At 38.8% G+C, this 72,089-nt stretch overlaps 4 protein-coding genes across 4 annotated transcripts in view; 3 read left to right on the top strand and 1 right to left on the bottom strand.

The window, feature by feature from the left end:
* Positions 1-7,307, bottom strand: part of cdk15 (cyclin-dependent kinase 15) — a 20,362-nt gene extending 13,055 nt beyond the window's left edge. Inside the window, 1 exon segment of the mRNA XM_059327570.1 lies at positions 7,191-7,307. Within this exon segment, the coding sequence (XP_059183553.1) occupies positions 7,191-7,271 (81 nt within the window). The 5' untranslated portion in view covers positions 7,272-7,307.
* Positions 7,308-18,793: 11,486 nt separating this feature from the next.
* Positions 18,794-25,356, top strand: LOC131963111 (CD59 glycoprotein-like). The gene is made up of 5 exons (XM_059328251.1): positions 18,794-18,896; positions 19,014-19,097; positions 20,660-20,761; positions 22,290-22,363; positions 24,735-25,356. Exons 2-5 carry the CDS (start codon positions 19,043-19,045, stop codon positions 24,855-24,857), a joined length of 354 nt encoding a protein of 117 aa, XP_059184234.1. The 5' UTR covers positions 18,794-18,896; positions 19,014-19,042; the 3' UTR covers positions 24,858-25,356.
* Positions 25,357-26,806: 1,450 nt separating this feature from the next.
* On the top strand, positions 26,807-37,912 carry LOC131962828 (sorting nexin-9-like). The gene is made up of 17 exons (XM_059327917.1): positions 26,807-26,929; positions 28,924-29,010; positions 29,123-29,197; positions 29,947-30,040; positions 30,118-30,262; positions 30,634-30,718; positions 30,795-30,920; positions 31,010-31,127; positions 32,226-32,356; positions 33,331-33,434; positions 34,260-34,363; positions 34,465-34,542; positions 34,857-34,933; positions 36,284-36,373; positions 36,498-36,612; positions 37,490-37,581; positions 37,667-37,912. Exons 1-17 carry the CDS (start codon positions 26,918-26,920, stop codon positions 37,712-37,714), a joined length of 1,581 nt encoding a protein of 526 aa, XP_059183900.1. The 5' UTR covers positions 26,807-26,917; the 3' UTR covers positions 37,715-37,912.
* Positions 37,913-46,459: 8,547 nt separating this feature from the next.
* On the top strand, positions 46,460-61,594 carry LOC131962604 (adhesion G-protein coupled receptor G7-like). The gene is made up of 15 exons (XM_059327550.1): positions 46,460-46,495; positions 47,290-47,422; positions 47,510-47,619; positions 47,795-47,935; positions 48,013-48,101; positions 48,194-48,342; positions 49,216-49,326; positions 49,491-49,678; positions 50,113-50,265; positions 50,354-50,466; positions 58,732-59,090; positions 59,572-59,653; positions 59,821-59,979; positions 60,742-60,898; positions 61,226-61,594. The coding sequence occupies exons 1-15, from the start codon at positions 46,460-46,462 to the stop codon at positions 61,391-61,393; spliced, it is 2,148 nt and encodes a 715-aa protein (XP_059183533.1). The 3' UTR covers positions 61,394-61,594.
* Positions 61,595-72,089: the final 10,495 nt, after the last annotated feature.

Here is a 72,089-nt window from a genome sequence, read left to right as displayed (position 1 = left end):
ACACAGACAGAGACCAGATCAACAGGACCACCAACCACCAACCTTAAAAACGTGTTAACTGTGCTTTGAAAAGACATGAGTACAGTTACTCAGACAGAAGTACTCAGACAGGAGCACCATTACTCAGACAGGAGTACAGTTACTCAGACAGGAGCACCATTACTCAGACAGGAGTACAGTTACTCAGACAGGAGTACCATTACTCAGACAGGAGTACAGTTAATCAGACAGGAGTACCATCACTCAGACAGGAGTGCAGTTACTCGGACAGGAGTACAATTATTCAGACACGAGTACCGTTACTCAGACAGGAGTACAGTTACTCAGACGAGAGTACAGTTACTCAGACAGGAGTATCATTACTTAGACAGGAGTACTGTTACTCAGACAGGAGCACCATTAGTCAGACAGGAGTACCATCACCCAGACAGGAGCATAGTAATTCAGACAGGAGTACAGTTACTCAGACAGGAGTACCATCACTCAGACAGGGGTGCAGTTACTCAGACAGGAGTACCATCACTCAGACAGGAGTACAGTTATTCAGACAGGAGTACCGTTACTCAGACGAGAGTACAGTTACTCAGATAGGAGTACCATTACTCAGACGAGAGTACAGTTACTCAGACAGGAGTATCATTGCTTAGACAGGAGTACTGTTACTCAAACAGGAGTACAGTTACTCAAACAGGAGTACAGTTACTCAGACACAAGTACAGTTACTCAGACAGGAGTACCATTACTCAGACGAGAGTACAGTTACTCAGACAGGAGTGTCATTGCTTAGACAGGAGTACCGTTACTCAAACAGCAGTACAGTTACTCAGACGGGAGTACAGTTACTCAGATTGGAGTACCATTACTCAGACAGGAGCACAGTTACTCAGACACAAGTACAGTTACTCAGACAGGAGTACCAATATTCAAACAGGAGTACAGTTACTCATACAGGAGTACAGTTACTCAGACAGGAGTACCGTTATTCAGATATTACTTAGACAGAAGTACAGTTAGACAGGAGTACTGTATTTGTAACCGGAGTTTTTGTCAGTACCTCAGGAGTTTGGAGGGAAGTTGAACTTCTGTTCTTTCTAAAGCTGAGCTCCTCCATCGTCATCTCCTCCTCCTCCTCTTCTTCTTCTTCTTCTCTCCTCCATTTCACCTCCTCATCCTCCTCTTCCTCTCCACAGCAGCACCTCCTTACCCACGACCCGGCGTCCCTCACCCACTGGTATAAGTCCTCCATCTCTCCTTCTCCTTCTTCTTCTTCTCTTGAGTCTCATATGACTCACATGGTTGAGGACGAGCAAACAGGGTCCCATGACCATCTCTGTCTCCCTTCAGAACAACAGTGTCCATTCAGCCCAGAATGAGTGAGTGCTGCCCCCAAGGGGCCACTGACAGGAACTACAGCACTGAGCATCACACACTGAGGAGTGTGACCACCAGTAACCACCATAACACATTTTATTGAGAAACACCAGATTAAATATTTGAATGTGTATTCTTCTCATCATATTCTGTCATTACTGATAAAATACAAAAGATAACATCTGTGTGTTACAAAAAAAATGATGGATTACGAGCATGGATAATAACAAAATATAAAATAAAACAAAACAAAAAATAAGCATGAATGAAATAAAATTTTAAATTGCAAAGACATTTTTTCAACAAAAATTAAACAAAATACAGTATAGTAATAATAAAAATAAAGTATAGTAATAATACATATTATACTGTATAATTGATATATATATATATATATATATATATATATAATACATACAGTATAATAATAATAATAAATAACTGTTGGATGGATGGATTTCATTCAGTCCTCCTTAAAGAAACAAAAAACAAACAACAAAAAACAATCGACAACTAAAAACAACCCAAACTGCAGCAGCGTCTTTTTCAGCTGATAATTACCTCCACAGAGTCACATTAGAACCCAGTTTACAATCTACAATGTAATTTAGGAGACGCTTTTATCCAAAGTGACGTACATTTGAGGGATCATACATCACAAGCAAGGATGAAGTCAAGAAATAACACAAGAATTAGCAAGAATAAGTGGCATATACTACATTGAATCCTGCTAGGATGTAAGTGCTTTTTGGACGTAAGTGTTTTTAAGTAGTGAGTGCAGATTTTTTTTGTTCTGTGTGTTGATTATGTGTGTAGGTGTTCAGTAAAGAGTTGGGTCTTCAGCCTCTTTTGGAAAATTCAGAGGGATTCAGCAGATCAAATGGAGTTTGGAAGTTGGTTCCACCACCGGGGCACTACAGAGGAAAAGAGTCTGGTTTGAGACGTAGAGCCCTTCAGCGGCGGAAGAGCCAGACGTCTTTCACTGGGAGAGCGTAGTGGGCAAAAGGGTTTGTGGCCCTGAACAAAGGATTTCAGATATTAAGGAGCTGTGCCTGTTGCTGTCTTGTAAGCAAGAGACAAGGCTTTGAATTTGATGCGGGCTGTGACCAGGAACCAGTGCAGAGAGATGAGGAGCGGAGTGACATGTGCTCTCTTGGGCTGGTTGAAGACCAGACGCACCACCACATTCTGGATCATCTACAGAGGTTTGGCGGTGCATGCAAGGAGTCCTGCCAGTAGAGAGCTGCATTAGTCTAAATGAGTTGTCACAAGGGCCTGAACCAGGAGTTGTGTCAATTGCTCGGTTAGGTAGGGTCTGATCTTCCTGATGTTGTACAAGGAGAATCGGCACGATCTGGCAATTGAGGTTACATGAACTTTGAAGGTCAGTTGGTCATCAATCATGACACCCAGGTTCTGTGCAGAGCTTGTGGGTACAAGTTGCATGGATCCAAGCTGAAGATTGATAGGCTGATGTAGGGCTGGCCGGGCCGGGATGACTAGAAGCTCCCTCTTAGAGATGTTGAGCTGGAGGTGATGTTATCCAGGTGGAGATATCAGCAAGGCAGCACAAATACGTGCTGAGACTGTGAGGTCTTTTGGTGGGAAGGACAGGAACAGTTGGGTATCGTTGGCGTAACAGTAATATAAGAAGCCATGATTGCGGATGACTGCGCAAAGTGAAGTGGTGAAGATTGAGAAGAGAAGGGGGCCTAGCACTGACCCTTGAAGCACCCCAGTTGATAGCTTTAGTAATTTGGACACTTCCCACTTCCAAGATACTTTAAAAGATCTCCCTGAGATGTAGGACTCGAACCATCTGAGGGCCGAATCTGAGATACCAGCTCAGCGAATGAAGAAAGGAGGATTTGGTGGTTGACAGTGTCGAAGGCTGCAGAGAGGTCCAGCAGCAATAGAGCTGATGATTGACCAACTGCTCGAGCCAGACACAGTGATTCTGTTACAGACAGGAGTCAGTCTCAGTAGAGAGACCCTGGTTGAAGCCAGACTGATTTAGATCGTACAGGTTGTTCTCAGCAAGGAATCTGGAGACTCGGTTAAAAATTGTGCGCTCCAGTATTTTTGATAGGAATGGTACGAGTGAGACAGATCTGTAGTTTTCCAACTGATCTGCAGTCCAGTGTTGGTTTCTTAAGCAGTGGAGTCACACGTGCTTGTTTGAATGCGGTGGGAAACACACCACTTGTCAGTTAGGAGTTGATGATGTGTTGCTGAAGGATTTACTGCCGTGAAAAATGGTTTGTAGATTTGGTGTGGGAGAAAGTGGCGTCAGCAGAGAATGCATTTGGTGTGGCTGTGTTTAGGATAAAGATGAGTCTATGAACCACAACTTGTAAACAGAAAGACAGTAGATTTATTTAGTCAGAAAAAAATAAACATTCAGTAGATTTACTTCTGTAGAAACACGCAACAGAAGGAGAAACTCACTTTCAGTCTTCTGTTGTTAAAGAAACAGAGTGAAGCTGTTAAATCATCAATGAAGGTTTCATTTATCACCTGCCTTCCACCTGCTGTCTGTGGACCAATCAGCAGCTGGCAGAATGATGACATCACTTAGCGACCACAGGTCTGTTGAATGAGCCCGGATTTAAATTTCATGAAAATACAAATAAACCATGATTAAACCAACAAAGACATTGTATATGGGAACCTTCCTCCCCAAAATAGTAATAATAATAATAATAATAATAATCATCAATTATGAATAAAATAATTTTAACAACAATAGTAATCAATTATTTTGAGTATTTCCAACATGTGGAGGTTGTTTTCTGACTGTTATTCTTTATTCTGCCACCAGATGGAAGCAAAGTCAGCAAGTTATTCATATTTTTTCACAAACTATTTTAAAGGAACATTTCAGGAGCATGACAGAAGCCGTTAGTCTGATATTTGTTTTTCTTCAGCAGTTTGAAAAATAAAGACAATAAATAAAATAATGAACTTTAAATTGAAATATTTTAATATCTTTAATTTATAAACAGTTTCTTATTCCTTCAGGGTTTTTTGACTTAAATAAAATCATATTTTATAATCCATCACCTTTTCTGTGGCTGTCTAGTAAGTGTTGATGGTAAATGTAGTAAACTAATGCTATAAACTCCTCAGTGCTGCCTCTCTCTGACCTTCCTACATATTCTCATATCAAATCAGATTCTTAAAACCGAACACCTCCTGAGTTATTTCAGCATATTAACCTTGTTATCTCATTGTTAACTCAAACTTCATCCAAATTGGACTGAAACAAAATAAAACTTTTTAAAAGTTTGTTTGATATTGTCAATTGTGCATCAGAAACCGGTCCAGACAGATCCATTTCATCAAGCAAGAAGTTTCTGGAATGGGACCAAAACCCATGTTACAAAGTGAGGTGCAGGGTAACAAAGTGAGACTTGGGGAGGACAAAAAAAAATCAATAAAACAGTCTTTTGCTTTTAGCCTCTAAGGAAAATGAAATAAAATAGGAATCAAAACTGGTCACAGGTCACAGCTCATATAGTTGTCGCTCTCCCTCAATCAGTCCAATCGCTCAGTCATTTCATTCATATATATATAGTTAGAGAGCCTCCCTTGCCAGTTCAAACTGGCCTATCAGGTCAGCACTATAAAATGAGAGGTGCCAAGGTTAAACATAATTATACACTGTTTTTCTCAGCTTGCTCAACAAACCCCATTTATTTATTGTTGTTTGCACTTAAAAAAAACATACAACCATAAAGAAAGTACAGTACAAGAAACAGATAAAATGTGCAGGAAAGATTTTTAAAAAGCCCAAAGGGCTTATAAGCGACCTTCCCTCTTAAACCTATACATAACTATACTTAAATCACATAGCTAGATGAAAATAAAAAATACAAACAAAACAATGGTACAAAGGTGATAAGAACATCTGTGGGGATTTTTTGAGCTTGGTCTTAAAAGTATTTAAAGAGGAACATGATTCTGTTTTTTAGCTCATTCCACAGCACCTTGATAGACAATTGAGAATTTAGCAACAGAGGTCCTACAGAAAGGAATATGTAAGTCATTCTTTCTTCTTGTAAAATGCGCATAACAATGAGAATTAAACTCAAAGTAACTTTGAAACAAATTAGGTAGAGTTGGTTGCAGTTCTAAAAAGGATTTCTGAAATCTATGGATTGCTTGTAAATGAGAATGGTAAGTGCTCGCCCAAATTATATTACAGTAAGAGATGTAAGGATAGATTAAACTGTAATACAATGTTAGAAGTGTGCCCTTTTTCAAATGGTGCTTAACCTTTTTTATAATGCCCAACAATTTTGAAACCTTCTTACAAACAAATTCACAATGATTTTTAAAGAGTTTTTCATCAATAGACACCTAAGAACTTCACTGATATACACTGTAAAAAATGTATGTAGATTTTACGGTGAAAAACTGCTAAACCGTGACAGTAAAAGACCGTAAAATGATAAATGAGTTAATTCAGTTTCAGCAAAAATGAAACATCGTAAATGTATATAACAGCCAAATCAGTATTTTTTACAGTTTTGTTTTTTGAAACATATATTACTCCACTGTAAAATACACTGTAATATGTATTTAATGTAATATATATACTTTATATTTTTTCTCACTGTTAAATGTTCTAAACACCATATCTCTAACAGAAATATACTGTAATATTTAATGGTAAACTCTTTCATTTATGCGGCATTTATAAAGTATTTCTTGTCGATTATGTGGCAAAACAGTGTTTCTTTTGATGGAAAACCCTTTTATTTACACAGTAAAAAAAATTAAATAAAATTGCAGTCTTAAATGTGAAATCAACAGTGCTAATATGTTTTTACCGTAACATTAAAAAAAGTTGCACCGTATTTATTACAGTAAAGCTCTGGCAACCACAGCTGCCAGTTTTTTACCGTAAAAACAACAGGGTTTTTTTTTACAGTGTACATTTTGGCTCTGTCTGCATTGTAATTCTTGTTCTTATTTCTAAAAAATAAGAAAGTTAGATTTTTTGACATTGATTGATAACTTATTTAACTGAAACACAGGTGACAGTAAACTTGAAGCATTGGCAAGATCATTAACATATATAAAAAAACAACAAGGGTCCTAGAATGGACCCTTGTGGGACATCACATTTTAGTAAATTTCATTTCTTCAGTATGGAATCATCAATATTAGACAGCTTAAATAGCTGTAATTTTCCTTACACATCCATTGAGATGCAAGAACCCACATACTCATACAGCACATAAAACAGCTGCAGCTGAGGCTGCTTGATCTTTAAACACCAGGACAAGATGGCCTCCACAAAATTTGTATTTCTAAATGAATCCCGTAACCATTTTACACATAATAAAGGAAACAAAGAAGAATGTTTATGAGTCTGTCCAACTTTCCTTAAGAACAAGGGTTTAAGCTAATAGCTAGTGAGTTGGTGCTTCCTCACAACCCAAGACCTCCAGTTTGAAAGGGCCCTTCAGGGTCAAAGGCCATGAAAGAAGGGCAAAGGACGGAGAAGTTTGATTTTTATACTTTCATCAGCAGTGGGCATGGGCACTCTGTTGTAGCACTTCACCGGCTCATCCATTGAGGAAAATTGATGCCTGGCGATGCAGAAGATGCCGTCCAAAACCTGGACCTTAACATGTTTGTTCCCCTTCATGGTCTTCACAGAGATTGAGAAGTCACTCGAAAGAAAAGGATAGTTAGTCTAACCAGCAATGTTTGAACTTTCTCAAATCCCCCAAAGCCTTCTGTCACTTCACCTAATTGCTTTAATTCTAATCATTCAGATTGCTCAATCAATCAAATGTGATACTCACTGATGACTCGCTGTTTCGAATCAGGAAGTCTCCGACTGCCCCTCTTTTTGTGAGCTCCTGGTTTGCCTTGTACCGTTTCATCCGGCCAAAGTACCAGCTTTTGCCAATGAGTTTGTTGAAATGAGGGTGGTCCATCTCAGACCTTAACGGGTACGACTGGATGGTGTTGAAGACACTGCTGCCAGCTGATTGGCTGTTTGACCCAATCTCACACGCGAAGGATGCAACTTCGTCTTCGCTTACCTCTAGGACGTGCTTAGATGGAAACCAGCCAAACTGCCCATGCGATTTGCCCCGCCACCAGCCATTACTGCACTTCTCCACGACAAGGACCCACGACCCCATCACCAGGGTCAGTTCGTCTTCATGCTCGGCTGTGTAAGCAGACTTAACCACCATCGAGATACTTGGACGGGAATGCTTGATATATTGGACGGGAATGCTTGTCTTCTTGCTTGCCCTTCTGAGGCCTGGAAAAAATGAGTGAACCAGACTGTTTGTTTCCATTTCTAATTCCAATTAGCACAGATACATAAATCATGACTTAACAGTAGAGTTACTGTGTGTAACATAGCTGCAGTTACAGTAGAGTTACTGTGTGAAACATAGTTAAAGTTATTGACTGGAAGTGCAGCTGAAGAAACTGGAAGTGGCCTCAGCTGCATGACTTGAAGATCGAAACACGTAAATTCAAAACATTCACAAATTTTACCTGAAACAAACTGTCTGGAAACTGAAATTAACAAAGTGAAACTAATATAAATGGAGCTTTTAATACATTTTACATCTCAGTTTTCTCAAGACTGACCTTCTTTTTTTCCTTAAAACCATCTTGGCCACCTTTATCGTGTCTTGATTGTAGCATTCCACCATCAAATCCACTGTCGTCAGTCTGTCTGCATTTTCCAAATAGCACTTTTTAATGGCTAGATATCCATCCAGTAACTCATCTTTCTTAAGGTACCACTTAAAGTATCTCAGCTTCTCATTCGGCAAATCCTACAAAATATCCAGCAACTCCAGCTCCACAGGCGTTGCCATCTTTTCTCCCTGATAAAAACAGGAAAGAATTTCAACTCAGGCACACATTTTAATCAGAAAATCTTTAATCATGTTAGAGAAACTCTGTTCAAAATTAGTAGGAGTCATAGGTTGCTTTTTCCAACTTAAAATGTATTGTAAGAACAATCAAAATAAAATGTATCTTAGTGCATTTAGTGCAACAAAAAACAATTTCAAAAGTTAACAGTGTAAACATAAAGTAAATACAACATCTGGTCAATAATCTCAGTTCACTTTCACTTTTCACTTATTTCACCTCCTGCTTCTGATCCTTCAGTGTTTGTACCCTGCTCTGCTGTTTTTGACACCTTTGAGACTGTGACCTTGCCTTTTGTGCAGGAGATTGTGTGTCATTTGAAGCCCTCGGGTTCGCCGGGTGACACTGTCCCGCCCCGATTGTTTAAGGAGGTTTTTCCCACTGTTAGCCCATCCTGTCTCACAGTAATTAATAGCAGTCTGTCCTCTGGAGTAGTCCCTTTAAATTTTAAACATGCTGCGGTGCAGCCTCTGTTAAAAAAACCTGGGCTGGATCCTACTGTCTTGGCAAATTTCAGACCCATCTCTAAACTGCCTTTCATTTCTAAAATTCTAGAGAAGATAGTTTATGCTCAGCTCATGGACTTTTTAAATGCAAAAAATATTCTTGAGATCTTCCAATCCGGTTTTAAAACATTGCACAGCACAGAATCAGCGCTTAGAGTTTTTAATGACATCTTTTTAGCTACTGACTCTGGTCATTGTGTTGTCCTGGTGCTTTTAGATTTGTCTGCTGCTTTTGATACAGTGGACCATGAAATCCTGATTACTCGTTTGGAGCAGTGGGTGGGCATCAGTGGCACAGCACTGGAATGGTTCAGGTCCTACCTGTCACATCGGACTTTCTGTGTCAGCCTTGGTGACTCTGTGTCCTCCACTGCTCCTCTCTCATGTGGGGTCCCGCAGGGCTCTGTGCTTGGCCCGCTTCTTTTTTCCCTGTATCTACTGCCACTTGGGTCCATCCTCAGAAAACATGGAATTTCTTTTCATTGTTATGCAGATGACAGTCAAATCTATGTCCCCCTCAAAAAAGATGACTCCTACTGCATTGACCCACTCCTAAGGTGCCTACATGACATCAAAGCCTGGATGTCCTCAAACTTCCTGAGTTTTAATGAAAAAAAGACCGAAGTCATGGTCTTTGGTGGCTCTTCTGCAAAACCCCCCCTGGTTGATCTTGGTTCTTTGGCACAACATCATAAGCCAATTGTGAGTAACCTGGGGGTTAAAGTGGACGCTAATCTTAAATTTGACAGCCAGATCAAAGCTGTGGTGAAGTCCAGTTTCTTCCAGCTACGGCAGCTGGCAAAAATAAAACCACTCCTGCAAGCACGGCACTTTGAGACAATAATCCATGCCTTCGTGACCACTCGGCTGGATTACTGTAACGCACTTTATATGGGGGTTAGTGGGTCCTCCATTGCCCGCCTTCAACTGGTCCAAAATGCTGCTGCACGTCTTTTAACTGGCACAAGAAAGTATGAGCACATTTCACCTGTTTTAGCTTCACTGCACTGGCTGCCCGTTCATTTTAGGATTCATTTTAAAATTATTTTATTTGCTTTTAAAGCTTTAAATGGTCTTGCTCCTCCTTACCTCTCTGAGCTGCTGCACCCCTACTCTCCTACCCGCTCTCTCAGGTCAGCTGACCAGCTTCTCCTGAGAGTGCCGAGAGCTCGGCTGAAGCTCAGAGGGGAACGAGCTTTTGCCATTGCAGCTCCAAAACTGTGGAATGAATTGCCGCTGCACATCAGACAGGCCTCCTCACTGTCTCATTTTAAATCTCTTCTTAAAACCCACCTCTTCTCGTTGGCTTTTAACACCACGTAGAGTGTTGATTTTATGTTGATTTTATGTTGATTTTATGATTTTTTGTTTTTATTGTATTCATGCATATTTTATTTTGTGCGGGCAGTACATTTTATATTTTATTTTATTTATTTTTATCCCATTTTTAATTTATTGCATCTTACTGATCTATTGTTTACTACATCTCTTTGTATTGTGTTATGTATTTATTGTTTGTGCAGCACTTTGGAAACCTTGTGTTTGCTAAAATTGTGCTATATAAATAAAGTGGATTGGATTGGATTCACTGGTTATAACAGAAACTGTCTCTTAATTGAAATAAAATGCATGATCCCTTAGTTCCGTTTGTAAAGTCCAACTGTGTTTCTTGGTTCCACTCATATAGTACACTCATGATGTCCTCTCATTTACTCATCTCTCTTGTGCTTATGCATGCCGTAGAACTCGCAGCCAAAGGGGGAGGGACTTAACTTCACCTCTCCAAAAAGAAGTGTGCATTACCTGATCAACCAATAGTAGCTCAGTCTAAACAAAATTTGTGATTGAGACTTAGTTCTCATAATCAAAAAATGGTAACTAGTGATTGACACTTTCTCAGAAATAGTAATCAGAAAATGATAACTAAAATAAGGTATTATAGGCTCAGTTCTCTACCTGTTTACACTGACATTAACAACAATAACCTCCTCAAAGAGCGCCTGCACCTTTCAGAGCAGACCTGATCTACCAGTTGCTGATATGATCAACGTAATGTGTTAACAAGCCTTCTTTTTGTATTTAACTGTGAGAAGTCAGATATAGTTTGCATTATGAACCCAGTAACTGAGTATATTATTCGAATCAGTGTACATTTAACCATGTAACTGGGAGGATGTTTTGAGTGCACACAGTACTATATATCCATACAGGTTCTTTGGCTACCTGCTCTATAAGATTACAAAAGATTTACAAAAAAATCAAACCTAAGAGTAACTTACAGCAGTGATGGCTGACAGCAGACAGATTAGGTCCTGGTTTTCTTCAATTAAAATGTTCACCCTGAAGAGCTGACAACTGCTCAGAACTGGAGGACATCATTTTACCTGAGCTGGGTTGTTTCACCTGAGAACACTGTGACTGACTGACTAAGTCATTTCCTGGTTTGATGTTTTTCGTTTCAATTCCGCCCACTAAAGAATCTGAATGTTGAGTTTTCTCTTGGACTGTGAAATGTACATGTTAAACTGTCTTTAAACAATTCCTTTAAAATGTTTACAAGCAACACCCCAAATATTAATGGGTAACAACCACAATGTCAATAGGCACACCGCAAATGTGAATAAGCAACACTCAAAATGTTAAAAAAGCAACACTCTAAATGTTAATAGGCAACACCTCAAAAATTGACAGGCAACATCCCAAATGTTAACAGGCAACACCCCAAATGTTATTAGGCAACACCCCAAATGTTAACAGGCAACATCCTAAATGTTAATAGGCAACACCCCAAATGTTAGCAGGCAACACCCCAAATGTTAATACACAACATCCCAAATGTTAATAGGCAACACCCCAAATGTTCATAGGAAACACCCCAAATGTTAATAGGCAACACCCCAAATGTTAACAGGCAACACCTCAAATGTTAATATGCAACACCCCAAATGTAATAGGCAACACCCCAAATTTTAACAAGCAACACCTCAAATGTTAACAGGCAACACCTCAAGTGTTAGCAGGCAACACCCCAAATGTTAATAGGCAACATCCCAAATGTTAACAGGCAACATCCCAAATGTTAATAGGCAACACCCCAAATGTTAACAGGCAACACCTCAAGTGTTAGCAGGCAACACCCCAAATGTTAATAGGCAACATCCCAAATGTTAGCAGGCAACACTCCAAATGTTAATAGGCAACACCCCAAATGTTAACAGGCAACACCTCAAATGTTAGCAGGCAACACCCCAGATGTTAATAGGCAACATCCCAAATGTTAACAAGCAACACCCCAAATGTTAACAGGCAACACCTCAAATGTTAGCAGGCAACACCCCAAATGTTAATAGGCAACACCCTAAATGTTAATATGCAACACCCCAAATGTTAACAGGCAACACCTCAAATGTTAGCAGACAACACCCCAAATGTTAATAGGCAACACCCCAAATGTTCATAGGCAACACCCCAAATGTTAACAGGCAACACTTCAAATGTTAACAGGCAACACCTCAAATGTAATAGGCAACGCCCCAAATGTTAACAGGCAACACCTCAAATGTTAACAGGCAACACCTCAAATGTTAACAGGCAACACCCCAAATGTTAAGAGGCAACACCTCAATTGTTAGCAGGGAACACTCCAAATGTTAATAGGCAACACCCCAAATGTTAACAGGCAACACCTCAAATGTTAGCAGGCAACACCCCAGATGTTAATAGGCAACATCCCAAATGTTAACAAGCAACACCCCAAATGTTAACAGGCAACACCTCAAATGTTAATAGGCAACATCCCAAATGTTAACAGGCAACACTTCAAATGTTAATAGGCAACACCCTAAATGTTAATATGCAACACCCCAAATGTTAACAGGCAACACCCCAAATGTAAATAGGCAACACCCCAAATGTTAATACACAACATCCCAAATGTTCATAGGCAACAGCCCAAATGTTCATAGGCAACAGCCCAAATGTTAACAGGTGTGAGTGTAGATTGCAGGAACATAACCAGAGGCTAGACAGAGGCCAGAGGTCTGAAAAAGATCACATACAGAAACATGTGAGATCAACTGCCACAGGCAAAGACAAGTGCAGATATTAGAAGATACAGAAATAAATAGAACAAGAAGGGTGGGGGGAGAAACCACAAGAGCCTGCACAAGCGCTAGCAAAACGCGAAGAAAGAGCGATGAGCGAGCGAGATACAGGGGTGCAGATGCTAAGTGCGATATGCTGAAATAAACGTGTGATAAAGCTGCAAAAAACTGTAATGAACAAGCTATGTGAGGACAAGCTAAACGTAGGGCGTATCCGTCAGCGGAGCTCTGTATAAGAAAGCACTCCGTAGTTAGATAGTCAGATCTCTCTGGGTGTTGTGTTGAACAGATGTATTCTATGCAATCTCTGTAAGAGTGATCTCCGCACTTTGCAAACTGCGCAATAAAGCCTGAAAAGAGCATTATACCAACAAACTGACCGTCTTCCCTGGTGTTTTTCCTCGCTGCATCAAACAACTCGGTGGAGAGGTCTGACCGACCGGCGGTCAGACCCAACACAGGCAACACCCCAAATGTTCATAGGCAACACCCCAAATGTTAACAGGCAACACCTCAAATGTTAGCAGGCAACATCCCAAATGTTAATAGCCAACACCCCAAATGTTAACAGGCAACACCTCAAGTGTTAGCAGGCAACACCCCAAATGTTAATAGGCAACATCCCAAATGTTAACAGGCAACACTCCAAATGTTCATAGGCAACACCCCAAATGTTAACAGGCAACACCTCAAGTGTTAGAAGGCAACACCCCAAATGTTAATAGGCAACATCCCAAATGTTAGCAGGCAACACTCCAAATGTTAATAGGCAACACCCCAAATGTTAACAGGCAACACCTCAAATGTTAGCAGGCAACACCCCAAATGTTAATAGGCAACATCCCAAATGTTAACAGGCAACACCCCAAATGTTAACAGGCAACACCCCAAATGTTAACAGGCAACACCTCAAATGTTAAAAGGCAACACCCCAAATGTTAATAGGCAACACCCCAAATGTTAATAGGCAACACCTCAAATGTTAACAGGCAACACCCCAAATGTTAACAGGCAACACCCCAAATGTTAATAGGCAACACCTCAAATGTTAACAGGCAACACCCCAAATGTTAACAGGCAACACCCCAAATGTTAATAGGCAACACCCCAAATGTTAACAGGCAACACCCCAAATGTTAATACGCAACACCCCAAATGTTAATAATTTACTTCACTTTAGAATGTTTGGATTATAATGTGACTTTAAATGAACATGTCTACACATAAATCAATTTCACATGTTCAAGTCAGAAATGTAAAAACATTTCAGATTGATCATGAAAAAGTAATTATTCATCAAATATTAAATAATCATGATTAAAAAAGTAAAAATCTAAGTTAAAGTTCAGAAATATCAACATCATTAACAGTAACTGGTAGGCTTGGGCGATATGACAGCACTACCATATACCTGGGTATTTAAATCTTCACCGTATACCTGGTGAAAGACCCAAGCCTTGTAACTGAACTTGACTGACACGATGACCTTTGACCTCTTTGTCCTCTTATCCCATTTTTTTCCGTAGTTCAGCTGGAAATGATAAGCATCATATTTCTTCAGAGGAGTGGAATGAGCGGCTGATTAGATGAATTTGTAATGAGAGTGGTGTGATGATGTTGTTTGAATGCAGCCGCTGTGTTGGAGCCGTGAACACTTGCTCTGTAGTTGTGTCTTGTGTTGGCTGCTGACCTCCTCTGCTCTTTGTCTTCATGCAAACTGAGGCTGATTGTATGTTTCTGAGCTCCCTTTGTTTCTGGGTCGTCCGAGGACAAAACACTGCAGCTTTTCTTGTTCTGCACTGAGATAAATGCTACAACACAGAGCGTCTCATCCAGCACCATCATCACATCATCACATCATCGCCAAGGCAAAAAACCTGTCCAGCTGAAGCTGATGGGAGTCATTATTTCTGCAGGTATTTGGTCATAAACCGAAGTACTGGATACAACAGCATGTTGATCCGATGATGGTTTTGTTTTAAAAACCAGACGATCACCAAAGTTAGGACAATTCTTCCGAAGGGGAACATGAATGTTGAACCACATTTCAGACTAAGAGGTTCAAGATTCAGGGTACAGAGGAAAAACAAGGACAACAAAGAGACGGAATTCAACAAAATACGTACAAATGTGACACCACATGGTACACAGGTACTAATATAACTTCAAAAAGAACACAAAGCAAACACAGAAAAACACTGCCAAGACCCAAAGAGATGCCCAATGACAGAGGGTTGGTGGTTCGAGGGTTGGTGGTTCGATCCCTGACCAGGCAGCCTACATGTCGAAGTATCCTTGAGCAAGATACTAAACCCCAAATTGCTCCCGATGCTGCGTGCATCGGTATGAGAATGAATTCCCAATGGTGGCAGGTGGCACCGTTTAGGGTAGCCTCTGCCACCAGTATGAATGTGTGTGTGAACGGGTCAATGAGCGCAGTCTGTAGTGTACAGTGCCACTTAAAAGTGGTAACAAAGCGACTATAAAAGCGCTATATACGTGCAGGTCCATTTACCATTTACTTGTAAAACAGACATCCACCAACACTAAAATGTTGATGCTTGATGCTAAAGTGAAGCTAACTGTAGCTGCTGGAGCCCCATTGGGACTGTTGGTATATATGCCACAGGAGCTTTGGACAGATGGGAGATTTTTGTTTTTCAATCAGTAGGTGTTTAATTGACAGCTGGTGGTTTGTCTTCAGTCTGTATGAGGGAAGCCTTTTGAGACTGACCTAGGAGTCTACTGCGACATTTAGAGAGACACAAAACATCAATACACAAAGAAGCACATAACACCACAGAAGAGACGTAAAACAAGACTCAAAACTACCAGAATCCACCACAGAATCCACGTTTTTTTTTAATTATAAGTATTTTTACAGGGTTTTTCTTGTTTTTCCACATTAGGTTCAAATGCCATAAAATAGGTAAATTACCTTTATTACAAACATTAACCATAAAATGGAAGTTAAAATCTTTAAATTAATGTAATTAGACATTTATTTTACAGTATTATGCAATTGCTTTATGGTCTTGAATGTTAAATTACATGTAAGAAAACCAAAAATATTCATCATATTGCTGAATGTAAAAAAAGGCAACTTTCTGTTTTCTTACAGTTAAAAGTTAAAAACAATTGAAAAATGTAAAAAAAAAAAAAAAATACTGAAACATATTGAATTCCTAGATTAATCGGTTGTAGAGTCATGGATCTAGTATCGCGAAATTCAGAACCGGTTGGCAGCTTCACACAGTTTTGCGTCTCTAAAGCCTGATTTCCACCGGTTGCCACTCTAATCAATGAAACCATTTCCACCGGGCGCGCCGCGTAACGTCTCAGCGTCCCAGCCGCGGCTCTCCGCTCTGCAGCACGATCAATCTGCAGCACTTCTATTTTTACTTCACATCAACATTACATCTAGACCAGTGGCACCAGATCAGCAATCAATCAATCAATCAATCAATCAAAGGGTCTCAGAGGGTCGGAGACATGGACGACAAGAGACTGATTGTTGAAGTGGAACAGCATACAATCATTTATGACATAACACATTCTATTTATAAGAATAGATGGTCAGGAAAAGCAAAGTAAGCTGTTTATTGTTGTTGTTTCCTTTATACACACAGTTAATTGCGGGGTCCCGCGGTCTCCCGTACGTTCAGGATTATCGCGTGTTCGCGTTATCTCTCGCGTATAAGGCTGGCACACTACGCGCCCGTTACGTGCCCGGTGTGAATTGATGCCAGGCAGAGGACGGAGCCAAACCGCAGCGCAGCCGTTCCGCAGCCGGTGGAAATCCGCAGTTAAACAATGCGAGAGCTGAAGCTGCCTGCGAAACGGTTCATGCGCAACTCCATGGGTCTCTCCGGTCTCTCCCAACTCTCTTATTTTGCATCCCCGCTTCCCTCACTGCGCATTCACTTGAGTCACTTGCGAAATATTTTAAGAGACATGAGACGTCCTTCCCTCTTTTCTAATGACGGTTGGAAGCGGATCACAGCTGGATCAACTGTCAGTTGGCTTTAACAGCTGTAGACATGCACTAATAATAATAAGTGTTCTTTTTAACAAACAGCTGCACATGAATAACAACCTGCATTGTGTATTTATTCTGTGAACTGTGTCCTGCTCAGGGGCACAGGAATGCCTTTAAATTATATTCTTTTTTTATTGGCCTATTATTTGCGTCTGTATATAGACTATCCTGGTGATAAATTCATTAATTTAATAACCCAGAACTGGGACTGAATGGAAATGACAAACAATAGATACGTTTTTCTTGCTGACAGACAGACTCTACTGTTTTTAGTTTTTTTAGTGAAGACCTCCTGCAGCAGCACATACACACTGTACTGCTACAATTCTCCAAAAGTCTAGATTTATCGCCAGTCGCTTTTAAAAAAAATAGTCGCTAAGGGGGTCTGAAAAGTCGCTAAATATAGCAACAAAGTAGCTAAGTTGGCAACACTGCTTCACTGGCTTTTACAAATGTCGCATGTTGTTGTGGCGTCGAGCAACCAGGCTTTTTTCAGAGGAGAAAAACGGCCTTGCTCTTCTACTGGGACAAAAAAAAGTCCCATCAATAGACCACTCCGGACGGCTCATATTCAAATTAGGGGCTTTTCGGCGAGTGAGACCCGCCTCATTCCGGGTATTTGGCGGTAGTGGAAACACCCTTATAAGTGGTACTAAAACTTCCTTGTCTTTTAACCCCATATTATTGTGTTGTTCTAACATCACTAGTCATATGGATCACAACAAACGCTGGTTACTTAAACTGCAATATCACACATCTTACCTTTAATACTTTTGAGTGAAACCACAATCTTAGTTTTGAAATTAAAAAGAAGACTTATATCAAAAAATAAAAAATAAAGATGTATTCCTACAACAAGCTTCAATAGCTTCATTATTTAATATTTTCTGTCTAAAATATTCTCATAAGTTACATAAAAGCATATTTCCCAAAACAACAGTTTCAGTATTAACAGCTGGGATGGATTATTGTAAGGATGGATTTTATGCCACGGTTCATAACCAACAGGTTCTCCAACATGAACGGCACAGGTCGTGTGTCAGTACCACAAATTACGGCACATATATACTTATACATATTCTTTCTGAAAATAGCACAAACTTACGGTCCGCAGTTGTAAAAAATGCTGCAGTTTCTGTGGATTTATGTTGTAAAAAACTGACCTGGGTTTAGGAGAAAAAACGTGGCAAAAAAACAGTAAATAAATGGACATACATGCCAGAAATGAAGTAGTTACAAGGGTCACATTTCTATGGCAAGTTACGTAAAAACGTAACTTGCGTAAAGAACGTAACTTTTTGGTAATTTGGTGTCTTTTTTGGTAATTCTGTGTCCTTTTTTTTTTATTTTGTTGGGGGGGAGTTGGTAATTTTGTGTCCCTTCACATTCGAGCCACAGCCGATGGCACATAGGAGCATTGCATTTCAAAATCCTTCTCAGAGCACACATACTTACACATACTTATAAAAATATATCACCCACTGTGCTCAATAACTGTAGAATCTCAAGCCAAGCTTAAAGTAGAATTTAATCAAGTCCTTTACAGTAACTGTATAATATACATACTTTAAAAGAAAAAGACTGTTAAAAAAAAAAAACGTACGGTTGCTAACTGTTATTTGACGGCAAGTGCTTGGCAAGTTTTTCCGCCAGACTTTTTTTTGTTTTTACAGTGCGGGTCCCACTGTGTCCTCAGAGTGAATAACAACAAATCAGTCTCATTTCATGTTTAATGTCCTCTGACATTCAAACTGAAAATAAAAGTAAAAACAGAAAATGATAAATAAAGTGACTATTTTTCAAACAGGCACCTACAGGCTCCTCCCAGTGGGTGTGGCCTTTCAGCTCCACTCAGCTGTCAGTCAAACTCAGAGTCAGCACTCAGTCTGTGCTCTCCTCAACAACATCAACAACAAAAGTACTGCTGAACTGCAGTATTACTGCGACTGCTGCTGCTGGGTGAGTACACATGGTACACGCCGTACTGAACACTGTATTTACACTTTATGTCCGTCAGCGAAACATTTGTTGGATGTTTTTGTCTCCACATGAATGAATGTGCTACTGTGTACTCAGATGAGTGTGTGAGCCATACTGAGGGAAAAATGAAGTGCTCCCTGGGGATCTGTCTGGTGATCTGCTCCGCTCTGTTCGGACTGGGTACGTTTGATTCTGTTGGTTCTTTAAACTGGAATTGGTTCCATTCTGATTTTACAATACTGTTTTTATTTGTTAAACATGACGGAAATACAGAAACTCACTGGATGTTTTCTGATCACTAAAGTTTTAGATTAGAAAAAACAAACTGCCATGTAAATATTTTGCATGTATGAGGAAACAATGAAACACTAACAGGGCACACATTTGAGTTTTAAAAGAAGCACGAAGAATGTATAAAGAACTTTAAAATAATTTATCAGATAGTTATGGAGTACCAACCATCAACAGATTAGACGAATCATCTATCGACACAATATTAGAGTGTTTCCACTTCATGAAGAAAAAAAAAACACACAACCGACAAAAAAGTTCACAGCCCTAAACCCTACCCTAGTTTACGGTCTTTGGCAGTGGTTCCCAAATAGTGTGCTGTGGAATTTTGTGACAAGCAGACGCATGCAGTATGCATGCGTCTAATGCAGTATGACTCACAGTGGCTGCTTCTGGTAGCAGGAGATTATCATGTTCTCATACCTAAATGTAATAATTGCTATTTTAAACACATGGCTGATGTTGTCAGGCGGTTGCAGGTTGTCTAGCTTTAGGCACAAAAAGAGTTAGATGGTGCTGTGGCTTCGCTAGTAAACAACCTAGTTATACATAAACATATGGTTTGTGGTTGTAAAAAAAAAAAAAGGTCACAGTTTCTATGATTTCATTACAAAACCACTTATCTACGTCAAAATATTTCATAGTAAGGCTTTATAGAAAACAGTTTAAACAGTAAATAAATGCTGGAAGTGAAGTAGTAACGAGGTCAACGTGACTACTGGAAGTGAAGGAATATGATTACAAACTGAAAGAATATTAATACAGGTGTGCCTTGAGATTTTGGCTTGCAATTTGGTGTGTCTTGGGCAGAAGTTTGAAAACCACTGGTCTATCGGACCGTACATTACTAAATTAACATCATGCTATATTAGAGAAGACTTGAAACTAGCAGTTGAGACCAACTTATGACGAGAATATTTATTGAATCATCATATGATCAATGCTGCTATACAATCTGACTTCTTTCTGCAGCCAATAGAGTCGCCCCCTGCTGTACATTAGACAGAATGCAGGTTTAAGGCTTCTAGGAGGCCAGATCCCACACAGTGGAGGTTCCAGCTGTTGTGAATTAATTTAAAGATGTATTAAAATATCAGACATATAGCAGTTTAAAAATGCTTCACATATGGGTTGACAAACACACAGAAATCTCTTTTTACAGGAAACTCCTGCTTGATTAAGATATGAGCAGCTCTGAGTTATGAAATCACACTGCACCATTTGGAACAATAACAGGAAAGTATGAGAACTTACGCACAAACATTAGGTATATAGTAACAGAAATAGGAAAAATTGGCAGTTGCTATTCGAACCAAGAACCTGCTTTGTGTATCTTGAATATTGTATGTGTTTTGTGATACTTGTTAATAAATCCCGCAGAGGGCTGTCACTACACAGCTTCCAGTTTTTTTCCAGTAGAAGCAATACGACGGTTGTGTTCTGTGTTTCAGGATCGGCAATCCGCTGCTACAGCTGTAAGGACTACACAGCCAGCTGCAGCAAACAACGAGAGTGTAGCTATGACGACGCCTGTCTCACACTCACCGAGAGAGGTACCTGAACACTGCTACACCTGTACTGCAGAGAATACAGTCCCTATAAACTTCATGTCTAATCCTGATTTTTTTAAAAACCAACAACCTGTAAGCTCTGAAATAACTCAGTCTAAGCTTCAAATGTTCTACTGCAGTTTCTGTTTCCCTCCTGTTTGTGGTTCTACATTTTTATTGTCCTCCTGTTAGCGGTTCTCCTGTTTTGTTGTCTTGTTTGAGGTTCTACTACCTCTGTTGTTTTACTGTTAGAGGTCCTACTGTTTTTTTGTCCTCCTATTTCTGTTGTCATCCAATTGGCTGTTTGTCTGTTTCTGCTGTCGCCCTGTTTGAGGTTCTATTGTCTTTGTTACTTTTCTGTAACAGGTTCTATAGTTTTATTGTTCTCCTGTTTCTGATGCCCTCCTGTTTGAGGTTTTACTGTTTCTGCTGTCGTCCTGTTGTACTGTCTCTGTTATTCTAGTATTAGAGGTTCTGTTGTTTGTTGTCCTCCTGTTTGAGGTTCTGCTGTTTTTAAGGTTCTCCTGTTTGAGGTTCAACTTTTTCTGTTGCCCTCCTGTTAGACGCTCCACTATTTCTGCTGTTCTACTGTTTGAGGTTGTACATTTTCTGTTGCACTCCTGTTTGAGGTTCTACTGTTTAGGTTCTACTGTTTCTGTTATATGTCCTTTTTGAGGTTCTACTGGTTCTGTTGCCATCCTTTTCTAAGATCCACGGTTTCTGTTGCCCTCCTATTGACGGTTCTACTGTTTTTGTTGTTCTCCTTTTTGAGGTTCTACTGGTTCTGTTGTCTTCCTGTTTAGGTTCTACTGTTTCTGTTGTATGTCCTTTTTGAGGTTCTCCTGGTTCTGTTGCCGTCCTTTTTTAAGATCTATGGTTTCTGTTGCCCTCCTATTGACGGTTCTACTGTTTTTGTTGTTCTCCTGTTTGAGGTTCTACTGTTTCTGTTGCAGTCCTTTTTGAGGTTCTACTGGTTCTGTTGTCTTCCTGTTTAAGGTTCTACTGTTTCTGTTGAATGTCCTTTTTGAGGTTCTACTGGTTCTGTTGCCTTCCTTTTTTAAGATCTACAGTTTCTTTTGCTCTCCTATTGACGGTTCTACTGTTTTTGTTGTTCTCCTGTTTGAGGTTCTACTGTTTCTGTTTTCTTCCTGTTTAAGGTTCTACTGTTTCTGTTGCAGTCCTGTTTGAGGTTCTACTGGTCCTGTTGTCTTCCTGTTTAGGTTCTACTGTTTCTGTTGTATGTCCTTTTTGAGGTTATACTGGTTCTGTTGCCATCCTTTTTTAAGATCTACGGTTTCTGTTGCCTTCCTATTGACAGTTCTACTGTTTTTGTTGTTATCCTGTTTGAGGTTCTACTGTTTCTGTTGCCCATCTATTTGAGGTTGGACTGTTTCTGTTTTACTCCTGTTTGAGGATCTACCATTTCTGTTACCGTCCTGTTTGAGGTTCTACTGTTTATATTGTCGTCCTGTTTAAGGTTCTACTTCATGTTGTTCTTTTGGTTTTTATTGGTCTCTTGTTTATTCTGCAGGTGGGATGACTTTCCGTCAGTGTCTTAAGTATTCAGACTGTGAGTACGGCCGACTGTCACAGATGTTCCCCCAGGTAACAACTACTCTGTTCTACTTTTTTCTATTCTACTATTTTATCCACCACCTGAGATGCAACTCATGTAGTACTGGAGGAACAAAAAGCAACATACTAAAAGTATTCAGATACAAAATAAGTATTCTAGGCCTACTACTAACATTATAGTGGGGCAGCATAGCTAACCTAATGTTCATTTTGTGACAAAAGCACCAAATTTGGTGCATATGTAGCTTAATATGTTTAGAAAAAGACTGGATATTGGGCCATCGCATATTCACATTCTGATGACCATGGCTGGCAATTTTCCAAATGGCGGCCAGCTGTTACAAGTAGATAGAACCTGCGCTCCAAGCTGCTGTTTACATGTTAACAACACCACAAATATTAATTACATTATAGTTCAACTGAAAATATGTTTTTTTTACAATGTAAAACAATAACAAATTAAAGAAAATGCAACAAAATGGTAAGATTGCCTCTGCATGTTATTGTAATAAATGGACTCCTTGGCGTTCTGATGTTCTGTCCGCGGCACATTGGACCCATTGGCCATTGGTAAAAAGCATGCCAGGATATCATATCGGGAAGTTGACGTAATACGGCGCAAAGTGAGTCTATTTTTAAAAATGGCTGCCAAGGCAAACAAGGTCTGAGTTTGTGATGGCCCAGTATCCAGTTTTGTTCCCAATATATCTATCAACACATCTGCCAAATTTGGTGCTTTTATCACAAAATGAACAATTGGTATGATATATTAAGCTATGCCGCCCCACTATTACTACTAACAGTAAAACCTTTAAAACCACTACAATCACAGCAGTGAACAAAGAGAACAGAGGTTCGTTTGACTCACCTGTTTGAAGTCATTCATGGAAGTAGATGGACTAAGGTGCAGATGGACTCAGTTGGACTCAGTCACAAGTGGACTGGATACAAATGGACTCAGGTGAACTACGGTACAGGTGGACTCAAGTGGTTTCCAGTGCAGGAGAAGTCCAATGCAAGTGGAATCTGATGAAAGGGTGGACTCAGGTGCAGATGGACTCTGTTATTAAGAGTGTCAAAGTTAGGTTTAATTTAATATTTCTTATACAAGAAGGAGCGTTTAACAGGGTAACACAGCAAGTGAGGTTACAGAGAAAAAGGCTCAAACTAAAGAGCCTGGACAGTTGGTTTATATGCATCCTACAATGGGCCTTTTATGACGTGACTCTAGATAACTTGATTAACCATAAAAGCTTTCTTCACCAATTTTCTAGTCTGTGTCATGGGGAAATCTGTCTGAAAAAAAACAAAACTTCAGGATAATACAATATTTAACCCTCTGGAGTCACCAAAAGCACCAAAGCATGACTTCTTCATCACATCCAGACAAGAAAACAAAGCAGCGTGGAGTCCTACTTTCAGTTTGATGATGATATACCAAGTAAAACTGGAGACAAGCTCAAATATATTTAGTATAAAATGAAAAAACTGGTTGTAACCCTCTTATATGTTATATTTGACACCTTTGTTCACATTTGCAACATTTCAGATTCTTTATTGAGCATGATAGTGTTATGAAAGTAAAAAAAAGATTCAAAATCACATTCTCTGTTGGAGTAAAGGACTAAAAGACACAAAATGACCAAAAAAGACACAAAAATACTGAAAAAAAGACACAAATGACCAAAAAAAGACACAAAATGGCCAAAAAAAGACACAGAAGACACAAAATGACAAAAAAAAGACACCAAATTACCAAAAAAGACACAACAAAAGACACAGATGACCAAAAAAGACACAAAATGACTTACAAAGACTCAAAATGACCAAAAAAGACACCAAATAACTAAAAAAGACACAACAGAAGACACAAAAAGACACAAAAAGACTTACAAAGACTCAAAATGACCAAAAAAGACACAAAATAACTAAAAAAGACACAACAAAAGACACAAAATGACCAAAATTGTTACACTAAACACACAAGACACAAATAAAATCGAGTCCCACTAGAATAAAAACCAGAGTTGGATGACAGGATCACACACAATCACAAGATCACATTTACATTGTTTTTTCTTTGTTTCTTTTGGTTCAAAATGTTGATCCAGTAAGTCAGAATAAAAAATCAATTATTATTAGGTCATGTAGGTGAAAAAAATACACCAACATGGCATTTAAACATTTTTAAGCGGTATATACAGACAGGATAAAAAGGATTCAAAAATGGACAAAATACCCCAAAACATTGAAAACCCCAGGTTATTATATTTTTATTACAGACTCGGGGCTGGTGGACTAGCGATGCAAACATGTACAGAAATGTGTAAAAAATTAAAAGGAGTCTGGTGATTAGCCTATAACCCGACCACTGATCAATAACTTTATCAATCATTTCCAGGTTTCCCGTTTCACCTTCAAGTGCTGCAACTCTGACCTGTGTAACTCCGCCCCCTCCTCTGCAGCGAGCTCTGTGATTGGTCTGCTGGCGTCTGCGGCTGTCATGTGGTGGTGTGTCCACTGAAGAGTGCTGAAGTTTGGCTGAAACATGTAATAACAGCAGCTTCTCTAACAGTCATCTGATCAATACGCCTGACCAAAACATTCAGTCACATGATCAATACATTCAGTCACCTGATCAACACATTAAGTCACCTGATCAATACATTCAGTCACCTGATCAATACATTCATACTGAAAAACATTCACACGTGATCAGTATTTATTTGTAAAGGAAGAGTCTGGCTGCTGATTGATTGATCATTAAATGATTAAACTGATGATTTATGATGTAATGTGATAATTGATCATTAAAAAGTCACCTGGTAACACATCATTATTTATGTATATCAGCTGTTTAACAGGAAGCTGCACCTCTAATGCCAGACCCTTCAAAACAAAGTTTAACTAAAACTTTTTCTCTGTGAGATGAAAATGATCTTTGAATTAATCAATAAATGGTGACAAACTGTAAACCCTACTCTTTTGATTATTATTTATTAATAAATACAGTGAACACAGAAGTGAAGACGGTTTCATTGTTTTTGACTTTACCTGATGAAACTAAAGGCAGCAGCAGCGCCGCCTGGAGGCGGACAGGTGAACTTACAGTGCAGGTAAAGAGTGCTATCATCTGAGTTAATAAAACAGTTCAAACAAGAACATTAAATTCCATACATTAAATTATGACACACACACACACACACACAAACAGAGAGATAGTAAATATGTTTGAAATATTAAATAGTATGAAAACAAAATGTTTAAATAAGATATAGTGTTAAATATTTCAAATGATGTGAAATAAAAATATTTTAAATGTTAAAAATACAAAATAAAAAAGTAAATGTATTTTAAATGTTCAATAAAACATTGATAATTGAAACAATAAAATGTGGTTTATATGTTTAATAAGAAAGAACGAATGTTTAAAATGTTTAATTTGCAATAAAAAAAAGTCCAATGGAGTGTTCAATAATTAAATAAAGTGATTTTTTTAAATAGATGAAAACAAAATTGATTGAACTATTTAAATAAAAATAAAATATTGATTTAAACTGCAATTTAGTAACATTTGAAATGGACAATAATTTAGTAATAAAAATATAATGTAAATGTTCAATTATTAAAGAAAAAACATTTGATGTTTTTATTTTTCAATTATTAAAAAATTAAAAGTAAATATGTTTCAAATGTTCAATAAGAATTTAAAGAAAATGTTTAAAATGTTTATTAATCAAACAAAATAAAATATTATTTTAAAGTTACAATTAAAGAATTATATTTGAAATGTTCATAACAATAAAACAGTTAATATTTTTACATTTTGTATAGCACAGTTGTCGTTTTTTTTACAATGCAGTGGAGGAAACGTTTCTATAATGTACTATTATTATTATTATTATTATTATTATTATTATTATTATTATTATTATATTTTATATATTTTTTAAGTGGCGTCGGTTTAACAGGAAACGCCTTCAGTAGCCACTCAGTTGTTCCGGATGTTTGACGTCACTGTCAAGTTTTCATCTTAAAAACGGTATAACACCGGAAACTGACGAATGTACTGTAAAAATAAAACACATCAGAAATAAGATAAATACAACAACTGTTTTATCGAGCAATACGCTACTGAATAATGTAATTCACTGCCCTGTCAGTATATAACTGTACTTATTGCATTTATTGAGTGTAAATTATTTTTAAATAATTTATTTTAAAATAATCACATTTACCCCATTTAACAAACTATTGTTTTTATTCAGGATAAAGACGTTTTTCAGTGTTGAATGCGTTTTCTTTTTGAATGTTAAATAATAAAAATATAATTAAGAATATATAAAAATTGTATTTTTATCTGTATAATCTGTATATAATTTTTTCTAATATAATTTAATTATAAAAATTTAAAAAAGAATATATAAAACGCGCGGCTTTTATTGTGAAACCAGGGACCGGAAGTGGAGACACTGTTGTTTGTTTTGACACAGAAGAAGAAGTTGCAGGTCGCTCGCCGAGAGGCTGACAGGATGAAACTATAAAAAAATAAGATAATAAGAAGCTGCTGCTGCGGACTTCATCATGGCTCAACAGGTAAGACCGCTCACCTGTGACGTTAAGGTGACCTCTGACCTCAGCCGCGTCAGAACCGACCGCTGCCAGCCCTGCAGAACTCCATAGAGAAAACTGTGAATTTCAGCAGCAAGTGAACGCTCCGTTTATAACTGAATAAATATTATTTAAATAGGATATAAATAAGATTTTAATGTCAGTAAAGTCGCAGAACGTTTCTGTAAGACTATTAAAAGATTTTGCGTGAAAGTAAAATACCAGAAAAACTAAAGAAACCGGTCCTTTAACAGTGAAAACATGCACAAAAAAATCATGCAAGATTCTGCAGGAGTTTGGTTGAAAAATCATTATGATGTCGAACAAAAAACCATTATTGAAATATTAAACAGGCATTTTGGGATATTATGCATGATCAAAGAAAGAAAATACAGTTAATAAACTGTTTAATATTGCAAACGTGCAGACATTTAGAAAACATTCTATGGACTCTGGTAAGAATATATATTAAAGCTGAAACTTATTGAAAGGATTATATGTATAGTATAGTGTATATACTCTCAGATATCAAATAAACTAAAAGAAATGATGCAAGGAAAATATCAAAAGTGCCATCAAACATTCTAAAAAAAACCTTTTTTTATTATTATTATTATTTTTTTAACTTAATCTAATAGTCAGACGGCTTAGGACCAGATTTGAGAAGAATGGGGACACGCCTGACAAAAGCACCACATTTTTTCCACATGCTCTCCATCACCATAGCTTTCAATTTTTGGTAGGAGCCACTTCATCAAGATTCTGGATCAGAGATGGCAGCCATATAAAGTCTAAACAACAACACCATGAAGAAGAAAAGACTACACAGGACACTGGTTGAAGACAGCCAGGTCTGGCTTCCTGTGTGAATCATTCTACTGATTGCGTCAAAAGCCTGCAATGAACTGGTCAAGTGCGGTTGTAAGGGTGCAAGCGGTTGTGGTGCAAGGTGCTCATGCAAGAAGGCAACATGGTATTGCAAAGATCTCTTGTAGTTGTAAATGTAACAAAAATATGAGTAAAGCTAATAAAGTTCAATTAAATGCATGCATATTGTGCATTTTTCAGAATATGACCTATATCAATATATGTCCGACGGCTTAGGAACTTCGACATTACGTAAATACATGGCAAAAGTGAACATATCTATTTGATCAAATATTCATCTAGTGATATTCTTAATAGCTTTAAATGATTCTTTGACCCAGAAAATGTAGATTTTGACACCAAGATTGACCTTCTAAGTGGCTTGGAAGATATATTGGTTCTCATAGATTTTATATGGTTGCCATCTCCGATCCACAATCTTGATGAAGTGGCTCCCATCAAAAATTGAAACCTATGGTGATATTGTAGAGAGCATGTGGAAAAAGAATTGGTGCTTTTGTCCGGCGTGTCCCCTTTATTTAGCTAAGCTACCCGACTATAAGAATTTCATGGAGGTATTCATGCAAAAATAATCTTAAAATTATATTTTCAGCAATATGGTTGTTTTTTTACTGCAGAAATAAGGAAAAATATTGAATTAAAACAACAACAAACATCTGTTTTAAAGGATTTCTTAAGAAAAAATCTACAGAAACTGAAAGAAATATATAAAAAGTGTGCCACATTTCAACAGGAGTCTGGTAGGAGAGGAAATTATTACTACTCACAGTATTTTATTGCAGATGTGTACTAATTTCATATGATTTAAGAAGTTACATGTTTTCTGTTGAAAACAAGAATTGTGTGAAGTTTCAGTGGAGTCTGGTGTGAGCTGCAGACAGAGAGCCTGCAGCTGTTGACAGAAGACTTCTGGTCTGACAGGAAGTCAGAGTCGTCTGTTTGTCACAGTCTGTAGTTTTACTGATAACCAGGTCTTTCCTGAGGACCGCTGCATGAACCAGTGTTTGGTTTAGTTTGGAAAAAATAACACAGAGGTGAACTCTTTAATTTTTACTGACAGTTTTGATGTTTATTTGTTTGTTTTGTTTCAGGCTAAAATTCTGTATGACTTCACAGCAGAACCAGGAAACAATGAGCTGTCAGTCCGACAGGGAGAGACCGTCTTTGTGCTAGACCAGGTTCACACACACACATATGTTTATATATATATATATATATACACACACACATATACAGTAAGCAGTACACATGAATGTCTGTCATAATGTGTGCGTGTGTTTCTGTGTACAGACTGTGGGTGGAGGCTGGATCTCAGCCCAGAACTTTAACGGACAAACCGGACTGGTACCTGAGGGGTATTTACAGGTGAGCTTTCGACTTCCTGTCACCTGGATCATCAGAAAGAAGCTCCTTCCATTTCCTGTTTGTCCGTCATTATCACTCGGTAGTAAACAACGGTATCATCTGCATACGCACTTATTAAAAACAAATAGAGACCCAAAAACTATCACAAATACGTACAAAAAAACCCACAAAGACAGGGAAATCAGTCACAAAGTGACACAAAACATCGACAGAGAGCGCAAACATACCACAAAAGCGACTAAAAATCACCTCAAAGTGATGAAAAACAAGAACAAAGATGCAAAAGGAATCCAAATAGATAGAAAACCACCACAAAGAGACAAAAAAACCCAAAGAGACAAAAAATCACCTTGAGGAGACAAAAAAATCCCACAAAGAGACGAAAGACAAGGCCAAAGCGACATAAAATCACCTAAAAAATACATACAAAACAACAAAAAAACAAAACAAGAGACAACTAAACCCAAAGGCAGGAAAACACAGAGACATAACCACCGGAAAGCTTCAAAAATGACTGTAAAGTGATGCAACATGACACAAAGAAATTCAAAACCATCAAAGAGATACACAAAGAGATACCTCACATTTCAACCACCTCAGTGCGGACCTACTACAGAGAGACAAAGAGATGCAAAACTTTGAAAAGACGGAAAACTTCAACGACATGCAAAATGACCCCAAAGAGACTCAGAACAAGCACAGTATAGCTGAGGGCCTCAGTGTTTTATGGTTTCGATGTTGTGTTTCAGGTCTGTGGCAGCGGTGAAGCAGGAGGGGACTCGTGGTCAGGGGCGGAGGCTTTTGTCAACAACCCAACAGACGGATATACGCACACACAACACGGTATTTTCAGCAGATTACTCCGGTACTTTAATGTACTCTCCATGTTCACTACATTAACTGTCTCCTGTGTCCTGCAGCCGCTGAGGACGATGACGGTGAGTGGGACGACGACTGGGATGACCAATCTGTGGGTGGTTACCATGGTGACAATCAGCAGGATGAGGAGGGTGGGGCTTCAGGAAGGAGTACCCACGGACCCTCCATGAAGCTTTCCCTGAACAAGTAAAAACATCCACACAGTAGAATCTGGTAGCAGTCAGTAGAACTCTTATCAAATGAAGAGTCCAGTAGAGTTAATCAGACCACAGTAGAGTCCAGTAGAACTCATCAGATCCACAGTAAAGTCCAGTAGAAGTCAGCAGAATTCATCAGATCGCAGTAGAGTCCAATTAAAGTCAGTAGAACTCATCAGATCCACAGTAGAGTCCAATATAACTCCTCAGATCCACATTAAAGTCCAGTAGAACTCATCAGATCCACAGTAGAGTCCAGTAGAACTCATCAGATCCATAGTAGAGTCCAGTAGAACTCATCAGATCCATAGTAGAGCCCAGTAAAAGTCAGTAGAACTCAGTAATCCCGTTTGTTCTCAGGTTTCCGTTCTCCAAAGGTCCGAGTCCGGAAGTCTTCTTGTTGGCTAAACCTCCGGCTAACAGCAGAGACAGACTTCCTGTTTACGTGAGTAATCAACTTTATTGATCACTGTTTTGGCGACCACAGCTCTCTGATTGGCTCCTGTTCATCGTCCAATCAGATGGGAGAGGTCGGTCCGGTCTGGCTGTACCCGACGACTCCTCTCGACTGTTGGATCGCCGACCCAAAGAAAGAGTCTAAACTTTACGGACTGAAGAGCTTCATCGAGTACCAGGTTACTCCAAATGTAAGAGCACACAGTATTACTACCACAGTACATAGTACTACTACAGTGATACTTAATATACGGTAATACTCTGAACTATTTCCTTTCAGTCAACCAACACGCCTGTCAATCATCGCTACAAGCACTTTGATTGGCTGTACGAGCGTCTACTGGAGAAGTTTGGCTCGGTGCTGCCCATCCCCTCGCTGCCTGACAAACAGGTGACAGGTGAGTAGGCGCCATGACAACCACACCTGTACAACCACCTGTATGACCTTTGACCTCTGGGTTTGACTTCATGTGTAGATGCGCACTAATTTTTCAAAGACTCAACAAAAAGACACTGCAGAGATATGCGAAACTGCCAAGAAAAACGTAAAACCGCTACAAGAAGATGCAAAGAGACAAAAAATAGCCACAAGAAGCAAAACCACAACAAAAATATGCAGAGATTCAGAACCACAAAAGAGACTCAAAAATACAACAAAGATGCAAAGCAACTAGAAAGATATGTAAAAATGCCACAAGATGCAAAAAACACTACAGGAAGATGCAAAGAGACACAAAGTCACTAAAAAAAGACACTAAACATCCACAAGACACAACATCATTACAGGAACATGGGGTGATTAGGGCTGGGCGATATGGACCAAAAGTTATATCCCGGGATATTTAGGCTGAATATCGATGTACGATTTATATCCTGATATTTTTATAGTGAGAGCAACTGTTCAGTCAAAGCCGAATATGACATGTCACAAGTAGTTTTATTGAAACCATTTTATTTATACCATAAATACTGTATAACAACAGGAATAGCTTTTTTATTTTATTTTATCAAAGCTCATTTAAAGTGCACATTTAAATAAAAACATATCTTAAATAAAAATAGCCGATGAAATAAAATGGGCCAATCTTTTTCTGAAATAAATATATTTATATGAGAAAAGAATAACAAACATTTCAAAAGAACTAAATATGACAATCTCTAGTAAGGGCAGCATTTATATATAAAGAAAGAATTTTTTTTAACTATATCGATATAGGCAATATTGTCAAAATCCATATCACATTTAAAAATATATCGATATATCTTTTATATTGATATATCGCCCAGCCCTAGCAGTGATACAAAATGATGCAAAGAGACACAAACCACTACAAAAAGATAAGAAAAACACCTCAAAGAAACACAAAACTGCCACAAAGAGACATTTCATCACCAGTATTTTTAAGGCTGGTTCTGGACTTTCAGGATGACCTCTGAGTGTTTACCTGTGTGACCTCTGACCTCTCCCCTGTGTGACCTCTGACCTGTGCTGCCAGGTAGGTTCGAGGCGGACTTCATCATGACGAGGATGGAGCAGCTGCAGGCGTGGATGACCCGGCTGTGTCGCCACCCCGTCGTCTCTCAGAGTGAGGTCCTTCAGCTGTTCCTCACCTACAGAGACGAGAAGGCAGGTTAAGCCCATAGAGTGTATATAAATAATGGACGTAGTCACCGTGACGTCCCCCATTGGTTTGTGGCCTGTTGGAAGCATCGAGTTCAGCGTTACACTCATCGCCATCTTGTTTCCGATACGGGGAGCAGACCATATTTGGACTGTGGAAGAGCGAGAGGGATCTGATCACTGACTACAGCCTCTCTACACCTCAACCTGACTGAGAGAAGCTGCTGCTAATTCATGTTAGCATTAACTGGAGCATTAACTGGGATGTTAGTTTTGGCTAGCAAAAAACAAAAACAAAATGTATGTTACTTACCTCAGAAAACTGACCAGCGACTCCTTGGAGTGTCTGTTAGTCCAACCAAACGCTGAACAAGACATTTTTACTGAACAAAACGTTCAAATAAACTGACCCTTTCACTGTATTTTCACTTAATGACAAAGTTATGAGACCAAACCGCTAAACGTCCTCTTTTCTATCTATATTACGTTATATATAACTTTATTGACACGTTGCCGTGGATATGCATCGCTCTGCTTCTCTCCTGATGACGCTCGCCTTGTTAGTGACCTGTCAATCAAAGCTAGCCACGCCCCAAATCATACGTTTCTTTATCTTCTATTTTTTCTTCTAAATGGGGCCATTATTAGAACTATTGACATCAAATTGTCTAGAAGAAGATTTTTTACTAGTGATTGAGACCATAGTGGAAAAATTCTGTGGTAATAAATCAAGTGGGAAGTTTTCAAATTTTGCATTGAAATGAATGGGCAGATTTTTTTTGCAGCCAAACTTAGCGCCCCCTGCTGGAATTTTCGGTAGAATGCAGCTTAAGGCACTTCCTGGTTTGCCTCCATGCTCAGACCCGGAGATTGCGGCCTGGTTAAGCCCCGCCCTCCTCTAGATATTTCAGGCCAGTCAGCTATCAAGAGGTCTTGGTAGCGCTGCCCTGATTGGCTGAAGTGGTGTGTTGATGTTTCAGGAGTGGAAGGCGGGAAAGAGGACAGCGGAGAGAGACGAGACGGTGGGACCGGTGATTTTCAGCCTCGTTGAACCTGAAGCTCCGGAGCTTGACGCCGTCCAGGTGTAAGTGACCACGAAATACAGCTTGTGTATCCACCTGTGTGTCTGTGTTTTGCTGGGCTTACACCAATAGATTTACCCAGTCCCAGACTAAAAGCTGAAAGTCTTTAGTAAATCTAGGAGTTTTACTGGAATCACGGCGCTCCCGTCATCTCCATGGTTAAGTTTAAGGTAGTAATCTGCTCTGTTTCATATCAGTCTTTTCCTAGTCTTGGGTTTGGATCATATCAAACCTGTTTGATATTATCTCTAGTCTCAGTGACGTAACACAATCACCAACCAATAGATGAGCGGGGGAAAGGTCCCCGGTTCCAGACCGGCCAGTAAAACCACTACCACAGGAAAAAGCAACATCACAATAATGATAATAAGCTCAGTCCTCAATAAAAATATAGTGATGTCATATATTTAGATGTTTCTTAGTGAAGAGAACAGTAAGTAGACCCAGTTAAAATGTATAAATAAATGTATACATCAATAAGTAATAAATAATGTATGATTAATGTATGATTAACTAAATGAAAGTTGATAGAGCTGATAAATATAATTATTCAATTCATTCATTTCTAAATGTTCCTTTCCTTTATTCTTCCTTATATCTATTTTTACTGTAAAATAGTCAACTTTTCATGTGATAAAAACCCTTTTTCAGCTCAGTATGAGACTAAAAACTCTAAACACAAACACAAATATCCTCTAATGTATAGGTAGCTTTAATGTGTGCGTGTGTGTTAATGTGTGTGTGTGTGTGTGTGTGTGTGTGTGTGTGTGTGTGTGTGTGTGTGTGTGTGTGTGTGTGTGTGTGTGTGTGTGTGTGTGTGTGTGCAGGGAGCGTCAGTGTGAACTCTACAGTCGTTTTACAAAGTCGATGGATGACGGAGTCAAAGAGCTGCTGAACGTCGGACACACTCACTGGAAACGCTGCACCGGACGTATGTGTACTCTATGTACTTATAAACATAGTACACATGTTCTTATACACACAGTACATATATAAAGTTATGAATGTGTGTATAAATGTGTGTGTTTTCAGCGCTGCCTAAAGAGTACGAGCGGATCGGTCGAGCCTTCAGGAACCTGTCAGCTGTTTTCATCAGCAGCCAGTATCCAGGTGAGGAGACAAGGAGGGAGGAGACAAGGAGGGACAGAGGAGAGAAGGAGGTAGGAGACAAGATGGCAAGGAGGAATGAGACAAGGAGGGAGGAGGCAAGGAAGGAGGACACAAGGAGGGAGGAGACAGGAGGAGAAGACATCGAGGCAAGGGGGGGGAAGTAGTGATAAGTGATGTTATGGTGTTTATTATTAATTGATAATTGATGTCATGGTGTTTATTATTGATTGATTATTAATTTTATGGTGTTTATTATTAATTAATTATTGATGTAATGGTGTTTATTATTGATAAGTAATGTCACGGTGTTTCAGGAGAGGCCACGCTGACAGACGCTCTGACCGCTGCTGGAAAAACATACGAAGAGATCGCACAGATTGTTGCTGAGCAGGTAAACACACCTGGAAGATTAACACTTGTAGTACTGCAGTTGTATTTACTTTTTCTGCTGTCACAAACTAAGATTTGATAATACTACGAGTACTACGAGTAGCATTTGAATTATATTTCTGTATAAACTCAATGGCCCTCATTTATCAAACGAGCGTACGACAGAAAGTGAGCGTAAAGTGGGCGTACGATCATTTCTACAAGCCTCGGCATTTATCAATCTGGACGTGAACGGAGGGTACGATCAGATCTAACGTCTGCTCTCAGCTCGTGGACGCAAATTTGAGTCAGCGTGAAGTCCACACGTCTGAGTCAGAGAATTGATCTTAGACTGTTGTATCCATGCCTGGAGCTGATAAAACTCTGCCGGGTTTTGTTTTTAATGGTGACAAAGCAAATCATGTTTAGGCTACATAGTTTATCATTAAACATCATTTAAAATAAATACACCCTGCAACCGAGAAATTCTTTAATCAGAATACTAGCCGAGGCTATTAAATGTTGTTGTCTTCTGCTGTTTACCGTTGTTGTTATTATTATTATTATTATTATTATTATTATTATTATTAAATTCTGCTGGACACCGGAGCGTCAGCGTCTCCTTTCACCAGCGGTTCTGACCTAATAGAAACATTTCAGAATTATTACTAAATGTAAAGAGGTGAATTATATCTCCCCAACTTAACAATAACAATATTTTGATATTATATAGATTATTAGGCTTTATATATCACAATGTATAAATGAAACATTCCAACCTCACCAGGAGTTGAATGCTCCACTGCTACTCTGCTGACAGCACCACTTTCACTTCATTTTCACTTCACTTTCTGACTCTGAAAAATTCCTCTTCTTTTGAATTAAAACTTACTTTCAAACATTGTTTACCTCCTTCAACCAAAATGCTGTGAAAACTTTAAGTATGTGCTCCAAATGTAAAATATTCACCGAACTTGTTTGAGTTTATAACTATAAGTACTCGCTGCGTATTTCTGTAATATGGCTATTTCCTCCTGTTGTTATTTGTAACGGTGTACTTTGCTGATAAAGGTGATTTTAGGGGGGGGAAATCCTCTTTTTGGCCGTATTGCGCGTATATTATATATATATTGATATATTAGGGTATGGTATTTAAATGACAATTGTTTCCAGCCGCCACATTTATCAACAGCCGATCCTTCTCACGCTGTGATTGGAGAGATACGATCGTTTGATAAATCCCACGCGAACCCTGTCGTAAGACGAATTATACGCTCAGATCTTAGCTCGTTTCTACGCTCGTTTGATAAATAAGGGCCAATATGTTGTTGTGTGACCTCTGGTAACCCCTGGTGCCCTTTGACCTCCTCAGCCTCAGAAGGACCTTCACTTCCTGCTGGAGACAAACAGCGAGTACAAAGGCCTGCTGGGATGTTTCCCAGAAATCATTGCTGTACACAAGGTACTGTAATACCAATACACACTGTAGTACTAATACAGCTATTACTTCAATAAGGAGGGGGCGGTGCTTCATGGGGGTTTGACGCTACATCACTAAGGGGGCGTGGTCTCACCTGTCTGTTCAGGCTGCAGTGGAGAAGGTGAAGGAAGCCGATCGTCTGGTTTCTGCCGGAAAAATCAACAATGATGATAAGAAGTGCATGAACCATCGAATCAGCTGCATGAGCTACTCCCTGCAGGGTAACAGTACTCCATAGAAACTAAACATTATCATATATACCACTAAACAGTCCTGCATATACTACTTCACAGTACTGCATGTAATACAACACTGTATAGGTAATACAAAAAGTAATACCCGACACAATACTGCACAGTATACAGAAATACAGTACACAAACACACAATAAAGTTAATGTCATCATTTACATAGTCAACACCATATTATATTTGACGTTATATTGTTAACTTATAAGTTGACATCGTATTATAGTTAACATTGTTAAATCGTCATATCGTTAATGTCGTCCTATCATTAACATGGTCCTATTGTTAATGCCGTGATATCATTAACATTGTGGTATCGTTAAAGTCGTCAAATTGTTAATGTCGTGATATGGTTAACATTGTGAGACTGTTAACGTTGTCCTATCATTAATGACGTGATGTCATTAATTCCGCGATATCGTTAATCGTTAATGTCGTGATATCATTAATATCGTGAAATCCTCAATGTCGTGATATCGTGAATGTCGTGAAATCGTTAATGTTGTGATATTGTTAGTATCGTGATATCGTTAATGTCGTGAAATCGTTAATGTTGTGAAATCGTTAATGTTGTGAAATCGTTAATGACGTGATATCGTCAATGTCGTGATATCATCAATCTCATGAAATTGTTAATGTTGTAATGTCGTTAATGTTGTGAAACCGTGTATGTCGTGATATCGTTAATGTCGTGAAAACATTAATGACGTGAAAACGTTAATGTCGCGATATCGTTAACGCAGTCATAACGTTATTGCTGTTAATGTAAAGTTAATGCTGTAATATCGGCATAACGTTAATTGAGCCCTGGACATCACTGTAACCACACTCTCTCTGTGTCTCGTTGCAGCTGAGATGAATCATTTCCATAGTAACCGTATCTATGACTACAACAGAGTGATGCAGCTGTACCTGGAGCAGCAGGTGACCTTCTACCAACAGGTGAGCTGAGGGGGTGGAGTAAGGGCAACATTATAAACATCACACTGTGACATCATCATGTCTTCTCTGCTCTCTGATTGGTCAGATCGCTGATAAGCTGAGAGGAGCTCTGAGCCAGTTCACCACGCTGTGAGGATGACGGAACGATGACATCACCATTGACTGTTACACTTTTAACAAAATTAAAGCCTGAATATAAATTAATAAGATGTGAAACCTAATTCTTCTTCTTCTTGTTTTATTTTAAAAAAAGATTGTTTGTTTGTTTTTTATTCTTCTGAATATTGATGTTTTAACTGGATTTTACACATTAAATTCACTTTGGACACTACTTCAGTGTGTGTTTTATTTAAATCATTATTTTATTATTTGTTTTATGGCTTCAAAATGTCATAGAAATTACTTTTATAAGACAATTTTATAAAAATTAAAATACGTAATTTCTCATATTTCTTTAAATATTTTAATTATTATAAATGTATCATTTTAAATATATCTTAATTATGTAAAAAGAATATACAATAATATAGGCATTAACCTATTGAATTTATTAAGTAAAAATTATTTGCATATCATTTATACTTTGGTTGAACTACTTCATGTTATTATTATATAGGAAAAAAACAAATTAAAAACAATGAGAATTAATAATGAAATAAGATTTACAGTAATAAATAAACATGTATCACTTGAGTGTGTGTTTTATCTTTATGTCTGCTTTATATGTTACATAATTTATATTGTGTTTATTATGGAATAGACATAAGACAATGACAAACCAAATAAAAACAGTTTCATTGTTCCTATTATTCAATAGAAAACATTTAAATAATTGCTTATTACATGTTTTCTTCTATTGTTATAAATATATTTCAAATAGATCTGAAACATAAATATATATTTTTCAATTAGTTTGCAACACTAACTTACATATTATTTTAACCTATACATTTTATCCCAAAATATTTATTAACTCTAAAAAACAATTAAGTATTTAATGAGGTTTTATTATTTTGAATTTATCAAATAGTGTTATACTAATTAAATCACACAAAACGCACCAAAAAAAATAAAATATCAAAAATAAAATACAAATAATAAATAATAATGAATGTTCAAAATAAATATAACACAATTTAAATGATTGATAAAGTGATAATGAAAGTAGATGATATAAAAATGAACTTAAAATCAAACTGTGGAGCAGCTGTAAGCAGACCGTGACCTCTGACCCCAACACAGGAAGTGGAGAAGCTGCAGGAAAACTGAGCTTACACTTCATTTCCTGTACGGATGGAACTGTTGTTTTTTTTCTTTCCGTTTTTATGGGTTTAAAACAGTGAAACACACAAACAGCTGCAGGATTTATTAGGCCACTTCACACCAAACTCCATTATAAATCCTGCTAATTTAAGATATTTGTCTCAGTAGGATCAGTTGCACAGTGAAAAGCTTGAAACTCTCACTGCAACTACACTCAATCATTTAGTACAATTATTTTTGTTTCATCATGACTTGAAACCAAACTCCACCTAAAAAATAGTAATTTTTACGAAAAGTACCTTCAGTCACATACCTGAAAGGGATCAGTTCAAACTTTTAATAATCAAGTGAATTCCTAAGAAATCTTTGTTTCAATAATAAAAGAAATGTAGTTAAATTCCAGTATTTCAGTGTTGTTAGAGATGCAACCCTTTACAGACGTCATACCAAACTTTAAATTAATTAATTGATAAAAGGTAGTCGCATATTTGTCAGACTTTCAGAGTAAAGTTTATTAATCAACAACATCTTCTGATTAATTCAGATAATTTTACATTCTTCTTATTTCGGGGCATTACACAGAGACCACGAATATGTTCTTGTTGTATGTCAGGGAGGATTTCTGATGAACGCTTTTGGGATCATCAACCACTTGTGTTGATACAAATCAGCTCTTGATTCTACCAGATTTTTGTCTAAATCACGAGGGCAGAATGAAATTACAGTTTGGTATGGTCAGACTGTTTAACCCCTAATATGGAAAAATAGTTGGTTTTAATGTAAATAGCAGTTCAGTTATGTTTCACAAGTACATATGAAGTATTTTCACCCCTGTGTTTGTTGTTAAATACCTATATGATGTCATCAGCGCGAGACTGAAGTAAGAAATGAAATAAAAGATGAAATGATGTTCAGCTGTGTGACTGATAATCCATAGACATATATACATGTATGTATGTCTATGATAAGTGTATAGTAAATAAGAAAACGACACTTTGTCTCCATCTGGTGGACAGACTATGCAGCACAACATACAACAGTTGCATTATGGGAAATGTAGGAGAGAAGTTTATTTGACGGACGGAAGCTGCCAACATGAATAAATAAATAAATAAATGACTCGATTTGCCATTAAATTCACCAAGAATGATATTTAAAATAAATATAGGCATTAATTAATTGATAAAATATTGTGTTTGCTTTTTTATTTACTTACCTTTATATATAATTGATTTACTTTCCTATTTCATTTTCAATTTATGTATTTTAAATGTATTTATTCACCAAATGTCAATAGAAAATAATACAATGACAATGACAAAATAAAAAATAGTTTTAATTTTTATACCAATTATTTAATAGAAACATTGTTAATCATTACGACTTTTTTAAAAATTCCTATATGCTTATAATACATTTTATAAATTTTATATATTTAATTTATTTATTTCACCCAACTTCAATTTATTGAAACTAAACAGTCAATGTAAAAAGATAAAATAAATGGATTAAAAAAATCATCAAAACTAAAATAGATAGATAGATAGATAGATAGATAGATAGATAGATAGATAGATAGATAGATAGATAGATAGATAGATAGATAGATAGAATAGAATAGAATAGATAAATACATTTATATATTACAAATTATAATTAATTTATATTATTATTCTATATTTTTTTATTTTGTCTGCTTCCACTGCTTTTTTTATAGAGGAAAATGTCAATTTAGGAACATTTAAATGTATTTTATAAACAGAAAAGTAGAATGATTGAAAAAATACAATAAGAAACTTGTTTTTTGCATATTTTATTTCTTCTGTTATGATTATTTCTTACATTTATAAATTAGGAAATACTATTGTGTCATACAGACTGAGGTTTAACGTTGTAGAAGAAGAAAAAAAACACTTCCTCTTATCACAGAAAGCAGGATGTCTCTCTTCTGAGTCTGCAGCACAAAAGATGAATCAATTATTAAAAATAAAAACTTGAGTTATTAAACAAATGTTAAGACTACGAAGACCTACTTAAGGCCATCTTAAAGTATGTCTTTAAAGTTTATGGTGACGTAATATGTGCCGAAAACATCCGTCTCCAAAGTCCTGCCTGGAGGCAGAAACTTCAAATTAAAGGTTTTATTTAAAGTTTTATTTTGAAAGCAGCTGCCACCAAGAGATGCAAACTTCAAATTAAAAGTAATATTTTGAAAACAGCCGCCACTTTGAGACATAACAAACTTCAAATTTAAGGTTTCATTTAAAGTTTTATTTTGAAAACAGCTGTCTCCAAAGCTTTATATGTCACCTGGAAACACAAACTTAAAATTAAAGTTTTTGTTTTAAAATGCCATTTAAAACAGCTGCCAACTGGAGACACAAACTTCAAATTAAAGGTTTTATTTTAAATTTGATTTTGAAAACAGCTGTCTCAAGACCTTTAACCCTCACCTGGAAACACAAATTTTGACCTAAGGTTTATTTTTATTTTTATGTTGAAAACGGCTGTTTCCAAAGCCTTAGCTGCCATCTGAAGACACAAACTTAAAATTAAGGCTTTATATAAAGTTTTATTTTGAAAACAGCCATCGCCAAAACCTTAGCTGCCACCTGGAGACACAATTTTCAAATTAAAGATTTACACTTTTCCTGCAGTTTTGTGAACTGAACCCTATTTCATGTGACTTGATGAACCTAAATCATTCTGATTGATTTCGGTTAATGAGAGCGGTGACGGTGAGACTTGTTTTGATCAAGAACTTTGAGCTGCACTTAATTTTATCTTCTGTGATCTTTATGACCACAGTAGCCTGACACTCCTTCCACTGCAGCTCATATAACGTTTCACAAACACAACTTTAATCCAACGTCTCCGACCTGCAGCTGCTGACCAACATGGACTTTTTGTTCATTTTCACTTTGGGTGAGGGAACTTTTTGTTTGTTTATCGCTGATGTCATAATTCTGTCCGTAAAGTCTCCTCTTTACAGACATACTCACTTTATGCTGATAACATGCAGTTAAATTGTGTTATTACATATAATATTCCTGCATACTGGAGTCCTTAAACAGTCTGTGAGCAAGGGCGTAACTTTGAGTTGAACATTGGGGGGATTGAGATTTCTGCCTGTGAAGCAGATCTAAAGACATGAGAAAATCTTTACCTATATATATATATATATATATTTGTCCCAGGAGAAAATTTTGTACATTTATAAGTAAAATGCATCAATCTCATGCACTTTGAGAGCTAAATAAGAGCAAACTCCTCACATACTGTAACATTTGTCACAGTCAGGAGATACTGTATTATAAAATATTTGTTATCCTACTGTGTCATTTTTAATTGCCGTTCATTTTCTGATTTACTACTACTAACTGTTGTAACTGTTCTATTCTTTGCCTAAGAAAATCACGTGCACAGCCCAGACATTAACATGAGCTACACACATTTACTGTCATGTTTCCTGCACTAATCACGGGTTCTCCTTCATCTCAAGCACATTTACTGCTCTCAGCTTGTGTTTAATGCATGAATGGCTGTTTATAGCATAGACTGCATAAAATAAATTTATACATTATTTATTAGGATTTATAGCTGATACAGCCGATAGTAGTGATCACACACGGAACAATCATCATCATGTATGTGGATAATTTTGGCTGATAAAGTGACCGCACAAACCCATCATGTGACGGCACATGGGTCTCCTATTGGAAATCTACCACATTGTCGTGTTTATAAAACTTAACATTCATTACCAATAATTATGCTATCATATTGGGTGGGTTGTTGTGGCTGGTTTGGATTATTGGTTGGGTTGCAACCCACCCATCCCCCCATAAATTACGCCTATGTCTGTGAGTTGCATAAATTGGGCTGGAAAGCGGAGACTCTTGTTGATTCAATGAGCCCAATTTTCTTCATTAATGCGGGGATCAGAGGTCAGGCCATATGAAAGACTTAGGGAATCTATTTGTACCAAACATGTTGTAATGTCTTGTGGGGAAGGTGGTGAAAAATGTTCTCAAGTTCAGCTACATTTTAGCAAGTGAAAAAAAGCCCATTTTCAAAGGGATGTCTTGACTTCTGCCATCAAATATATCTGAATCAAAATGGGTTCTGTGGTTATCTGCGAGTCTTCTATTTATAGATACGCCAACTTTATTCAGACAACATGTAGTTTTTCTCCTGCAGTGAAATTTGTTATTTGTATGTGAATAGTTCTGCACACTGGGTTCCCGACACATTCTTCTGTGTGGAGTCTGCATGTTCTCCCCGTGTCAGGTTCTCTGGCTTCCTCCTCCCATAAAGTGCACACAAACTCTACTCTTGACTTAAATGATTCACAAAAAAATGCAATATTAGTTAATAAGTGTTGAGAAATTCATAGCATTGTTGTTTTTAAATTGAGACAATTTAAAAATAGTCCACCTATCAATTTGTTGCCATAGATAGCTACGGTAAAATAACTCAATTGAACATGAATTTATTGATTTCTATGCTCACAGCTCTTCACCTGGCCTGTAGAACTGGAGCTCAGGTCACCACAACAACAGCAGCAGCAACAGATACCATTGACACAACCACTGTGGTCCCTGTTACTACCACTACTGTAATCCCTCTGATTACTACTGCTACTACTACTACTACTAATACTTCTACTAAAGGCACTACTATTCCAGGACATACTGGTTTAACTACTGTCCCTGGAGATACTACTCTACCCCCTACAGTTACTGCTTCTACTACTGCTCCTTCTATTGCTACTACGACGACTACTACTACGACTACTACTACTACTGATCTTGTTTCTACTGCCTCTACTATTACTACTGCTGATCCTACTACTACTGCCTCTACTACTACTATTGCTGATCCTATTACTACTGCCTCTACTACTACTATTGCTGATCTTATTACTACTGCTTCTACTACTACTATTGCTTATCTTATTACTACTGCCTCTACTACTACTATTGCTGATCTTATTACTACTGCCTCTACTATTACTACTGCTGATCTTATTACTACCGCCTCTACTACTACTACTGCTGATCCTACTACTACTGCCCCTCCTCCTACTACTGCGGATCCGACTACTACTACTGCTGATCCTACTACTACTACTACTACTGCTGATCCTACTACTACTGCTGATCACACTACTACTACTGCTGATCCTACTACTACTGCGGATCCGACTACTACTACTGCTTATCCTACTACTACTACTGCTGATACTACTACTACTGCGGATCCTACTACTACTACTACTACTTATCCTACTACTACTGCTGATCCTACTACTACTACTGCTGATCCTACTACTACTGCTGATCCTACTACTTCTACTGCTGATCCGACTACTACTACTGCTGATCCTACTACTACTACTGTGGATCCGACTACTACTACTGCTGATCCTACTACTACTACTGCTGATCCTACTACTACTACTGCTGCTGATCCGACTACTACTGCTGATCCTACTACTACTACTGCTGATCTGACTACTACTACTGCTGCTCCTACTACTACTACTGCTGATCCTACTACTACTGCGGATCCTACTACTACTACTACTACTGCCGATCCGACTACTACTGCTGATCCTACTACTACTACTGCTGATCCTACTACTACTGCGGATCCTACAACTACTACTGCTGATCCGACTACTACTACTGCTGATCCTACTACTACTGCTGATCCTACTACTACTACTGCTGATCCGACTACTACTACTGCTGATGGCACTACTATTAAAACTGCCCCTACTATAACTCCTGGCACTACTTTAACTCCTGGCACTTCTATAACTCCTGGCATTACTTTTACTCCTGGCACTACTATTAATACTGGCCCTACTACAACTCCTGGCACTACTATTAATACTGGCCCTACTACAACTCCTGGCACTACTTTTACTCCTGGCACTACTATTAATACTGGCCCTACTACTATGATGATAGCTGATCCTACTTATACTGCTGATTCTACTACTACAACTGCTGATCCTACTACGACTGTTGATCCTACTACTACTACTGCTGATCCTACTACTACTGCTGATCCTACTACTACTGCTGATGCTACTACTACTGCTGCTGATCCTACTACTACTGCGGATCCTACTACTACTACTGCTGATCCGACTACTACTACTGCTGATCCTACTACTACTGCTGATCCTACTACTACTACTGCTGATCCGACTACTACTACCGCTGATCCTACTACTACTGCTGATCCAACTATCACCACTGCTGATCCGACTACTACTACTGCTGATGGCACTACTATTAAAACTGCCCCTACTATAACTCCTGGCACTACTTTAACTCCTGGCACTTCTATAACTCCTGGCATTACTTTTACTCCTGGCACTACTATTAATACTGGCCCTACTACAACTCCTGGCACTACTTTTACTCCTGGCACTACTATTAATACTGGCCCTACTACTATGATGATAGCTGATCCTACTTATACTGCTGATTCTACTACTACTACTGCTGATCCTACTACGACTGTTGATCTTACTACTACTACTGCTGATCCTACTACTACTGCTGATCCTACTACTACTACTGCTGATGCTACTACTACTGCGGATCCTACTACTACTACTGCTGATCCGACTACTACTACTGCTGATCCTACTACTACTACTGCTGATCCGACTACTACTACTGCTGATCCTACTACTACTGCTGATCCTACTACTACTGCGGGTCCTACTACTACTACTGCTGATCCTACTACTACTGCGGATCCTACTACTACTACTACTACTGCTGATCCGACTACTACTGCTGATCCTACTACTACTACTGCTGATCCTACTACTACTGCGGATCCTACAACTACTACTGCTGATCCGAGTACTACTACTGCTGATCCTACTACTACTGCTGATCCTACTACTACTACTACTGCTGATCCGACTACTACTACCGCTGATCCTACTACTACTGCCTCTCCTACTACTACTTCTACTACTACTACTACTACTACTACTACTACTCCTACTACCACAAGTACCACTCGTACCCCCCCTTCTACCACTCCTCTGATTTGTAATAATGGAGGGAAACCTGTGAGTGGTGTCTGTATCTGTCCTGATGAATGGACTGGAGAGAGATGCTCTGTTGGTAAGTCGGTTTTCACAACAGCAGAACAAGAAAACTGTATTTTCTAATCCAATTTTAATCCTTGTGCACCCCTTCAGAAAATGTCAAAGTATTACCCTTGGTGCAAAAAAAAAAGTACAGGATTTTTTTTTCACTTTCTGTGCATTAAATTCTTTGACCAACTTCAGTTTTAATTATAAAAACACAAAATATGAAACAGTGTGTGTGTGTGTGTGTGTGTGTGTGTGTGTGTGTGTGTGGATCAGGAGCTGCAGATCATTTTCATGTGTACTTTGCATGAATACTCGCTGCACTTGGCACTACTTTACTGGTTACTTTTGCCAGTAGCGGGCCCTTGAAAAAGGGGCAAGCAATGCACATTTTACACTACTTACATTTTGGTCTACATCAATACCAAAACACCCCCGACCATTTTAGTTGTAATCATGTATTCTGTTGCCAAGCAATAGTCAGAAATGCAACAGGAGAGGGCGTTCCTGGTGGCACACCTGGTAGAGCGCATACCACAGAGGCCCAGTCCTCGTAAGCGGGCGGCCCGGGTTCGAATCCAGCTTGGAGCCCTTTCCCACATGTCTTCCCCTCTGTCTCCCCCTTTCACTCTAAATATCTCTACTGTCAATAAAGCTACAAAATGCCCAAAAAATATATCTAAAAAAAAAAAAAAAGAAATGCAACAGGAGAAAGCCTCATTGAAACACCATATAATGGGGCCCTCAGCCATATAGTGGAAAATTACGTCATATGATGGATAATTGAAAAATATATATATTTTTCAAGCCAAAAGCTTAGATTGAAAAGGTAGTTAAACATAATGTTATGCTAAAACTAGACTAGGATCAAATATTTATATTTTATTGGGAGTCAATGGTGCAAAAACTAGAACTATTTTTTTTACGCAATGAAATATCACCCAATTATTTGATCCAAGGTTGAAATTTTAAAGGCTGATAGAGAACTGATGTCCTTGCAAAATCTTTTCCCACTAACATTAACACAGGCAAAATTAATCAGTATTTTTAATGGAAATGTACTTTTTTTTTTTACCTAGGGGCACACAAGGGTTAAGCAAATAAAACATACTTGAGGCATTTGGCCTCATATTCTGGTGAAATTAGCATCAAGTTATCACATTAGCATTTTTGGTTCAATGACCATTGCTGCGTCTAGGGGATGCTTTCAAGGCTCATAACTGAACATGCCTTCAGGCTTCTTGTTGAGCCACACATTATTATTTGATGTTGATGTTCCCATCCTGTTAAAAAACTGACCTAGTCCAAACCTTCAGCTGTCATTTATTAACCTTGTCTATGTAGAAAATTTCTGCCGTGCCCAACAGTTGGCTGGATACAGTTTCCCACGCACGCCCATCGGCTGGTTTGCATATTCAGACGAACTCTGTAAAGTAGGAACGAGTGGTGGTAAGTTTCTCCATCCACCTCAGTCTATCCATCAGATACACCATAATACACCATAATGCTGCTTTAACTACCCTCATTTCCATCCAGCTGGTAAACCCCGAGCTTCGACCAGATGTTCCACCAAGAATGGACCACCAAGTTTTGAGCCCCCACAGGTCTATCTGTGTGACCAGACGCTCGGCGACATACAACAAAATGTGAGAATTATTGTTTTACAGTAAAAAGTGATAAATAGGAATAACGTGGAACCGTTCATGGGCATGGCTACCTATTTATACAGTCTGTGGTCCAGAAATTCAGTTTTGGTGCTGATGTGGAAAGGTATGTCGACATCTGCAGGTTCAGTAAATAATTTTAGTTTTTGTCTCTCAGCTGACGAGTCCTGCTGCCTTAGAGACGTTGGCGAGCAGCACTCAGATTCTGACGTCCAAACCTGAAGAGTTGACGGCTGAAAACATCACAACAGCAGCTCAGATCACCAACACGCTGCTGCTGTCTCCAAACGCCACAGAGGTACAAACTGAAGCAGAAGAAACTCAGTGAGTTTTGGCTCAACGATTTTGACTGTGATTCTAACTTGATGTTTGCAGGTCGTCAGGGTGGCTGCCATAGCAACAGTCAGCCAGCTGCTGAACGCCAGCGTGCCAGACAACAGCGAGGAAAACAGCGCTACACTGGAGTAAAAGAACAACTCTAGTCCAGCTTTCATTTGGGGCTCAGGCTGCAGGTTGATGATATCTTTTTTTTGTGTATTCCTCATCTATCTTACAGACTCACAAAGACCCTGGACCAGCTCTCTGTGGACCTGAGCCTCAGTTCCAACATGTCTCAGTCTCAGGTGGTCCAACCCAACCTGGTGGTCCAGTCGGCACAAATCGCTGCTGCAGACACTCTGGGAGTCCAGTTCACCTCGCTCTCAGGTCAGTATCACGTGATCACTGCCCCTCAGACAGGAATATTTTAACTGACGGTCAACAACTCTGAGGTGGTTTAATTAGTCAGGGTAATACACTGTACAAAATATTGATACATTTTCCAGAAATTTACTGTATTATTTTACAGTATATTAACCATAAAATCGAAGTTGAATCTGTTAATTTTGAGAGTGGTCTTGAATGTTAAATGACTGTACTTACTGTACAGTAAGTTATATGTAGAATATAAGGCAACTTTCTATATGCTATAAGCATTTAAAAGGGGCTTCTTTTTGAGGAGGTTTTTTTTTCATACTTTATTCTCAAAACAACATTTTACATCCCAACATTTAAGTGTAAATGTCACAAGTTGTTTATATCATCTTCTGTCCTACTGGAGGTTTTATAACATGATTCGGTTTAAGTAGTCCAGAGTCCACATCAAGGTGCAGCTCAGGTGATATCTAATCATGTGTTCAGTAAAGGTTTTTTATGGTTATATATGTTGTTTAGTAGTCTTTACCAGCAGGGTCTATTTTATGTGATGGTTTCAGTTTTATGTGGTGGTATCAATATTACATTGTGCGTTCAAGTTCCCGCGGAAAATATCAGATTGTGAAATCCTGCGGTGTCATACTGTCGGCCGGGCTGGAAGTTTGGTGGGCCGGATGTGGCTCGCAGGCTGCCAACTGCTGATCGCTTACAGGAAATAAGCTTTCGTTTACAGGAAATTATTATTATTTGTGTATTTTTCAAACAAATGGACATTTTAAGGGCCAACAGAAGCCTGAGGGAGACAAAAATAAGATCAGAACATAAACATATAAACATACATTTCTCATGATCATCACTGATAACTCTGTTTCCTGGTGTGTTCAGGGACATCTGGCAGTTTCGTCGCCGACAGAATTGTGCTGAACACCAACACATCGACAATTGTGGGGGAAAACGGGATTTCTGACGCTCTGATATACGTTCGATTCCCACCAGGTAAGACTTATAAATACTAGATAGATTTATTCTTTCTCAACTTTCTACAAATGTTAAACTATTAGAGAGTTCATAGATTAAAAACTCCAAATGAAGAAACCAAAATCAGTTTGATTGAGTTTTCTGCAACTGCAACAAAAGTTTTTTTCTGTCTTGTAAAACAGCAGCCGTTGATGTTCATCAGCAGCCAGAAAACGTCTCGCTGGGTTTCGTCCTCTACCAGAACGACCGTTTCTTCAGGTCGAGGCGCTACAGTCGGAGGCGGGTCACTGTCAGGGTCCTGTCTGCCACCTTCAGAGGTCAGGAGCGCCGCACGGTGCCACAACATGTGGAGATGCAATTCAGACCAACGGTGAGAATACTTCTGCTCACTACTTTTTAACAGTTCTCATTAAAAATAATGCTCTGATCTAATGATCTTATTCTGGAAATGTTATGTCTTCCATTCCATCTGTACTAATTTTCAGAATTATTTCAGATTTTCAGAATTTATTTGTTTAAATTGAAGCTGCCAAAATATGAAATATATAAATAACGTTTTCTTTTTTTTATTCACTTCATTATTTCTTTGGTGTATAAACTGTCCATCACAATCTCTGAAAGCTGAAGTTGACATATTCAAGCTAAGAAAACAAGACAATATTCACATTGAAAAGGAGTTTTTTTTTCAATTTTTTTGTAATTTTTTTTAAATTTAACATTCATTTATAAAAATAGTATTGATTTATTGACTAATGTTTCAGCTGTTCTTAGAGTAAAACATGATAGACGTTGTGTCTGGTTCAGGTTTTGGAGGGGACAGCTCTGTTCCACTTTGCTTGTGTTTTCTGGGACTACAGTCTACAGGACTGGAGCACCGCCGGCTGCTCCAAAGGAGACGCTTCAGACGGACTCCTCAGATGTTTCTGCAACCACACCACCAACTTCGCTGCTCTCTGGGTAAATCAACGTTCATCATCAGACTCAGGTTTTGTTGGACAAAGTCAGCAGGAAGGTTTGTTAGAACTCCATTGTGTTTGTGTTTCAGTCTTTCAGAGAGAACTATGAGTATGCAGAAGCCCTGGATGTGATTTCTATTGTTGGACTTTCTTTTTCTGTTCTGGGTTTGGTTGTTACGATAATCCACCACCTTAAAGACAAGTAAGACTTTTGTATCAAACATGCTGTTTATCTCAAATGGTAAGACTTCATCTTTCAAATTATAACAATCTTCTTAAAATGTTGCGACTTTATTTATGTTAGGAATTTAGGATGCCTCTTTAATTAATAAATGATACCTTGCAAGGGGCGTCAAATATGTAAATAAAAGGGCGTTATCATAAATGCTATCCCTCCCATAAGGATATCAAATATGCAAGGATGAACCTGAGCACACTTTTGAACACGGTTCAAAAGTGTGGTTAGATGGCTATAAGAATTATTAATAATTATCATAAATAATTATTAATTATACTAATTGATATGACTTGATTTACTCTCCGTCATCACTCGTTGAGGCATCATCTGTTAAACAGAAAGATATAGCCAATTCACCTAAATCCGTCGCATAAAGTCACTAAACTATTCATTTGGAACACTGATTCATAATTATAAATATAATTATAATCAAATGACCTTATTTATATTTAATAGTGGTTGAAGGAATTGTTAATTCTTTCCATAGAAGAGGTTGGCATATCATTTAGAGTGTACAACAACAAGTAGATAGCATCTGTAATCAAAAAGGTATTTATTCTAAATAAAAGCAAATAAAAGCACACAATCTATGGAGTATAGAGGTCTACAAAGTCTAATCTAATGTAGACTTACAAAAGAGAGAGAAAAGGTGTTACTTGTGTGTGTGTGTGTGTGTGTGTGTGAGTGGTGTGTGTGTGTGTCTGAGGTTCAGCTTAACAAAGTGTGTCTTGTTAAAGCCAATTTAAAGTATACTATGTTTAAATCAGTGTGTCAGCAAATGAAAACTTAATAAAGTTAGTTAGTAAAGTTAGTATAAGAATGACTGTTTGTAAAAAGCAAGATTAACATACAACTTCAAAAGATGTAGCTACACGAATATCTCAACAAATATACTTAAAAACACACATATAAACCAAATTATTAATTACAGGTCAAATCCTTTGTACTTAAAGTGCTTGCTGATTTCTTATCTAAGCCCAGTTACACTACTCACAGTCCAGCTGGAAAAGGAGAAGAAATCCTTTTCGATTGAGGGCGTGGAAGGAAGGTTGATTTCAATAACTTGCTGCTTTGCAAATTAAGTTGCTGGTTCAACCTTGTTGTTTGATGAAGCTTTCTCTGGAAGTTGCAATGAACTTTGCGTTCATCAGAAGATCAGAGTTGCAGTTTTTCCCGAATACCTTATTGGAAAAAGAGATTTGCTGAAGAAAGTCCCACCCTCAGATGCAGATTATCTCTGCCGGGGTTGGGGAAGGAGGTGGGGGCTGTTTAATCCAGGCCTCTGGGTCCCCTCCTGAGGAGATTGAGGTGTTGCTACTCTGGGGAGCAGTGGAGGAAGAGGGAGATCTTTTAACAGGAGACGCCATGTCGTGTCTAAGTTCTCCTGACCAATGATGTGATCTGTAGGAGTCATAAACGTAAGTCATCCCGGGAGAGATGTTCCTTACCAGAGAACCAAAATGCAGGGCAGATCTCTGGCTGTCGCTTGTGAGCCAAAATGAGGGTGGATAAATGCATTTTAGTCCACATCAGTTAAAGTCCACAAATAAACCCAAGATTCACTTGTGGTCTGATCACAACATTCCCCCTTTCGGTCGCAGAATTCCACTCAATGTGTGATTCTGCGAGCTATCAAAGAGTAGTCCACAGTTGACAGAGTTCACTTGTCAGTTCATTCAGTTTGTAATGTCTGGGCAGTACATTATCTATCTATCTTGGCTAAGCAAGGACAGTAGTTAAAACAAAATCCAGAGGTTTCCACAGTCTGAATGATGTGGATCAAGATGGCACCAGTGTGTGCGGCATGCCGTCTGTTGCTCCCACTTTTGTCTGTGATTTTAGTGTTTTTAAGCTTTAACACCTCTCAGATAGAGTCTCTGCTGTTATATGATCGTCAGTCCCTCTTAGATCTCCGACAAAGTGCCGTAGATCTAAGTGCCTTTAATCATGATGGACAGAAAACTTTGCCTCCACTCCTGTCGGGAATCCCGTCTTACCTTCTCCGGGCCTCAGCATTATCTTCCCGGCAGAAGTGTTGTCGTCGCCGCGGTAAACGCAGCGGTCAAATGGTAAAGTTAAGGATCTGCCTGGCACACTCCTCGTGTGACTCCCGTACTGCACAAGGATCATCGCATCACCTCACCACCGTGAGGTGATGCGATGATCCCCAGCACTTCCTGGATCCCATTGACAGCTGTCTGGTACCTGTCACCGGCTTGGATAACATAGGGATCTTCCGGCTTCCCAACCTCATCTCCCCGCGGCTCCGCCGCATGGGATCAATCCCCACAACCTGAGGACGCCGCTACGCGTTCAGCGATCTGCTGGGCCACAAGCTCCAGCTCCGACCAGAATTGGCCTGGTTAACGCCAGATCGCTGGCAAACAAAACTTTCATCCTCAGGGATTTATTCAACTCCCGTGATCTGGACTTCCTCTGCGTGACGGAGACGTGGATGAACGTGGGTGAGTGCAGCCCACTTTTAGAACTTTTACCAGCTGATTGTACCTATTTTAACTCCCCGCGGGCACTGGGCCGAGGTGGAGGAACGGCGACTGTTTTCAAAGGAACTTTTAATTGCAAACAGCGTCCTGCATCCTTCTCCAGTTTTGAACTGACTGTGTTGGAGGTTGGTCGCTCAGACCCGGTGCTCTGTGCCGTCATCTACCGGCCCCCAAAATACAATAAGGAATTCTTAAGTGAGTTTTCAAACTTCCTTGCAGGAGTGATGCCCAACTATGATCGTGTCCTTCTTGTCTGCGATTTTAATCTGCATGTGTGCTGTCCTGATAAGCCTATGGTGAAGGACTTTTTAAACATTGTGGACTCTTTTAACCTGAGGCAGTGTGTGTCTGGCTCCACGCACAAGCATGGTCATACATTAGACTTAGTTCTTGCTCATGGTCTGACTGTGTCAAAATTAGAGATTGGTGATTGTGTGTTCTCTGATCATGCACCAGTCTTATTTAGCATTGATTTTCTCTGTGTGCTGGCTAAACGTTGTTCACCTGTCAGGCTCTGTCGTGCTATTAACCCCCTCACTGCTGGAAACTTCTCTGCTGCCTTCTCCTGCCTGCTGTCTGTGTGCGCCCCGATTCAGCCACTGCTGATACGGAGGAGTTCTGCTCCTGGTTTAACTCCTCCTGCCTTTCTATAATGGACTCTGTGGCTCCTCTAAAACCCAGGCAGTCCAAGGCTAGAGCTGAACCCTGGTTTAAAGACAGAACTCGTGCAGCCAGACGGGATTGTCGCAGAGCCGAACGCAGGTGGAAAAAGGACAAGCTGCAGATTTCATTCCAGATTTTAAAGGACTGCTGGTGCTCTTATCAAAACATTGTAAAGGAATCCAAAAGAGAGTATCTGGCATGTATTGTCACAAAAAACTAAACTAAGAACCCCCGTGTACTGTTCAGAACAATTGACTCTGTCCTGAATGTCCCACAGCCTGTATGTTTAGAAACATCCATCGATGTGTGTAACAGTTGTCTGCACTTTTTCATTGACAAAGTTGCCTCCACAAGAGCTCTCATCTCTCCACCCACCTTTGACCCTTCTGTCTCTGTCCCTTGCCCAGCAGTGTTCAACACATTTGAACATGTGACTCTGTCAGTGTTAGAGGATGTGGTGGCCCATATGAAACCATCAGGTTCCCCTTGTGATGTGGTCCCTCCCCACTTCTTTAAAAACATTTTCTCTACCTTAGGGCCCTCAGTTCTGACTATTGTAAATGGCAGCCTGTCCTCTGGTGTTGTCCCCATAAGCCTCAAACATGCAGTCGTACAACCTTTGCTGAAGAAGCCTGGCCTTGAAAACACTGTTAGCAAATTTCAGGCCTATCTCTAAGTTGCCATTTGTCTCCAAAATCCTGCCTTCGATACTGTTGTTCACTCTATTCTGTTGAAGCGTCTGCAGCAGCTTGTGGGCATTGGTGGTAGCGCACTGGAGTGGTTTAGGTCCCACTGTGGGGTCCCACAGGGTTCAATTTTAGGACCTTTGCTTTTCTCCCTCTACTTGCTGCCCCTAGGGTCCATCCTTAGAAAACATTGCGTCTCTTTCCATTGTTATGCTGACGACAGCCAGATTTATGTCCCCCTGAGGAAAAGTGAGACATTTTCTATTAAACCCCTGCTGGCCTGTCTTGATGATGTAAAAGCCTGGATGGCCCTTAACTTCCTCAATTTCAACACGGAGAAAACAGAGGTGATTGTGTTTGGCCCTAGTGGCTCCTGTGAATCCTACTCTGTCGACTGGGGTCCTTTGTATTTGGCAGCTTATACAAAGTCGACTGTCACAAACCTGGTTTTAAAATGGACAGTGATTTTAAAATGGACCGCCAAATTAGTGCAATAGTGAAATCTTGTTTCTTTCACATCCGGCAACTTTCTAAAGTGAAATCTTTTCTTGCACACAAGCACTTTGAGAAAGTAATCCATGCTTTTATTACCTCTCGGCTGGATTACTGCAATGCACTTTATTTCGGAGTTAGCCAGTCCTCCCTTGCACGTCTCCAGTTAGTCCAGAATGCTGCCGCCCGTCTGCTAACTGGAGTACACAAGAGGGAGCACATTACACCTATCCTGGCCTCCCTCCACTGGCTGCTGGTGCACTTAAGGGTTCATTTTAAGATTCTTTTATTTGTTTTTAAGTCTTTAAATGGCCTCGTCCCGCCCTACCTCCCTGAGCTCCTCCACCTCTACGCCCCTTTGTTCTGTTTTATTTGTTTTTATTTGTTCTTTGTGGTTTTTTAAAATTAAGATTAATTTTAAAATTAAGACTAATTTTAAAATTGAGATTCATTTTAAAACCCACTTTTATTTATTGTTTTTTACCCAGCATGAGACTCGCTTTGTTTTAGTTGTTTTTGCTTGTTTTGTTTTTATTGTTGGTCTGTGCTGCCATGTACAGCACTTTGTATCAGCTAACGCTGTCTTAAAGGGCTCTATAAATAAAGTTGATTTGATTTGATTTGATAAACACAACTGTAATGACATGGTTAAAAATAACTACATATTCAATCATCTGGGTTCGTGAGAAAAATGTTAGTTATATACTATTGTTAGGTGAGAGGAGAGAATGATGTTTGTACTATGTATGACTGGTTGTAAAGTCATGATAGTGTATCCTAAGCTAATGTTTAACAAAAGCTGTTTCACTGAGAAGTACTAACGAGGAGTTTATCCAAGTGTACATGTAAAATTAGACAGTGGTGTTTGAGTCCAATCAGAATATAGGCTTTTACTAGATTAATACGACAATGTCTGACTATTACAGAGTTAAATTAACTAAGTTTGCCTTAGAAACTGCAAAAGAAGAAGAGAAAGGTGAGATACTGAATCAGCATTTGTTTTGCTGTCAGTACAGAAATGGACTATCCTGCCTATGGTGCGAAAAGCATTCTCTGGAGCTCTTGTGGCTTCTTTGCATAAGTGGCTCAGGGCTGTAATGCTCCATGTGGCCAGAGATGCAGTCAGAGGCGCTGTCAAACTGATCTTCTGATCATCTGAATGGCTCATTGTCTGGCCATAATTTTAGGCCAAGATATCAGAGTATGGCTTTCTACAGCTTCTGTTATGTGAATGCCTGTCTCTGTGCAGTCAATGGACACTGCGATCTTGCGTACTCTGCCTGCGTTGCCTTTTCTCACCCCCTTTCGGTTTGCTGGTGTGCGGGTGAGAGATTGGAGTAGGGGAGCTCTGCTGTCTTTTAACTTGAAGGCTCAAATGGTTTGACTCTAGCTCTGGAATTGACAACAGTTTCCCAAATCACCTGTGTCAATTTCCTTACCTCGTGCATAGAGGGCTTACCGTTATATGTCATAAGTACAATGTGAGTGCGTACACATGGGTGAAGGTTTTTCAAGAATAAGGCTTTAAAGTTACCGTCTTCCTCTAAGCCTGGTGCATTCTTTCCCTGAAAATATGCTTATCTTAAAAAGGTGTAATAGTCCCTAGGATTCTCACTACAAGAGTGTTTGATTTAGGGCTGCAACCAAAGATGTGAATTCATCAACAGTAGAGGAGAATTCTTCTATTAATGCTTGACGGAGCTTGATGTAATCATCTCTGACAGTAGGAGGTTTGGTCTGGATAAACTTGTGGACAGCTTTAGCAATGGCTTTCCACACAAGTTTAACCTTCTCCCTGTTAGTTGCATGGGCCAAGTCAATAATGTTGTATTCTAATTCACTCTACATGCTGAATATGTCTGTTGTTATAAGGTCCAGGGCTTCACAGTGGGGAGCCTGTGGCTTGCTCTCTGCTGACTAGAAAGAGTGCTGGGTAGAATACCTAGCAGAAGATAAACTACAAACCTCTTCAAAATCTGTTTCAGTGGGGTGGGAGGTCAGGAGGCTGTTGCTATCTCTCATTGGGAGCTGAGAAGCTGACTTTATCTCCAAAGACTAGTGGTCCTTCGGAATGTGGTCCCATCTTTTGACAAGTGGTGGAGTTAACCTGTCACTGAAAAAGGAGGAGATAGAATCAGAGAAACCTGAATCACATTGTCCAAATTTCTGTGGTGAAGGGACACACTGGGCTCTAAGCCTGAACAATTCATCCTTGTGCACACAGAGATGTAACTCTGCTGAGTTTGGTTGGCTGAGGTGTTGTTTTGACAGACACCTGGTAATGTAGCTTTGACACTTACACTAGTCTAACCAAACAATATGCTGACTACTATAGAAATTAGCTTCCTGTGGCAGAGGGAAAGAAAATGTAAACCTAAGTTTAGAAAGGCAGGTTTGCTTCTTCAGCTTCAAACTTGCACAGTTACTGGAATGCAGGGCTGTAACAGTTAAGGGAATGTTTCTTAAAATTTTGACTCAAGCTGAAACACATGTTAGTAACTGCTAGGTACAAAATTATAATTTCACAGGGCTGGAAACACACTGTTGCTCAATCTCAGTCTCTATCTCTTCTTTAGGCTGAAATGCACGGCAGTAACAGCAAAAATACAACTCTATTTGCACAGGACCGGAGGCACGCTGTGTCTTAAAGGAAACAGGGGAGCGCCTAATTAACAGCAAATTTCTGAAAAGGTTACAGCGGCTGTGGCTCAGTTGGTAGAGTCGGTTGGCCCCCAACCGAAGGGTTGTTGGTTCGATCCCTGACCGTCACAGCCTACATGTCGAAGTATCCTTGAGCAAGATACTGAACCCCAAATTGCTCCTGATGTGCTGTGTTCATCGGTGTGTGAATGAATTCCCAATGGTGGCAGGTGGCACAGTTTAGGGTACCAGTATGAATGTGTGTGTGAAAGGGTGAATGAGTGCAGTCTGTAGTGTAAAGCGCTTTGAGTGGTCGCAAAGCGACTAGAAAAGCGCTATATAAGTGCAGGTCCATATACAATATACTGTATTCAAATGCTGAACCAAACTTCTTGACTTTTACAGAGTAGGTTTTGACTTAGGTAGTTATCAACAGCAAGTGGTAAACTTAGCAAAATGTATGGTTTTAAGTTCGGTAAATACCAATACACAAATCTCTCTAATTGCTTTTACTAAATTTATACATAAATTCATTTACACCACAATGTATTTTTGGGAGTACAGATGGATCTACTCCTGGAGCAGATTACTGTGTAAAAATTAATATTGCACAATTATGAACAATTGCCAACTGTACTATGCCTCACACGGGGCACCATAATGTTGGGAATTTAGGGTGCTTTTTTTAATGAATAAATTATATCTTGCAAGGGGCGTCAATATATAAATAAAAGGGCATTATCATAAATGCAATTCCCTCCCATAAGGATATCAAATATGTAAGGATTAACCTGAGCAACACTTGTGTGGATCTTGTTCAAAAGTGTGGTTAGATGGTTATCAGAATTAATAATAATAGAACCAAAATGGGGGTAGATAAAATGCTGCTGCATTTTAGTCCACATCAGTTAAAGTCCACAAATAAACCCTTGGTCAGATCACAACATTCGTGAAATCTGACGCCTTTATTCTCGAAAGGCTAAAATTTAATCTTGTCATGTTCCAAGTATATTTGCAAACTGTTACGACTTTATTCTGTACATTTTACGTCTTCATTTTCAAAATGTTGTGACTTTATTCTTGACAGGTCAAAACTTAATTCTCAAAATTTTAGTCCCAAAATGTAACCAAAACCAAATGTTACTTTATTTTTAAAATGTTAAGACTTTGAGACTTATTCTTTATTATTTCAATGTTATTCTTTAATATGATAATTTGACTACAAATCTAACTCTCTGCTGCAGCTTTCAGAGAAAGTCCCGTGATCGTGAGACTAATAAGAACTCGAAGCTCGCTCTGCTGAGCATCTGCGTCAGCCTGCTGGCCTTCATCCTCACCTTCCTCTCTGGAGCTGTCAACTCCAGCCGACAGTACGACAGTCCGGTGGAGGTATACAAACAGACCAACACGGTCCTGGACTCTGACGAACACGTGGAGCCAGACGGAGGCTCGTGTACGGCGGTGGCGGCTCTGCTTCACTTCTTCCTGTTAGCCACGTTCTTGTGGAACTTCCTGTATGGCATGCAGCTGGTACTGCTGTTCCGGACGATGCGTCAAAATTTGCCTCCACACTGGACTTCCATTAGTGTCACTGTGGGATGGGGTACGGCTTTATGCTACTTCTCAAGGCAACAGTAATTATAATAATAATTTAAAAAATAATAATCATAACAATTATGATATGATAATAGTAGTAACAATATTTAAAATAATAATAATAATTACTGATACTTACTGACTGTTATAATAAACTGTCCACTGTATTAATAACAAGAAAAAAATAGAATAATAGTTATAAAAATGTATTGTATAATAAGATGTCCATTATGATAATTATAATAATAAATAATTGGTAAAATAATGTGCCCAATATAATTCTACAGCTACTAATAATAATTATAAAAATAATAGGAATAATTGATGGTATAATAAGGTATCCACTGTAATACTACTTCGAATAATAACAACAACAAAATAATAATAATAATATTAATAGTAATTCTCTTTAAAAAAAATATGTGTTTTGATTGTTTTCTGGAGAAATGTTGAATAAAATAATAATATTAAACTGTTTTTCCTGTCAGGAGTCCCAGCCATCGCCATGGCATCCACACTGGGCATCTCCTACAGAGTGGACGACCCGCTCGGATACAGACAGGAGGAATTGTGGGTCCATTACTATTATTATTAATTTGATTATGTTTTTTCATTTCTGATGTGATGTGTGTTAATGTTTCTGAAACTACAGTTGGTTGGTTTGGAAAATCTAGACTTTAATAATCTTCTGTTATTAATATAATCATTAAATATAATAATTGATGTTCACCTCCTAGTTGCTGGCTCGCAGCTCTGGATAAGAACAAACAGTTTGACTTTGGGAAGCCGATGTTTTGGGGTTTCCTCCTTCCACTCGCTCTGATTCTGATCTCCAACGTGGTTCTCTTGGTTCTGACATCCCTGACTATTTGCAGAACCGACCCCACCCTCAACAGGTAACGACTTTATCGAAAGACTTTTGACCAACATCGATGTTACAAAACAGGGGGAAAAATATGTTTTTTGAGAGTTGGGATTTCAAGAATGATATATATATATATTTTAAAGCCTTAAGAATGGAACATTGCAGAAATAATGTAATATGTTGAGGAAAACGTTTTCCGGAGAAAGTCGTAGTATTTTATTTTGAGAATAACTTAGGGAGCATAAATAATATTCATAATATATTTAGAAATATATTAATGAAATATTTAGTGAAATAAGATTTCTAAATAGTCGTAACATTTTATATAAAAGTCATAATATTTTTGAGTTTTAATTTTTTTAGAATTAAATATTTTTAAGATAAAAGTATTTTTTTTTTTTTATTATTAAAGAAATGTGTAGTTTGGAGTAAAAAAACAATATATTGAGGAGAAAAACATTTTTTTCAATAAAAAGGTGTAATTTTTTTTTAAGTTGTAGGTTTTTTGTAAAAGAGTTGTGATTTTTATTTTGAGTAAAAAGCAATATCGAGAAAGAAATGCAAAAATAAAAATAGTGATTTTTGAGTAAAAAGCAATATTTAGAGAATAACATTTGACTAAATAAGATGTAATATTTTGAGTGAAAAAGCATTCAGATTTGAACACATTACATGTAATATTTTGAAAATAACATATTTTTTAGAATGTGGTTGGAATATTATATATTAATATAACTGCAGTGTGTTGTCAGCTTACATGTTTGTTTGTTTTTTACCTCTTTTCATGCTGCAGCACCAGACCTTCCTCTTTGTGGAAGAAGTTTTTCATCAGTTTTTCTCTGGCCATGTTACTGGGTCTGTCCTGGACTATGGGCTACCTGGTGCTCGTCACTAAAGGCCCCGCCCACCTGGTCTTCAGCATCCTTTTCTGCGTCTGTACAACCACACAGGTGTGCTGTTTTTTATTTTACATCTATATAAACGTAGTAAAAAAAAATCCTGGGTGCAAGTTTTCATGCATCATTTAACAAATTAAAAATCCATTGTTGTTCAAAGTATATAATGAAAAAAGTCAAACATTTTCAAGTGCAAAATCATTAAAGTCCAAAATCATGTATTTTTTTGTTGAAATAATTTGGTTTTAAGTTTGTTGTAATTCTTTTCAACTGCAGTCCTCAGACTGATGATTAAACATTATTCTTATTATTTGTCTTCTATATCGTTAATGAAGAATATTAGGTTTAAACCAGAAACGAACCCTCTTCTTGTGTTTTCAGGGTTTTCAGATATTTGTCCTCTTCACAGCCAGGACGGCGTCCTTCAGAGCCTCTGTTTCCACATCCGTTGAGTATGTCTCATCCGTCAACATTCCACTCAGAAACAGAGTATACAAGTTGCAGAGGAGCTGGGAGACGTACAGCTCCGAGTTTTACAGAGACCTTTAAAGACGCACTGGAACCAAACGTCAGACCAAACCAAACTGTATGGAAGAAAAAGAAAAAAGGAAAAGGATTTATTTTTAAGGATTAAAATGGTTTATGTTGTTTGACCAGAAGGTGGCAGCACAAAACAATAAACAGCAGTTTTTTATTCAATGAATAACATTAACCTTATCATACATCATTTATATTTCTATAAAGAAATATTTTTTTTATTGTTATTTATCCTAAATATTGTATATATTGTATGTTAAAATCTCAATAAAACAACTAAAAATGTTACTTTTAATACAGTTTTATTGTTCATATGAATTATTTAATAGAAATCATTTAATTAATTGCTTATATTGTTAGGGCCCGAGCACTGACTCAGTCAGTGAGGGACCTATTGTATCCACAAGGATTCTTGGATCTGATATGGGTTTCAGGAATGGGTGTGGCAAATTGGCTCTGTAGCGCCCCCTACATTATTTCCTTAGCTCCAAGATTGACAAAAATTTATAAAATTTGGTAGGCATATAGAACTCTTCCAGACGAACAAAAAACTTAGTGGGACCCATATCCTAAACTCAACAGGAAGTCGGCTATTTTGATTTGTATGGCCATTTTTCAACATTTCCACGTGTCATACTTTAACGAACTCCTCCTAGAGATTTAACCCGACCGGCTTCAAATCTGGTCAGTCCACTCATAAGACATGTACAAAGATAAATTGCAAAGCTTTTAACTTATTATCAAAGGGCGCGGCCTCAAATTTCACTCTTTCGACATAAAAGAGGAAGTAGTTTAAAACATGAGTGAACATTGTCCAATCTTGTCCAAACCTCTAACGTATGATCACAGACACGGCCTGAAGACATCTTTGTGACAATAATGAGTTATAGTCACAGCGCCCCCTATACTTTGATGTTCTTCTCCGAGGTGGTTGATCTGATCCACCTTAAACTTTGTCAGAACAGCCTTACATACAAGTGAAATGCTTTTATACATACAACTGAAATGTTGTGCTCTCACACACATTATTGAAACGCTCTCATAAATACTGTACGTATGTCGATTTTAGTGTAACTGGAAGGTGTTTCAGTGTAACCGGAAGGCGTTTCAGTGTAACCGGAAGGTGTTTCCTTACTGGGGTCCCTTAAAAGTCTCTAAGTTGCATAAAAAAGGTATGACTGATAAGCTGAGACTCTTGTGGGTTAAATGAGCCACATTTTATCAATGTGTGATGACCTCTTAAAGGACTTAAAAGATTAACTAAAAATATAGTAAATATTAGTAAATAAGTGTTGAGAAATTCAGAACATTGTTGTTTTTTAATTCTAAAATGAGACACTTTAAAAAATATTCCACCTATCAATTTGTTGCTATAGATAACTATGGTAAAATAACTCATTTGAATATGAATTTATTGATTTGTATGCTCACAGCTCTTCACCTGGCCTGTAGAACTGGAGCTCAGTCCACCACAACAACAGCAGCAGCAACCGATACTACTACTACTTCTACTAATGCTACTACTACTCCAGGACATACTGGTTTAACCACTGTCCCTGGAGATACTACTCTACCCCCTACAGTTACTGCTTCTACTACTGCTCCTTTTATTGCTACTACTACTACTACTACTGCCTCTTCTATTGCTACTGACTCCCCAATTACTACTACTTATCCTACGAGTACTACCTTTCCTAATACTACAGCCTTTCCTTTTACTACTATTAAACCTACTACTACTACTACCTTTCCTACTACTACTGCTAAGTATCCTACGACTACTGCCTTTCCTACTACTACTACTACTGAGTATCCTACTACTGTTGCCTTTCCTACTGCTTCTACTGAGTATCCTACGACGACTGCCTTTCGTACTACTACTGCTGTTACTTTTGCTACTGACCCTCCTACTATTACTACTTGTACTACTACTACTCCTACTCCTACTCCTGCTACCACAAGTACCACTTGTACCCCCCCCCCCCCCTTCTACCACTCTTCTGATTTGTGATAATGGAGGGAAACCTGTGAGTGGTGTCTGTATCTGTCCTGATGAATGGACTGGAGAGAGATGCTCTGTTGGTAAGTCAGGTTTCACAACGGCCGAACAAGAAAACTGTATTTTCTAAGCCTATTTTAAACAAAACAAACAAAAAGCTTGGAGAACACATTATTATTTGATGCTGATGTTCCCATCCTGTCAAAGAAAAACTGACCTAGTAAAAAACCTTCAGCTGTCATTTATTAACCTTGTCCACATAGAAAATTTCTGCCGTGCCCAACAGTTGGGTGGATACAGTTTCCCACGCTCTGTAAAGTAGGAACGAGTGGTGGTAAGTTTCTCCATCCACCTCAGTCTATCCATCAGATATACCATAATACACCATAATGCTGCTTTAACTACCTTCATTTCCATCCAGCTGGTAAACCCCGAGCTTCGACCAGATGTTCCACCAAGAATGGACCACCGAGTTTTGAGCCCCCACACGTCTATCTGTGTGACCAGACGCTCAGTGACATACAACAAAATGTGAGAATTATTGTTTTACAGTAAATAGTGATAAAAAGGCTCATTGTTGTTGTGTTAAAAACAAATCGCAGACCACAGACTGCATCAAAGAAGAGGACTTAACCTCCGGCTCTAACCGGCAACAGTACCTCAAAAAAATTACATGTACATTATGATGGCAAAGATTTAAAAAAAAAAAAAAATCGAACATACAACTTTCTATTTTTTTGTTAATAATAAATAATCAGTCTTTCTTCTGGTGTAAACATTCCTTGTCATTTCTGTCTACTTTTCATATGAATAACTTTGAACCACTCATGGGCATGGCTACTTATTTTATACAACGTCCAAACCTGAAGAGTTGACGGCTGAAAACATCACAACAGCAGCTCAGATCGCCAACACGCTGCTGCTGTCTCCAAACGCCACAGAGGTACAAACAACAAAATCGAAGCAGAAGAAACTCAGTGAGTTTTGACCAAACGATTTTTAAAAATGTTTTTTTTTATCCCACGATTTTGTAACCCATTTTATCACCCAATTTGTCCTACGACATGATCCTGGGCGCTACCTCGTCCCTGTCGGCCTGGGGAGAGCCTTGAACTACCACATGCTTCCTCCGATACATGTGGAGTTAGCAGACTGCTTCTTGACACCTGACAGGGGGAGATTCCCCAGTGGGACGTAGCGCGTGGGAGGATCACGTTATTCCCACCGGTTCCTCCCCCCCCCATCAGGCGCCCCGACCGTTTTGCCGACACCGACCGGCTCTGCGGACACCGGAGACATGGAGTTGGGGACACGCCTCCAACGCCCACAGCGTCCTGGCGGGAAGCGAACCAAGGACCTTCTAGCTGTGAGGTGAGAGCGCTACCAACTGCGCCACCGTGCCCTGTTTGACCAAACGATTTTGACTGTGATTCTAACTTGATGTTTGCAGGTCGTCAGGGTGGCTGCCATAGCAACAGTCAGCCAGCTGCTGAACGCCAGCGTACCAGACAACAGCGAGGAAAACAGCGCTACACTGGAGTAAAAGAACAACTCTAGTCCAGCTTTCATTTGGGGCTCAGGCTGCAGGTTGTTGATATCTTTTTTTTGTGTATTCATCATCTATCTTACAGACTCACAAGGACCCTGGACCAGCTCTCTGTGGACCTCAGCCTCAGTTCCAACACGTCTCAGTCTCAGGTGGTCCAACCCAACCTGGTGGTCCAGTCGACACAAATCGCTGCTGCAGACACTCTGGGAGTCCCGTTCACCTCCCTCTCAGGTCAGCATCATGTGATCACTGCCCCTAAGACAGTGAATATTTTAACTGACGGTCAACAACTCTGAGGTGGTTTAATTAGTCAGGGTAATACACTGTACAAAATGAATGTTCATTTTGAGAGTGGTCTTGAATGTTAAATTACAGTAAATTATATGAAGAAATTTATGCAACTTTCAGTTTCGGTATCTTGGATCGAAAGCTCTGTTTCACGGCATGAAATGAAAATGAAATGAATTGCGTCGCCATCTTGTTTCCGATGCGAGGAGCAGACCATATCTGGACTGTGGAGGAGCGAGAGGGATCTGATCACTGACTACAGCCTCTCTTCACCTCAACCTGACTGAGAGAAGCTGCTGATAATTCATGTTAGCATTAACTGGAGCATTAACTGGGATGTTAGTTTTTGCTAACAAAAAACAAAAACAAAATGTACGTTACTGACCTCAGAAAACTGAGCAGCGACTCCTTGGAGTGTCTGTTAGTCCAACCAAGCGATTAACAAGACATTTTTACTGAACAAAACGTTCAAATAAACTGTCATTAAGTAAAAAAAATCCAGTGAAAGGGTCAAAGTTATGAGACCAAACCGCTAAACGTCCTTTTTTTTATATCTATATAACGTTATATATAACTTTATTGACACGTTGCCATGGATACGCATTACTCTGCTTCTCTCCTGATGACGGCTCACCTTGTTAGTGACCTGTCAATCAAAGGTAGCCACGCCCCAAATCATACGATTCTTTATCTTCTATTTTCTTCTAAATGGGGCTATTATTAGAACTATTGACATCAAATTGTCTTGAAGAAGATTTTTTACTAGTGATTGAGACCATAGTGAAAAAATTCTGTGGTAATAAATCAAGTGAGAAGTTTTCAAATTTTGCACTGAAATGAATGGGCAGATTTTTTTTGCAGCCAAACTTAGCGCCCCCTGTTGGAATTTTCGGTAGAATGCAGCTTAAGGAACTTCCTGGTTTGCCTCCCTGCTCAGACCCGGAGATTGCAGCCTGGTTAAGCCCCGCCCTCCTCCAGATATTTCAGGCGAGTCAGCTATCAAGAGGTCTTGGTAGTTCTTTCCAGATTGGCTGAAGTGGTGTGTTGATGTTTCAGGAGTGGAAGGCGGGAAAGAGGGCAGCGGACAGAGAGGAGACGGTGGGACCGGTGATTTTCAGCCTCATTGAACCTGAAGCTCCGGAGCTTGACGCCGTCCAGGTGTAAGTGACCACAAAATACAGCTTGTGTGTTCACCTGTGTGTCTTGCTGGGCTTACACCAATAGATTTCCCCAGTCCCAGACTAAAAACTGAAAGTCTTTAGTAAATTTAGGAGTTTTACTGGAGTCACAGTGCTCCCGTCATCTCCATGGTTAAGTTTAAGGTAGTAATCTGCTCTGTTTCATATCAGTCTTTTCCTAGTCTTGGGTTTGATCATATCAAACGTGTTTGATATTATCTAAAGTCTCAGTAACACGTAACACAATCACCAACCAATAGATGAGCGGGGGCCAGTAAAAAGTCTTCTGACGTACAACAGACATAACTCACAAGGGCAGAATGACATTAGATCTGTATATAGTTTGGTATGGTCAGCCTGTTTTACCCCTAATATGGAAAATAGTCGGTTTTAATGTAAACAGCAGTTCAGTTATGTTTCACAAGTACATAATATGGCGTATTTTCACCTCAGTGTTTGTCGTTAAATACCTGAATGATGTCATCAGCGCGAGTAAGAAATGAAATAAAAGATGAAATGATGTTCAGCTGTGTGACTGATAATCCATAGAAATATATACATGTATGTATGTGTATGTATAAATGTCTATGATAAGTGTATAGTAAATAAGAAAACGACACTTTGTCTCCATCTGGTGGAGAGACTATGCAGCACAACATACAACAGTTGCATTATGGGAAATGTAGGAGAGAAGTTTATTTGACGGACGGAAGCTACCAACATGTATAAATAAATAAATAAATGACCAGAATTGCCATTAAATTCACCAAGAATAATATTTAACACAAATATAGGCATTAATTAATTGATTAAATATTTTGTTTGCTTTTTTATTTACTTACCTTTATATATAAATGATTGACTTTCCTATTTAATTTCAATTTTCTGCATCTAGTTTTTATGTATTTATTAATTCCCCAAATGTCAATAGAAAATAATACAATGACAACTGTATTGGGCTGATTGCCTGGCCCCTGGTTTTTGGGCTCTAGATACTTGGTTCCTGGTTTTTGGTTTTCGCTGGGGTTCAATATTTGGGAAAATCCATCACAATGATTCAAACTCCAGCAGATGGGGAATGTTTAATCAGTTACCAGCTGGTTCTCTGACAGTTGGTTGATTCAGAGGACCTCTTTGTTGACTTGACAAGCGATGATTCACTGGTTGTTTTTTAAATTGAAAACATTTGTTTTCATAATCACGACGAGAACCATGTTTAAAAGCACGTTTCCCTTTTAGTGGTTATGTTTTTCTCATCAAACAATCATAAAACTTTACAGAAGCTTCAGATTTGAATGTTGGAGGATGATTTGTTGGTCAGATTTCTCAATCAATCAATCGCACTTCATTTATGAAGGTAAATATGGTGTTTACAGATATTTTATGACGGTAATGAAAGCGGTGAGACTTGTTTTGATCAAGAACTTTGAGCTTCACTTAGTTTTATCTTCTGTAATCTTTATGACCACAGTAACACTTCTTCCACTGCAGCTAATATAACGTTTCACAAACACAACTTTAATCCAACATCTCCGACCTGCAGCTGCTGACCAACATGGAATTTTTGTTTATTTTCACTTTGGGTGAGAAAACTTTTGTTGCTTGTAGGGTTGTTTTGGTTTGTTTGTCGCTGATGTCATAATTCTGTCCGTAAAGTCTCCTCTTTACAGACATACTCACTTTATGCTGATGACATGCAGTTAAATTGTGTTATTACATATAATATCCCTGCATACTGGAGTCCTTAAACAGTCTGTGAGCAAGGGCGTTACTTTGAGTTAACCATTGGAGGGGTTAATGTCTGAGGAAAATGAGAAAATCTTTAATTATATATATATATATATATATATATATATATATATATATATATATTTGTTCCCAGGGAGAAAATTTTGTACATTTCTAAGTAAAATGCATCAATCTCATGCACTTTGAGAGCTAAATGAGAGCAAACACCTCACATAACATTTGTCACAGTCGGGAGATACTGTATTATAAAATATTTGTTATCCTACTGTGTCATTTTTAATTGCCGTTCATTTTCTGAACTTTCTTACTGTTGTAACTGTTCTATTCTTTTCCAAAGAAAATCACGTGCACAGCCCAGACATTAACATGTCATGTTTCTTGCACTAATCACGGGTTCTCCTTCATCTCAAGCACATTTACTGCTCTCAGCTTGCGTTTAATGCATGGATGTCTGTTTATACCATAGACTGCATAAAATACATTTATACATTATTTATTAGGATTTACAGCTGATACAGCCGATAGTAGTTATCATACATGGAACAATCATCGTCATGTATGTGGACGATCTTTGGCTGATAAAGTGACCACACAAAGATCTCCTATTGGCTTTGAGCCCATCATGTGACGGCACACGGGTCTCCTATTGGAAATCTACCACATTGTCGTGTTTAACTTAAACATTTAAACTTAACATTCATTACCAATAATTATGGTATCATATTGGGTGGGTTGTTGTGGGTTAGGTGGGTCTGGTTTGGATTATTGGTTGGGTTGCAACCCACCCATCCCCCAATAAATAATAGTGTCTGTGAGTTACATAAAGTGGGTATGACTGGAAAGCAGGAGACTCTTGTTGATTCAATGAGCCCAATTTTCTTCATTAATGCCACAGTGAAGACGGGGATCAGAGGTCAGGCCATATGAAAGACTTAGGGAATCTATTGGTACCAAACATGTTGTAATGTCTTGTGGGGAAGGTGGTGAAAAATGTTCTCAAGTTCAGCTACATTTTAGCAAGATATCTGAATTAAAATGGGTTCTGTGGTTATCTGCGAGTCTCCTATTTATAGATAGGGCAACTTTATTCAGACAACATGTAGTTTTTCTCCTGCAGTGAAATTTGTTTTTTGTATGTGAATATTTCTGCACACTGGGTTCCCGACACATTCTTCTGTGTGGAGTCTGCATGTTCTCCCCATGTCAGGTTCTCTGGCTTCCTCCTCCCATAAAGTGCACACAAACTCTACTCTTGACTTAAATGATTCACAAAAAAATGCAATATTAGTTAATAAGTGTTGAGAAATTCATAGCATTGTTGTTTTTAAATTGAGACAATTTAAAAATAGTCCACCTATCAATTTGTTGCCATAGATAGCTACGGTAAAATAACTCAATTGAACATGAATTTATTGATTTGTATGCTCACAGCTCTTCACCTGGCCTGTAGAACTGGAGCTCAGTCCACCACAACAACAGCAGCAGCAACAGATACCATTGACACAACCACTGTGGTCCCTGTTACTACCACTACTGTAATCCCTCTGATTACTACTGCTACTACTACTCCAGGACATACTGGTTTAACCACTGTCCCTGGAGATACTACTCTACCCCCTACAGTTACTGCTTCTACGACTGCTTCTTTTATTGCTACTACTACTACTGCTGCCCCTCCTACTACTACTTCTGATCCTACTACTACTGCTGCTGATCCGACTAATACTACTGCTGATCCTACTACTACTGCTGCTGATCCTACTACTACTACTGCTGCTGATCCGACTAATACTACTGCTGATCCTACTACTACTGCTGCCCCTCCTAATACTACTGCTGATCCTACTACTACTGCTGCTGATCCGACTAATACTACTGCTGATCCTACTACTACTGCTGCCCCTCCTAATACTACTGCTGATCCTACTACTACTACTGCTGATCCTACTACTACTGCTGCTGATCCGACTAATACTACTGCTGATCCTACCACTACTGCTGCTGATCCTACTACTACTGCTGCTGATCCGACTAATACTACTGCTGATCCTACCACTACTGCTGCTGATCCGACTAATACTACTGCTGATCCTACTACTACTGCTGCCCCTCCTAATACTACTGCTGATCCTACTACTACTGCTGCTGATCCGACTAATACTACTGCTGATCCTACTACTACTGCTGCCCCTCCTAATACTACTGCTGATCCTACTACTACTACTGCTGATCCTACTACTACTGCTGCTGATCCTACTAATACTACTGCTGATCCTACTACTACTACTGCTGATCCTACTACTACTACTGCTGATCCTACTACTACTACTGCTGCCCCTCCTACTACTACTGCTGATCCTACTTCTACTGCCCCTCCTACTACTACTGCTGCTGGTCCGACTAATACTACTGCTGATCCTACTACTACTGCTGATCCGACTAATACTACTGCTGATCCTACTACTACTGCTGATCCGACTAATACTACTGCTGATCCTACTACTACTACTGCTGATCCGACTAATACTACTGCTGGTCCTACTACTACTGCCTCTCCTATTACTACTTCTACTACTCCTACTACCACAAGTACCACTCGTACCCCCCCTTCTACCACTCCTCTGATTTGTGATAATGGAGGAAAACCTGTGAGTGGTGTCTGTATCTGTCCTGATGAATGGACTGGAGAGAGATGCTCTGTTGGTAAGTCGGGTTTCACAACAGCCGAACAGGAAAACTGTATTTTCTAATCCAATTTTAATCCTTGTGCACCCCTTCAGAAAAGTTAAGGTATTACCCTTGGTGCAAAAAAAAAAACTACAGGTACAGGAATTTTTTTTCACTTCCAGTGCATTAAATCTTTTGACCAACTTCAGTCCTGATCATAACTATAAAAAATTACATGTATTTCTTAAATAATTTAACGCTTTAATGCCATTTTAGGATTATTAACCCACGTTTTAATTATAAAAACACAAAATATGAAACAATGTTTGTTTGTGTGTGTGTGTGTGTGTGTGTCAGTGGATCAGGAGCTGCAGATCATTTTCATGTGTACTTTGCATGAATACTTGCTGCACTTGGCATTTTTTTGCCAGTAGCGGGCCCTCGAAAAAGGGGCAAGCAATGCAGTGAAAGGTCTGGACCCACCGTAGAGTCTTTTGCTCTGTTTCTTAGCCTTGGACCTGTGTCACCAGTGTCACCTGTTCTCAAACACTGAAGGCAACATGGTTTGCTTCAGTTAACAAAGTGTAACACACAAATGTCACTACTAATTCAAACCATGTGAAAAACCAAGGATTGTACATAACTGGGACTACTGGGATGCTGGCCGGAGCATTGTTATGCATTGTGAACAGTGACAAGGTAGCTGTCACTTGACAAAAGAACAAAAGACTGATGTTGTGTAAATTTCTTTGCTGCTCGTGAAAAATGAAATAGAGACTTTCTGTGTGGCGTCATCATCACATTTTAAACACAAAGAGGACCTTAATGTAGTGGCAGGAAAGGGGGAGGGAGATTGGCATCTCAAGTGGCTCAGATTAAAATTGCATTTACACCGATCTGTATGAATCACCTTCTTACTGCTCATCCCACATCCCTGAGGCTGAGCCTCTACAGCTGTCATGTGACAAATGAACGAGACTCAAACATGAGGACGGATAGCTGAGTCTCGAACTAATCATTTTTGTTTCCTGTCCTGACTGAGCTGATGCGGGTGCCATGTGACATACAGATTAGTTCAAAGTGAACGAAATGTCTTCCCTTAAGCTGGAGCTGGAAGACTCATCTTGTTCAAATTGTTCCCTCACTGTTTCTTCTCGCTGAAGAAATGACAGGCCAGCAACAGCACCTGAGTAAACATGCCGCATTGAAATCCAAAACAAAAAAAGACTTTGCTTCAGAGCTACAGCTGCTTCTTTGATCCAAGTACTGTAGTGTGCA

The sequence above is a fragment of the Centropristis striata genome, chromosome 24 (genome assembly GCF_030273125.1).
Source record: "Centropristis striata isolate RG_2023a ecotype Rhode Island chromosome 24, C.striata_1.0, whole genome shotgun sequence".
In the NCBI taxonomy this organism is placed as follows: Eukaryota; Metazoa; Chordata; class Actinopteri; order Perciformes; family Serranidae; genus Centropristis; species Centropristis striata.
Note: the sequence above shows the minus strand (reverse complement) of the source record. Positions and strands in the feature narration are given on the sequence as shown.

Coding starts and splice junctions, on each gene's coding strand:
- LOC131963111 (XM_059328251.1), top strand. CDS start 19,043: ATGAAGTGCTCCCTGGGGATCTGTCTGGTGATCTGCTCCGCTCTGTTC. Junction 19,098..20,659: donor CTCCGCTCTGTTCGGACTGG/GTACGTTTGATT, acceptor TCTGTGTTTCAG/GATCGGCAATCCGCTGCTAC. Junction 22,364..24,734: donor TGTCACAGATGTTCCCCCAG/GTAACAACTACT, acceptor AATCATTTCCAG/GTTTCCCGTTTCACCTTCAA.
- LOC131962828 (XM_059327917.1), top strand. Junction 32,357..33,330: donor TCACCTACAGAGACGAGAAG/GCAGGTTAAGCC, acceptor TTGATGTTTCAG/GAGTGGAAGGCGGGAAAGAG. Junction 33,435..34,259: donor GAGCTTGACGCCGTCCAGGT/GTAAGTGACCAC, acceptor GTGTGTGTGCAG/GGAGCGTCAGTGTGAACTCT.
- LOC131962604 (XM_059327550.1), top strand. CDS start 46,460: ATGCAACAGGAGAGGGCGTTCCTGGTGGCACACCTG. Junction 47,936..48,012: donor TGTCTCCAAACGCCACAGAG/GTACAAACTGAA, acceptor TGATGTTTGCAG/GTCGTCAGGGTGGCTGCCAT. Junction 60,899..61,225: donor GCGTCTGTACAACCACACAG/GTGTGCTGTTTT, acceptor TTGTGTTTTCAG/GGTTTTCAGATATTTGTCCT.